Consider the following 72,089-nt stretch of genomic DNA (forward strand, 5'->3'; position numbering starts at 1 on the left):
CAAATCTTGGGTGAGAACCTCCTTCCCTCAGCCAGGGCATTGAAAATGGGTTGTGGATGGGTATTCCAGCATGACAATGACCCAAAACACACGGCCAAGGCAACAAAGGAGTGGCTCAAGAAGAAGCACATTAAAATTATAGACTGGTCATGTCTTTGGCAGTGGGCAAACTTACAAAATCAGCAGGGGATCAAATACTTTTTTCCCTCACTGTACAAATGGACTGTACCAAAACAAATGATCTAATGATTCTGTCTCTTCGCAGCAAAATCTGCAGAGCTGGGAAGATTGTATCCCACATATAAATAACATTATATTGTTAGCAAGAATTTTATATAATAATATTAAATTGTTTTGAATCCGGCGTTGTTTTGCGTATCAGTTCATAAACACTATGCCATGGAATCGGTACGTCAAAAACCTCATCCCAAATTGTTTGCTATCTATATGGGACGGCTGTCAATCCTTTGGCCCTTAAATGAAACTGGAATACTTTGTTATTGATCACAGTTTTATTTAACCAATTATGTTCTTTAATGCAAGGCCGACAGACAAGTTCCTTACTTTTTATCCCTTCCACTTTCCTCTTCCATTTTTGCGGTAATGCTGCAATTATTTGGTTGCAATTTTGGGTAGAGCAGACATTTCCATATATTTTTGTTAGCAGCATGTGCGACATAACTCCACCAGTCCTACCGATGATATCATTTATGAAGATTATACATTTTTTAAACATTTTGTCAAAAAAAAAAGTTGTTTCATCAGTTAGTATATTTCAGTTTAAACTCAATATTTGTTGCATTATTTGATCTGTCATTTCTGGAGGATTAAATTGAAATTGTGATATTTGGGAGATGATTTCCTTTTCAAATAACTGAAAGTGAGAGGTTGTAATCTGAATAAAGGGAAAAGGGCCATTCTTGAACATTGAGTGAGACAATCTTACTAATTTGCTAGAGAACCAGTTCGGATTTAAGGTAATTTTTGTATGACTGAAGATTTTAGTGATATGTCTAATGCTTTAATATTTAATAATTTCTGTCCTCCGAATTCATATTCATTATAAAAAAATAGGCCCGTTTAATTTTGTCTGGCCTGCCGTTCCAAATAAAATGGAATACCATTTGAACTTAGTAAAGTTTGTATTTTACTTTATTCAGATGATTTGGTTAATAGAATGACAGTTCATGTTGCAATCTTTGATCTTAGATTCATGGTACTGTGACTTTAGAATCTAAAGATTGGACTACACATTGCAGTGTATCTTTGATAAACCTTCCGTTTTGTAATACAGTATACATTTCCTTTGTTTTTACTATTAATTAGTGTGTGTTGGGTTTGCACAGAAAGACACTGAGCAGTGTAATATTTAAAAATAGTGATGGTGTAAAAATTTGATAGTGGGAAAAAAAGAATGAAGTTAATTTAATATTTGCTCATGTTTGATCAAGAAAAAACACAAACCACGAAAGCAATATATTTACAGCTTCAATACAATGTCCATGAAAATGATCAGCCATCGTTTACTGTTCATACAATACCTGATGGATTCCACAAAAACAAGTGGTCAAGTGGTATTTTCAGTGGCCCTTTATTTTACAGTGCCATTAAACAATTATGACATTAATATGAACTATTTGTGCTTAGTCATTTGTTGTTCAGCCTTCTCCTGATGAGGAATGATAGATGTGTTATGCCAACTATGAAGGATAGGTGTTTATATAGCTAGCTTATGCTGCCTGAGAGGCAGGAATAAACCTAAACCCTAATTCAGGTAAATATTCAATGGACGCTCAGATGTGCAATACCCAATCATATCTTTATGGTCATCACTGAGGGTAACAAGTCAAACCTATATTCATGCTTTTAGTAGTAATGCTAAAATACATTTCTGAACATCCTATCCTGTAAATTGTGAGAGGAGATATAAGTTCATGTGTGGTGTTCTCTGGCTTGACTGAAGAGCTTGGCTGCCCTGAAGTGTTCCAAATAAAATGTCTTTAGACCCTTTTCCAGGCTGATAGAGAAGACAAGGTCAATTTTCACTCTCTTGTTCTCTATCAGTAAGGGTTGGGGTCAATTCCAATTCCATTCCAGTCAATTCAGGAATTACACTGAAATCCATGTCTATTCAATGCCTTTAAATTAGAAGAACTACTCAAATGGAATTTGGTTGACTTTCTGAATTGACAGGAATTTATGATGCATGCAACATCTGAGCAGGGGAACAACACAAACAACAGACCAATCAGGGGGGCACGCGTAGACAAGATGGCGTATTGAATAGAAAGCGGTACAAAACACCACAAGATAAAAACACAATATTCAACATCTTTCTCAATCAGCTTTAACTGTATGTGCACTCGTAAATCAGGTTCTTTCTTGAGTTGGGCTCTGGGATATAACAGCCGTTGAGTATCTGATTTTATGGTGGATTGTGGGGGAGGGGGGTTGAGTGTGTTGGAGTATGTGAGTATGTGCGTGTGTGTTTGTCCGGCATCTGTTGTGGGGGGGTGGGGATGTTGGGGGGGGGGGGGTATGGGATGGACCACGGGAATTATTTGCTAGGATAATAATTGCTTGTCAATAAATTAAAGGTAATACAGTGGCAATCCGGGTTATATGTTAAAATCCTACGCATGAACTGCCGACATTTTTACGGAAATTAATTGATAATGATGGAAAATAGGATATGCATATTTTTTTTAAATAGTTATATATATATATATATATATATATATATATATATATATATATAGAGAGAGAGAGAGAGAGAGAGAGAGGTGACAGCATTGGAAATGTTTTTGGCGGTTAATCTGCTTCTGTTTTGTGGGTGGCACTGTGTGCTGTTTTCGATGGATGGGTCCTGGCCTCTCGGGGCCTTAGGGATCCGGAGGGACGTGGGTGGGGTGCTGATCACTGGGATGACGGCTCAACATGGGATGGGGAGGGGCTTTAGCGGGGGAATTAGTGGAGAACAATTGAAGGGTTACTCAGTAGCAATGCAAATATCTAGGTACAGCTATATGGACACTCAATCATTATGGTATTTTGTATTGGTAAATTTACAAACATATATATAATGATAAATAGACTTGAAACTTGTATCTCATTATGGTGTATGGTGAAATAAGTATAGCCAGTTGTAATTGTAATGGCTTAGCTGATAATAACAACAGAAGAACAATATTTACATGGCTCAAAGAGAAGGAATATAATATCTATTGTATACGGGGGGGGGGGGGGGGGGGGGGGGGGGATATACTTCTCCCATAGGCAAAGAAATTCAAAAGGGGTGATGATATTAATTAATTGTAATTTTGATCCGAATGTGCAAATTGTCCAAGTAGATACGCAAGGTAGATGGATTATGTTAAATATGTTATTGGACCATAAACAGATATGGCTCATTAACCTTTACGAAACCAAATAATGATGATCCACAATTCTTTGACAATATATATAATAAATTATCAACCCTGCAAGCAATTCAAGACAATATTATTATGGTGGGGGATTATAATACTGTTTTAAATAGCTCAATGGACCGTAAAGGAAATCACACCACAAACAATCACCCACATGCTCTTAAGGAAATCGTGAATGTCATGGATACATTAGAACTAGTAGATATATGGAGGCTTAAATATACTGATCTAGTGAGATATACATGGCGGAGACTGAATCAAGCTAGTCGTCTTGACTTCTTTCTTATCTCATTCTCGTTGGCACCAAAAGTTTAAAAAGTGTTGATAGGGGACAGAATGCGGTCGGACCATCATATCATTGGCATATGCATTACTCTTACTGAATTTCCAAGTGGGCGAGGATATTGGAAATTTAATCAAAGCCTATTGGATGATAATTTATTTATAATTAGAACAAAGGAATTTATAACTGACTTTTTCCAACATAACATAGGTACAGCAAATCCCCTTATTGTATGGGACACCATTAAACGTGCCTTTAGAGGCAATTCAGTACTCTCTCGAAAACATTTACATTTACATTTTACATTTTAGTCATTTAGCAGACGCTCTTATCCAGAGCGACTTACAGTTAGCACATACATTATTTTATCGAACCCACAACCCTGGCATTGCAAACGCCATGCTCTACCAACTGAGCTACATCCCCTGCCGGCCATTCCCTCCCCTACCCTGGACGACGCTGGGCCAATTGTGCGTCGCCCCATGGGTCTCCCGGTCGCAGCCGGCTACGACAGAGCCTGGATTCGAACCAGGATCTCTGGTGGCACAGCTAGCACTGCGATGCAGTGCCTTAGACCACTGCGCCACTCGGGAAAACAAAAGCAATTTAGGTCAAAAGAGTTTATATTAACAAAGGAAATAGAAAGTCTAATAGAACAGATAGATGGCAATAAAAACTGTAACATAGAGGCTCAGAATAAATTAGAGGAAAAATAAAAAGAAATAGAGAAACTTATTCAAGAAAGATCAAGAATAATATATTATAAAAATAAAGCAAACTGGATGGAATATGGGGAAAAATGCACAAAATTATTTTTTAATCTTCAACATAGGAATGCTACCAAAAATAACTTAATGAAACTGGTTACAATTGACGGAGTCACCCATGATTCACCAAATTATATTTTGAAGGAGGAAACAAAGTACTTTAAGCATATGTTTTCTTTTCAGTCGCCTCCATCTCCTCTAACTGAAGCTAATTGTAGAGATTTATTTTCTATTGATAATGTCAAATTAACAGCCATACAGAAAGACTCATGTGAAGGTGAAATTACAGAGGAGGAACTTCTGGATGCAATTAAAGACTTTAAGTCTGGGAAAACTCCAGGGTTGGATGGCATACCAGTCGAGGTATACCAAACCTTTTTTGATATACTAAGAGGACCGTTATTAGCATGTTTTAACCACTCCTATGTAAATGGTAGATTATCTGACACTCAAGAAGAAGGTCTGATCTCATTATTACTGAAACAGGATACAAGTGGAAAATATAAAGATCCAGTCCATTAAAAAAATTGGAGGCCCCTTACACTTCAGTGTTGTGATGCAAAAATTCTAGCAAAATGTATAGCGCATAGAATTAAAAAGGTATTGTCGGATATTATTCATTCTAATCAGACAGGTTTTTTACATGGAAGATACATTGGAGATAATTTAAGGCAAGTATTTGAAACAATAGAACACTATGGGAAATATGGGAAACCAGGCCTGCTATTCATAGCAGACTTCGAAAAGGCATTTGATAAAGTACGACTGGGGATTATATATAAATGCCTGGAGCATTTAAATTTTGGAGAATCTCTTATAAAATGGGTCAAAATCATGTATAGTAACCCTCGGTGTAAAATAGTAAATAATAGCTATTTCTCAGAAAGTTTTAAACTGTCAAGAGGAGTGAAACAAAGTTGTCCACTATCGGCATATCTATTTATTGTGGCCATCGAGATGTTAGCTATTAAAATCAGATCCAATAATAATATCAGAGGATTAGAAATCCAGGGCTTAAAAACAAAGGTGTCATTGTACGCTGATGATTCATGTTTTCTTTTAAATCCACAACTAGAATCCCTCCACAACCTCATTGTCACGCTCGTTGGGAACAGAGGAGGACCAAGGCGCAGCGTTGAATGCGAACATCTTTATTTAATTAATGATCACACGATCAAAACAACAAAACGATGACGTGACAGTCAATGGTTAAACACAAACCAACACGAACAAGAAACCACAATGAATGAGTGCCAAACGGCTACCTAAGTATGACTCCCAATCAGAGACAACGAGCTACAGCCGTCTCTGATTGGGAGCCACCCTGGCCAACATAGATCTACAAAACCAGAAAGTGAAACCTAGAACACACATAGACTATACACACCCAGGCTCAACATATTAGAGTCCCCAGAGCCAGGGCGTGACAGTACCCCCCCCCTAAAGGCGCGGACTCCGACCACGCCCACCAAACACCACAGGGGAGGGACCGGGTGGGCACTCTGCTTAGGCGGCGGATCCGGCTCCGGGCTGACGAAGCGCACCACTGACTTGGGCCGAGCCGGGCTGACGAAGCGCACCACTGATTGGTGCGGGGAGCAGGAACGGGCCGAGCCGGGCTGACGAAGCGCACCACTGACTTGGTGCGGGGAGCAGGAACGGGCCGAGCCGGGCTGACGAAGCGCACCACTGACTTGGTGCGGGGAGCAGGAACGGGCCGAGCCGGGCTGACGAAGCGCACCACTGACTTGGTGCGGGGAGCAGGAACGGGCCGAGCCGGGCTGACGAAGCGCACCACTGACTTGGTGCGGGGAGCAGGAACGGGCCGAGCCGGGCTGACGAAGCGCACCACTGACTTGGTGCGGGGAGCAGGAACGGGCCGAGCCGGGCTGACGAAGCGCACCACTGACTTGGTGCGGGGAGCAGGAACGGGCCGAGCCGGGCTGACGAAGCGCATCACTGACTTGGTGCGGGGAGCAGGAACGGGCCGAGCCGGGCTGACGAAGCGCACCACTGACTTGGTGCGGGGAGCAGGAACGGGCCGAACCGGGCTGACGAAGCGCACCACTGACTTGATGCGGGGAGCAGGAACAGGCCGGACCGTACTGGGGACACACACCACTGGTCCTACGCAGGGATCTGGAATGGGCCGGACCGGACTGGTAACACACCCCAGTACCTCTCGCCATGCCTCTACACCTTCCACCCCCTCTTCGACCAGTGGCCCCCGTAACTTGGCGGCCTCCTCTGCCAATCCGCTGGGCCGCTCTACCGCGGTCTCCTGCTGGCCCGTCGTCCCCGGCGTTAGCCCCCCCCTAAAAAAATTCTGGGCGTCTCTCCTACCCGTGGACCAGGTCTCCATGTCCCTCGCCAGCCTTTCGCCCTTCTGCCACAATGTCAAGCCCTTCTCTTCCTCACTCGGCTTGACCCAGTCGAGGAGGCGAAGGAGATCTGCTAGAGATCTCCCTGGCGATGGCTCCTGGACACGCTGCTTGGTCAAATCTTGGTGGTTTCTTCTGTCACGCTCGTCGGGAACAGAGGAGGACCAAGGCGCAGCGTTGAATGCGAACATCTTTATTTAATTAATGATCACACGATCAAAACAACAAAACGATGACGTGACAGTCAATGGTTAAACGCAAACCAACACGAACAAGAAACCACAATGAATGAGTGCCAAACGGCTACCTAAGTATGACTCCCAATCAGAGACAACGAGCTACAGCCGTCTCTGATTGGGAGCCACCCTGGCCAACATAGATCTACAAAACCAGAAAGTGAAACCTAGAACACACATAGACTATACACACCCTGGCTCAACATATTAGAGTCCCCAGAGCCAGGGCGTGACACTCATAAAGGATCTAGATATATTTTCTAACCTCTCTGGATTACAACCAAATTATGACAAATGTACTATATTACGTATTGGATCACTAAAAAATACAATTTTTACATTACCATGTAGTTTACCAATAAAATGGTCTGATGGTGATGTGGATATACTCGGAATACATATCCCAAAGGAAATAAATGATCTCACTTCAATACATTTTAATAGAAATTTAGCAAAAATAGATAAGATCTTACTACCATGGAAAGGAAAATACCTGTCAATTTGTAGAAAAATCACCCTGATTAACTCTTTAGTAATATCCCAGTTTACCTATTTGCTTATAGTCTTGCCTACGCCTAGCGAACAGTTTTTTATGAGAAAAAAATATTAAATTTTATTTGGAACGGAAAGCCAGACAAAATGAAAAGGGCCTATTTATATAATGAATATGAATTCGGAGGACAAAAATTATTAAATATTAAAGCATTAGACCTATCACTAAAAGCTTCAGTCATACAAAGTTATACTTAAATCCGAACTGGTTCTCAAGCAAATTAGTAAGATTGTCTCACCCAATGTTCAAGAAAGGCCTTTTTCCCTTTATTCAGATTACAACAACTCATTTTCAGTTATTTGAAAAGGAAATAATCTCCCAAATATCACTATTGCTAAAACAAGCCATAGAAAGTTGGTTGCAATTTCAATTTAATCCTCCAGAAACGACAGAACAAATAATGCAACAAATATTGTTGTTAAATTCAAATATACTAATTGACAAAAAACCTTTATTTTTTGACAGAATGTTTAAAAAAGGTATAATCATCGTAAATTATATCATCGGTAGGACTGGTGGAGTTATGTCTCACATGCAGCTAACAAAAACATATGGAAATGTCTGCTCTACCCAAAATTACAACCAAATAATTGCAGCCTTACCGGAAAAGTGGAAGTGGAAAGTGGAAGGGGGAGAAAGTAAGGAACTTGTCTGTCGGCCTTGCATTAAAGAACATAATTGGTTAAAGAAAACTGTGATAAATAAAAAAGTATATCAGTTTCACTTAAGGACCAAAGGATTGACAGCCGTCCCATATAGATTGCAAAATAGTTGGGAATAGATTTTTGACGTACCGATCCCATGGCATAGTGTTTATGAACTGACACGCAAAACGACACTGGATTCAAAAATTAGAATCTTTCAATTTAAATTATTATGCAAAATTCTTGCTACCAATAGAATGTTATTCATATGGGGGATACAATCTTCCCAGCTCTGCAGATTTTGCTGTGAAGAGACAGAATCATTAGATCATTTGTTTTGGTTCTGTCCATTTGTAGCTTGTTTTTGGACACAGGTCCAGGAATGGCTAAAGGATTGCAATATTTACCTGGAGCTAACCTTGCAGATAGCATTACTGGGTTATCTGAAAAGTCATAGTCAATCGATCAATAATATAATTATACTTTTAGCAAAAATGTTTATTTTTTATTCACAATCTGTAGAAGCAATGAGAATAGAAAGGTTCAGAACTTTTGTAAAACATCACAGTATGGTTGAAATATATATGGCAAAAAGAAATCCTATATGGATGGTGTTAAGAGATAGATAGGAGGTATTGAATGGAGTTGAAGGATGGGACTAATAACAAATAACAACAAATAATAACAAGATAACTAATAATGTAAGCATACTGTGTCCATCATAAGTATATAGGTTATATGTTGGGAACTTTTGGGAAAGAGCACAGTTAGAAGGATATGGCATATAGAAGCAAACCGGATGGACATCATGCAAATGATCGGAGAGGTTGTGAGTAGAACAAGGTGTAGATAGTAAGTATAGGCTGGAAGTAGAGGCCTGGGCATTGTTGTTCACTAATGTACCCCAAGTAGGGAAAGGATGGCGGGGTTGAAAAGTAATAAAGGGGATTGGAAGTGATGCAGACAATTACATTGATAGAAGTTACAATCTATCTGCAATATTGAGCTGATCTACCCCCCCCCCACCCCCCCCCCCCCCCCCCTCAAAAAAAAACATTCAACATCTGAGCGGGGGAAATCAACCTAATTCTGCATTCATGACCAAGTGGGAAGGTGGTAATGAATTACCAGTTGTTATGTCGTGAAAACCAGTTGGATACATTCAGGTGCTTTGAACTCGTTGAGTAACGCAGATTGGCTAATGGCCAACAAGCTGCAACGACTGTAAACTAAACGTACAGCTATCAATCTTATAAACAAATTATAGTGTTCAAAAACTATGTTAATAGATTTATTTGTATAAATAATGTTTTGTTGTTTCATTTAACTGCCAAATACAGAAGTAATAATGCTATTATTGATATCATTTTCTTAGTAGGTGAGGTCAGAGGTCAGCTACTGCACAGTCGATAAAGTGGCACAGAACCTTAATTGAGCCATGCTTCGTCTGAGCAGGGGAACAACTTCCTGCCCCTGTCACCATTAGACGCCCACAATTGCTACCGTTAGGGAGTGGAGAAAGACTAGGTCTCAAAGCACAGAGACTAGAAGAGGAAATGACTGTTTATACAGCATATCCCCTTATGTAGAAACCAGCCATCGTAGTGGAGCAGGCACATGATTTTATAGAAAATGTGTCTTGGCTTTATAACTACCTGCCCTCTAGACACAACTTTATTTTTGAACTCATAATACAAGAATGTGCATAGGATTCACCTGTGCAACAATGTTACTTCCCCTTTAAGTCTACCCTTCCTGTTATGCCACCATCTCTTTGAGTGTGTAGCAGCCTGTCACATGATTTCATAGAAAATGTGTCTTTGTATTAGATCTCCCTGCCCTCTAGACACGTTTGTGTTGACTCAAAAGTGACCGTAATGCATCAAGTTTCTACATTGATATAACATGAGGGAATACATTGACTGTGGTGCATAGTGGATAATGAAGCTTTCTTTCAGTTTTGAGAACCATGGTTCTGTGAGGTCCTAAGAATAAGACAATACAGAATTATCACATGGATGATGTAATTAATTACATTATGTCCTTTAGGGAAATGTACTTGACAAATGCTTGATGGCTGAAATGTGTCCATTGTGAGTGTTGATAATACTTCTAAGTAATACTTGTCACGGTTTCGGCCGAGGCTGCCTCTCTCCCTTGTTCGGGCAGGCTTCGGCGTTCGTCGTCTCCGGAATTCTAGCTGCCACCGATTTATGTTTTCATGTTCGTTTGCTTTTGTCTGTTTGTGTCACACCTGTTTCTGTTTTACGTGATTAGTGTCCTATAAGTTTCTCGTTGTGTTTGTCTTGTGTTGTGTGTGATTGTTTTCGTCAGTGTTGTGTTTGCTCGGTTGAGCATATTTCTCTCCACTGCGCTGGAACTCGTTTGCACTTGTTTCGTGCACTACATATTTAGTCGCACCTGTTTGTGCGCATTTTGCCTACACGCCTTGGGCGTAGTTTAGCTGTTGGGCTTTGTTGCCCTGTTGCCTGTGTTTGGGTCGGAATACAGTTTTTGGAACCTACCGTCTGCGTCCTGCATCTGATTTCCTACACCACACCTACACACGCCCTGACAGAATCACACACCACCCATGGAATCAGCAGGAGCAGAAGCAGCCCAGACAAGACTGGAAGCCCAGGTTCGGGATCAGCAGGAGCAACTCCTGCAGATGGGGAACGCCCTGCAGGAGGTTATTTCCACACTCCGAGGCTGGGGTTCGCCTCCACCACCGCCCGCCCAGCCAGCACCATCGGCCAGCCCGCCCGTTCCAGCACCGGAACATCGAGGAGTCCGTCTATCTCTCCCGAGGGCTTACGACGGGACAGCGGCTGGGTGTCAGGGGTTCTTGCTCCAGGTCGAGCTGTACCTGGCCACAGTCCATCCGGCACCTTCAGGGCATGAGAGCGTGTCCGCCCTAATCTCCTGCCTGGCCGGTAAAGCGTTGGAGTGGGCCAACGCGGAGTGGAGGAAGATCGACGCCACGACCATTACCTACACCGAGTTCTCCCGCCGCTTTAGGGCGGTGTTCGACCATCCCCCGGAGGGGAAAGCGGCGGGGGAGCGTCTGGTCTTCCTTAGGCAGGGGAGGAGGAGTGCCCAGGAATTCGCACTCAAATTCCGTACTCTAGCGGCAGATGCAGGGTGGAGTGATCGGGCCCTCATCGATCTCTACCGATGTAGCCTCAGAGAGGACGTCCGTCGGGAGCTGGCCTGTCGGGACGCCAGTCTCACTTTCGACCAGCTGGTCGACATGTCAATTAGGTTGGATAACCTATTGGCTACCCGCGGACGTCCTGAGGGGGGTCCGTCCATTCCATCCTCCAGCGCACCCGAGCCGTGTCCTATGGAGCTCGGGGGCGCTGGCGCTAGAGGTAGGAGGAGTCGGCAGAGTGGGGGGTCCATCCACTGCACCAACTGTGGTCGGGGAGGACACACCGCGGCTAGGTGCTGGGGATGGCCTCCTCGGGGAGATGACGACAGGTCCCGCACTGGGGATTCCCTCCAGGTGAGTAGGCGCCCCACTCACCCAGAGCTCACTGTTGCCCATTTTTGTATGCCTGTGTGTTTTCCGCAGGTGGCACCTCATTCCCAGTGTAAGGCGCTGGTAGATTCAGGCGCGGCTGGGAATTTCATTGATAAGAAGTTTTGTTTAGAGTTAGGGTTTCCCCTTCTCCCTGTGGAAGTTCCTTTTCCCGTTCACGCCCTAGATAGTCGTCCGTTGGGTACGGGCTTAATCAGGGAGGTCACGGCGCCACTTAGGATGTGTGCGCAGGGGAGTCATCAGGAGATAATACAACTGTTTCTGATTGACTCTCCTGCGTATCCGGTGGTGCTGGGCATGCCCTGGTTAAGTACCCATAACCCCGTTATTTCGTGGCAGGAGAGGGCTCTGAAGGAGTGGTCTGCTCAGTGTGTGGGTAGATGTTTGGGCGTTTCCTTAGGGGCTACCTCGGTGGAAAGTCCAAACCAGGTGCCCGCATTGCACATTCCACCTGAGTATGGGGATCTGGCTATCGCGTTTAGTAAGGCGAGGGCGACGCGATTGCCACCCCATAGGCAGGGGGATTGTGCGATAGACCTTCAGGCAGGAGCTGCGCTCCCACGGAGTCATGTGTATCCTCTGTCTCAGGAGGAGAAGAAAGCTATGGAGGTTTACATAGACGAATCACTGAGACAAGGATACATACGGCCGTCCACTTCCCCCGCGTCCTCGAGTTTCTTTTTCGTGAAGAAGAAGGATGGGGGGTTGCGTCCGTGCATCGACTACCGTGGTCTCAATCAGATTACGGTGAAGTATAGTTATCCACTCCCGCTGATTGCGACCATGACTGAGTCGTTGCATGGGGCGCGTTTCTTCACGAAATTAGATCTCAGGAGCGCGTACAACTTGGTGCGCATCAGGAAGGATGATGAATGGAAAACAGCCTTTAGTACCACCTCGGGCCATTACGAGTATCTCGTCATGCCATACGGGTTGATGAATGCTCCGTCAGTTTTCCAATCATTCGTGGATGAGATCTTCAGGGACATGCAGGGACAGGGAGTGGTGGTGTACATAGATGACATCCTCGTGTACTCACCTACCCGTGTCGAGCATGTGGCCCTGGTGCGCAGAGTGTTGCGGAGGCTGGTGGAGCACGACCTGTATGTGAAGGCAGAGAAGTGTCTGTTTTTCCAGGAGTCGATTTCCTTCTTGGGGTATCAGTTGTCTGCGTCAGGGGTGAAGATGGAGGTAGACCGAGTGTCAGCCGTGAGTAATTGGCAAACACCAACCACTGTGAAAGAGGTGCAGCAGTTTTTGGGGTTTGCGAATTACTACCGGAGGTTTATCCGGGGTTTTGGGCAGGTGGCAGCTCCCATCACGTCTCTCTTAAAGGGGGGCCCGGTGCGTCTGCAGTGGTCAGTCGAGGCGGACAGGGCTTTTAAGAAGCTGAAGGACCTGTTCACCTCGGCTCCGGTGCTGGCGCATCCGGATCCCTCTTTACCATTTCAGGTAGAGGTGGACGCGTCTGAAGCCGGTATTGGCGCCGTGCTGTCCCAACGGTCAGGCGCGCCACCTAAACTCCGCCCCGTTGCCTTCTATTCCAAGAAGCTCAGCCCGGCGGAGCGAAATTATGACGTAGGGGACAGGGAGCTGTTAGCTGTGGTCCAAGCCCTTAAGGTGTGGAGGCACTGGCTTGAGGGGGCTCAACACCCTTTCCTCATTTTGACGGACCACCGTAACCTGGAGTACATCCGGGCAGCGAGGAGGCTGAACCCTCGACAGGCTAGATGGAGTATGTTTTTGACCCGTTTCTCTTTTAAGATCACCTACATCCCTGGGTCACAAAACGGTAAGGCAGATGCACTGTCTCGGCGGTATGACGGGGAGGAGAGGTCCGTGGAGCCCACTCCCATACTGCCGGAGTCGTGTCTAGTGGCACCGGTGGTGTGGGAGCTCGATTCTGAGCTCGAGCGGGCATTACGCACCGACCCTAGTCCACCACAATGCCCGGAGGGTCGGAAGTATGTTCCGCTCGAGTGTCGGGATCGATTGATCTATTGGGCTCACACGTCACCCTCCTCTGGACATCCGGGTATCGGCCGGACAGTGCACTGTCTTAATGCCAAATATTGGTGGCCTACGTTGGCCAGGGATGTGAGGGTTTATGTTTCCTCCTGCTCGGTGTGCGCCCAGTGTAAGGCGCCTAGACATCTGCCTAGGGGTAAGTTACTACCCCTGCCCGTTCCACAACGACCATGGTCCCACCTCTCGGTGGATTTTATAACTGACCTTCCCCTCTCTCAAGGGAATACTACACTCCTGGTCGTTGTGGATCGGTTCTCTAAGGCCTGTCGTTTGCTCCCCATGCCGGGTCTTCCTACTGCCCTACAAACCGCCGAAGCACTATTCACTCATGTGTTCCGGCACTACGGGGTGCCCGAGGACATTGTGGCTGACCGGGGTCCCCAATTCACCTCCAGAGTCTGGAGAGCTTTTATGGAGCGGTTGGGGGTCTCGGTGAGTCTCACCTCGGGTTACCACCCGGAGAGTAATGGGCAGGTGGAACGCGTAAACCAGGATGTGGGCAGGTTTCTCAGAACATACTGCCGGGACCGGCCGGAGGAGTGGGCGAGATATGTGCCCTGGGCTGAGATGGCACAGAACTCTCTTCGCCACTCCTCCACCCAACTAACCCCTTTTCAGTGTGTTTTAGGGTACCAGCCGGTTCTGGCACCATGGCATGAGAGCCAGATCGAGGCCCCCGCTGTGGATGAGTGGGTGCGGCGCTCGGAGGAGACGTGGAACGCTGCACACGTCCATCTGCAGCGTGCCATACGTCGACAGAAGACGAGCGCCGACCTACACCGCAGTGAGGGGCCTGTGTACGCACCTGGAGATCGAGTCTGGCTCTCTGCCAGAAACCTGCCCCTCCGCCTGCCCTGTCGGAAACTGGGTCGGCGGTTTGTAGGGCCATTTAAAGTCCTGAGAAGGTTGAACGAGGTTTGTTATAGATTACAGTTGCCAGTGGAGTATAAATGTATTAACCCCTCGTTCCATGTGTCCCTTCTCAGGCCGGTGGTAGCAGGCCCGCTCCAAGAACATGAGATCTTGGAGACCCCCCCGCCCCCGTTGGACATCGAGGGGGCACCGGCGTACACCGTGAGATCCATCTTGGATTCTAGACGTCGGAGAGGGGGTCTTCAGTATCTAGTGGAGTGGGAGGGGTACGGTCCGGAGGAGCGGTGCTGGGTGCCGAGGAGAGACATCTTGGACCCGTCGCTCCTGACGGAATTCCATCGGGGGTATCCGACGCGCCCTGCGCCGCGGCCTCCGGGTCGTCCCCAAGGCCGGAGTCGGCGCGCGTCTGGAGCCGCGCGTCAAGGGGGGGGTACTGTCACGGTTTCGGCCGAGGCTGCCTCTCTCCCTTGTTCGGGCAGGCTTCGGCGTTCGTCGTCTCCGGAATTCTAGCTGCCACCGATTTATGTTTTCATGTTCGTTTGCTTTTGTCTGTTTGTGTCACACCTGTTTCTGTTTTACGTGATTAGTGTCCTATAAGTTTCTCGTTGTGTTTGTCTTGTGTTGTGTGTGATTGTTTTCGTCAGTGTTGTGTTTGCTCGGTTGAGCATATTTCTCTCCACTGCGCTGGAGCTCGTTTGCACTTGTTTCGTGCACTACATATTTAGTCGCACCTGTTTGTGCGCATTTTGCCTACACGCCTTGGGCGTAGTTTAGCTGTTGGGCTTTGTTGCCCTGTTGCCTGTGTTTGGGTCGGAATACAGTTTTTGGAACCTACCGTCTGCGTCCTGCATCTGATTTCCTACACCACACCTACACACGCCCTGACAATACTTTATTTGTGAGTTCCTCCTCTTTTTCAGGAGTCGGTTACTCCTGATAAAATGTAACTCAATACAACCACCTTTTCCAGTGATTACTAAAACATAATAACAAAAACAGCTAAATATTTGTTAATCAAACCCCCCAAGTGTCATTCTTAATGTAGGCTACAATGACAGTGGAATATGTTTATTTGTATTTATTCAGTTTATTTGAACAGCGACAATGTACGACAAAACATACGTCTCAGAAGTGAGAAGTGATAGGTTGCAACAGATTTAGCGAACATCTCATTTGCATCTGCAGTCTTCCTGTCAACATGGCTTGTGGTAACCACAATACTTTCCATCTCTCATATGTCATGACTTGTCTTTACATTAAGATGACCATGTATATATAGATGTCTTTCTCCAAGTGTTCAGTGTAGATAGTCCAGTGATGATATGAGTTCATGTGTGGTGTTCTCTGGCTTGGCTGAAGAGCTTGGCTGCCCTGAAGTGTTCCAGTTAAAATGTATTTAGATCCTTGTCCAGGTTGATTGGAAAGACAAGGTCAACTTTCACTCTCATATTCTATATCAGTTCTCAATGTTAGAGGATGGTGTTCCAAATGTTTGGTATGCTCGGTGTATATAGAGGAAGCTTTCAGTATGAAATAATAAAGTCAAACAACTTGTAGAACTTACAGCACTATTAGCTGTGGACTCTCATTGAGTACTGCATTTATTTATTGCAGCTCCAACTACAGCTCCCAATGCTGCACCAACTGCTGACCCAACTATCATACCAACTGGGCCTCCGACTAATCCCACAAACACTCCGATTCCGGCAATGGCAGCTGTCATTACAGTGATGTTTATTATTTCAGCTTTCTCTCGAGCCTCTCTTTTCTGTTTTATCCTCAGCTTCTCTTCTTCTTCCCTTAAACGCTCTCCTTCAAACTTCTTCTTCAGTTCTTCCATCTCTCTGAGTCTCTTCTCTTCATTCTCTTTGAGGATCCTCTCTTTCTCCTCTTCAATCACTCTCTCAACCTCCTGGAACATCTCAGTGGTGTAGTGGCTTCCTCCATTCACCGTCACTATCTTGTTTATCTTATCAAGAAGCTCATTGACCTGAGAGGGATTCTGATCTTTGTTATTGAAGACATGATATCCCCCATTACATTTGGCAATTAAACTTTCCAATTTGGGATTTCCATGCAGGAAGTCTTCAATTGTTACATCATCAAGATGGTCTCCATGTGTGAAGAGACCCATGGTGTATTTTGATGCTTCAACACCAAATAGATTCTGAATCATCTCCACAGTTTCCTGCTCCTCTTCAGTGAATCTTCCAAGCTTAATCACAACCAGGAACACATGGGGACCAGGAGCAGAGAAAGAGATGCACTGTGAGATCTCTTTCAGTGCCTCCTCCTGTGTTAACTCAGTGTCAAACAAGCCTGGTGTGTCGATAACAGCGACACTTTGCCCTCCCACCTCTCCTCTTTTCTTAGCACATGTTGATGTCACAGAAATAGACAACATTGTTGACTCAAAAGCCTTTCTCCCCAGGATGGTGTTTCCTGCTGCACTTTTCCCTGCTCCAGTCTTCCCCACCAGAACAATCCGGACCTCCTCATTGTGTTCTGTTGGATAAGAAGGAAATATTGTTACTGTAGAAAGAAGTCTGATGCTGATGTTCTTTCTGTTTAGTCATCTTACAGAACATCTACTGAACATGTTCAGTCTTTAGCTTCTTAGACATTGATGGTCTATAGAATATTAACTGTAAGCAAATTAACAATTACATAAATAAAATAAAATAAATATATAAGTTAAGCTACATGTAATCCTACATTCATTTTATTAAGATGTATTAATAATTTAATAAAACATATTTTTTTGTGCATACCCATAAAAAAGAAGAAGATTTACAACAATGTAAATCAGTTTCCATCTCTGTCCTGTGGCCTACATACAGTGAAGTGAAGACTAAGTACGCACCAGTCATGTTTGGGTTTTGGAATGCTGTCAAGCTCTTCCCAAGTCTAGTGTTGCCAACCAGAGCAATCCAGGTCTCTGTTGGATAAAACATAAAATGTTGTTACTGTAGAGAGAAGTGTGTTGTTGATCTGTAGAGAGAAGTGTGATGTTGAGCTGAAGAGAGAAGTGTGATGTTGATCTGTAGAGAGAAGTGTGATCTTACATAACAGCTACTAAAGCTACATTTACTGACTCACATTGCTTCTTAAACTCATATTTTTGGTATATAAAATACAAACTTTAAACAAATTAACAATCAAATTATCTACAGTTAACAGCCAAAAATAAAGGACACAATTGACGGAGCTGTCATTGTCCATTCCTTGCCTACCCACCAAGTTTCCACATTTGGCGAATATGGCAGCAGTGTCTTACTGCCTTTGGTAGAGCACCAGTTTAACAGCTGCTATAGAATCAATATTGTGTTGGACACATACAAAGAATGTCTAAAAGATTCAACAAGAGACAAGCGAGGAAAATGCGTCCGAAAGAAGGTTGGGGAGACAATCCATTTTCCATGTATGTTTTCGGACTTCCTCATGAATCCTAATAACAGGAGTTTTTCAAAATCTCGACACAGAAGATGTGTGCCAATGAATCTGAAGATGGAAAAGAGATATACGTTACAACTGAGCCTGTGTTCTCAAAGGGCTCTCTGACATCAATGCTGGAATGTGACCATGAAGAGGCACACACACGTGTATGACCTCATCTTAAAGATGCCCTTCAAAACGGGTGCACAGACCATTGTCATTCCAACAGTGGATGAGGACATCATTGTCCTCCTTGCTGGTCTGATCTTCTATCTTAACAAGGATTATCCAACCATAAAGCTGTGGGTTGCTTTTGGTATGGGAAAAAACTACCAGGAGATTTGCATTGACACCATCTACGAGAGGCTTGGAATGCACAAGAGTTTGGCTTTGTCAGGCTTCCACACATTCACAGGTTGTGATACAACCTCACAGTGTCATGGTAAGTGGAAAAAGACTTGGAGTATATGGAAGTCATTTCCAGTGGGGCAATTCCTCGGTCACAGAATTACGCTTTGACTTTGTTTCAAATATATGCCAAACAAAAACCATTGATTTCAAAGTTTAACAAACAATATATTGAAAACACTACATATAATGTACACCTGAGTAAGATCCTATGTATATATGCACAGTACCAGTCAAAAGTTTGGACACACCTACTCATTCAAGGGTTTTTCTTTATTTGTACTATTTTCTACATTGTAGAATAATAGTGAAGACATCAACACTATGAAATAACACATACAGTATGAAATCATGTATACAGAAGATAGTCATATTTGGTAAAAGACCAAGTCCATATTATGGCAAGAACAGCTCAAATAAGCAAAGAGAAACGACAGTCCAACAGTGAATACGGAAAATTCAAGAACTTTGAAAGTGCAGTTGCAAAAACCATCAAGCGCTATGATGAAATTGGCAATGTTCCAACATCTAGTGGAAAGCCTTCCCAGAAGGGTGGCGTCTGTTATAGCAGCAAAGGGGGGACCAACTCCATATTAATGCCCATGATTTTAGGATTAGGCCTGATTCACAGTCGGCGTTTCAATTCATCCCAAAGGTGTTTGATTGGGTTGAAGTCAGTGCTCTGTGCAGGCCAGTCAAGTTCTTCCACACTGATCTCGACAAATCATTTCTGTATGAACCTCTGTTTGTCATGCTGAAACAGGAAAGGGCCTTCCCCAAACAGCTGCCACAAAGTTGGAAGCACAGAATCGTCTAAAATGTCATTGTACGTTGTAGCGAAGATTTCCCTTCACTGGAACTAAAGGGCCTAGCCCGAACCATGAAAAACAGCCCAAGACCATTATTCCTCATGCACCCAACTTTACAGTTGGCACTATGCATTGGGGCAGGTAGCGTTCTCCTGGCATCCGCCAAACCCAGATTAATATTTCGGCCTGCCAGATGGTGAATCGTGATTCATCACTCCAGAGAACGCGTTTCCATTGCTCCAGAGTCCAATGGCGGCGAGCTTTACACCACTCCAGCCGACGCTTGGCATTGCGCACAGTGATTTTAGGCTTGTGTGCGGCTGCTTGACCATGGAAACCCAATTTCATGAAGCTCCCGACGAATAGTTATTGTGCTGATGTTGCTTCCAGAGGCAGTTTGGAACTCGGTGGTGAGTGTTGCAACCGAGGACAGTCCCGTTCTGTGAGCTTGTGTAGCATACCACTTCATGGCTGAGCCGTTGTTGATCCTAGATGTTTCCACTTCACAATAACAGCACTTACAGTTGAACGGGGCAGCTCTAGCAGGGCAGAAATTTGACAAACTGACTTGTTGGAAAGGTGTTATCATATGACGATGCCACATTGAAAGTCACTGAGCTCTTCAGTAAGGCCATTTTACTGCCAATGTTTGTCTATAGAGATTGCATGGCTGTGTGCTCAATTGTATACACCTGTCAGCAACTGGTGTGGCTGAAATAGCCGAATCCACTAATTTTAAGGGGTGTCCTCATTCTTTTTTATATATTGTGTATCTGGGACCAAGGAATGAACTAAGAAGACAATATTCAGAATAGAGTTTCTGACAACACACTGATCACACCTCCACATTTTGTTTATGCCTAAAACCAAGTTGATCATGTGGACGGACTGATGTTCCTCTGCCCATCCTGTGCTGAAATAGGCCTATATTGCTTCATGTCGTGATCAAGTTGAGAATACCTTTTAGGCCAATTGCAGATGAGGGGCATATGTTTGTGGTTCCTTGAAAATGCACGGCAGTCTACAGACAGGTAAAACCTACTACAACAGAAACTATACGTTTGAACTGTGATTTATTGGTGATGCTTATTGCTATGCACAATGATGCAAAGTAGCGTTCCCTGCTGGTGGAACACTTGAACTACACAACCTACACAGTACAGCAGACATGAACAGCAACCGCTCTGGAACAAACTGATTCTCTGAGTCTCCAACCCAATCAACATTTATTGTAGTGTAGAGTCGCCTGCTGGTGAAAGTTGACACTTGTCTGTTTGTGCATAATAATGTACTTTTAGTAACAATAAGGCTTTGGTCTAAAACATATATTATTAGAAAATGTATGTGACAATATGAAGACTGATAAATAGAGCAAAGTACATACAGTTTGACTGACATGTTCAACTATGGCTAGAGGTTTCATTCCAAAAGTTTATATGATTTCTGTTTTGATGTAACAAATACGTGATGTGGGCCGATATGCAGATGCACAAATTAAATTAGTCTTTGCCTAATAACAATTTTTTTTTATTTTTTTTTTTTTTTTTTTTTTTTACCCCATATGGATCTCTGTTGTTTTTATTGCACTACTTTGCTTTATCTTGGCCAGGTCACAGTAGTAAATGAGAACCTGTTCTCAACTGGCTTACCTGGTTAAATAAAGGTGAAATAAATAAATAAAAAAATTGGACAAATACTAAGTCACATTAACAGGGGATCGCATAAATAATTCCACATCTCCCGTTTTCTTGTTGTTCTTTATCCGAGCGCGTCGGTACAACTAATCAGTGTTGACAAACCACCAGTATCATAACACTGCATATTACTAAAGCGGGCATTGCCATTGGCTACACTGAGTCACATTAAGAGCAATCCCATGCAGCCTAGTTTACATGTTCAAACACTGAAATGTGAGATGTAATGTACATCTCGATTAGGCTGAATAATAAATCCTCATTATTTCGTTTCATGATTTTCAATTTGACTGTCATAATTCAGGCACTGTAAAGTATTTAAGTAAAAATACATTAAAGTACTAATTGCGCAGTTTTTTTTGGGTATCTACTTTACTTTACTATTTATTTTGACAACTTTTACTTCACTACATTCCTAAAGAAAATAATGTACTTTTTACTCCATACATTTCCCCTGACATCCAAAATACTTGTTACATTTAGCCAGGAAAATTGTCCTATTCACACACTTATCAAGAGAACATCCCTGGTCATCCCTACTGCCTCTGATCTGGCGGACTCACTAAACACAAATGCTTCATTTGTAAATTATGTCTGAGTGTTGGAGTGTGCCCCTGGCTATCCGTCAATACAAAAAAACAAGGAAATTGTGCCCACTGGTTTGCTTAATATAAGGAATTTGAAATGATTTATACTTTTGATACTTAAGTACATTTTAGCAATTCCATTTACTTTTGATACTTAAGCATATTTAAAACCAAATCGTTTTAGACTTATAGCATTTTACTGGGTGACTTTCAATTTTACTTGAGTATGACAATTGAGTACTTTTTCCACCACTGCATAATTCTTATATAGCCGACACTTTATCCTTCTGAACTTCTAACACGTGGGTGTGACTTCCTGACAATGATCACAAGAGCAGCTGCTCACCATTTGACAGCTCCAACAGTTACACCTCTGACACCGCCAAAACATAATCGATGCAGGTGTAGTGTTGGCTATCGCAGGTTAAGGCTTGATCTGATTGAATCTAGGCCTAGGCTTGTTTTACACAAATGTTTGTAAACAATGTAAATCTGAACAAACACTGTATAGACTCAAAACATGGTTACTGTTCCCCTCCGGCGCTCTGATTCGCTGGTCTACTAAGCCACCGGTCTGAGTGCACCACCTCGGCAACACCGGAATGGAAACCCAACGCACCCTAATCACCTCCAGCTCACCTGCACCTCATCATCTCATCACCACCCCTATTTAGTCCTGGACTGTTCTGGATGATGTTGTGTGTGATTGTTTAGCTTCGTGTCATGTACTCTATCTTTGTTATTTCTCTTTGTAAATGTTAAGTAAACCTTGACCTTCTTAATTCCTGCGTCTGTGTCCTGCCAGTCCGTATACTCAGTCCTCGTCACAGTTACAACTATACATTTGAAATCAGTCCATCCATAGCTCTGTCTATGAATGAAAGGGGATACGTTTCTCCAGCCCCATCCCTTAGTTTTTAGGGAAACGGGTAGGGAGAATGCTTTGTTATTCTTTCAATTAAGGATGCTGCTTTTATAGTGCAGGCATTAAAATTAAGTGCAGAATGTGTATTAAGTATTTAAATCCATATTAGTACTGTTTTAGGAATGTGCATAATGCTTACAGTATAATGCCTGCATTATAATGCCTGTATCATAATGTTTACATCATAATTCCTACATCATAACTCCTATATCATAATGCCAGTATCATAATGCCTACATCATAACCCCTATATCATAATGTCTACATCATAACGACTACATCATAAACGCCTACATCATAATGCCTACACCATAATGCCTACATCATAATGCCTACACCATAATGCCTACATCATAATGCCTACATCATAACGCCTACATCATAATGTCTACATCATAATGCCTACATCATAAAGCCTACATCATAAAGCCTACATCATAATTCCTACATCATAACGACTACATCATAACGCCTACATCATAACGACTACATCATAATGCCTACAGCATAATGCCTACACCATAATGCCTAAATCATAATGCCTACATCATAATTCCTACATCATAACGCCTACATCATAATGCCTACATCATAATGCCTACATCATAAAGCCAACATCATAAAGCTTACATCATAATTCCTACATCATAACGACTACATCATAACGCCTACATCATAACGACTACATCATAATGCCTACATCATAATGCCTACACCATAATGCCTAAATCATAATACCTACATCATAACGCCTACATTATAACGCCTACATCATAACACCTACATCATAACGCCTACATCTTAACGCCTACATCATAACGCCTACATCATAATGCCTACATCATAATGCCTACACCATTATGCCTACATCATAACGCCTACATCATAATGCCTACATCATAATGCCTACATCATAATGCCTACATCATAACGACTACATCATAACGCCTACATCATAAAGACTACATCATAATGCCAGTATCATAATGGCTACATCATAATGCCTAAATCAAAACGCCTACATCATAACTCCTACATCATAACACCTACATCATAACCCTATATCATAATGCCTGCATCATAATGCCTATATCATAACGCCTACATCAAAACGCCTATATAATAATGCATACAGCATAATGCCTACATCATAACGACTACATCATAATGCCTACATCATAATGACTATATCATAATGCCTACACCATAATGCCTACATCATAACACCTACATCATAATGCCTACATCATAATGCCTACATCATAATGTTTACATCATAATGCCTACATCATAATGACTACATCATAATGCCTACTCCATAATGCCTACATCATAATGACTACATCACAATGCCTACAACATAATGACTACATCATAATGCCTACATCATAATGCTTATATCATAATGCCTACAACATAATGCCTACATCATAATGCCTACATCATAATGCTTACATCATAATGCCTACAACATAATGCCTGCATCATAATGCCTTTATTTACAAATGACACATATCCATTAATTACTCTCGTTACAATAAACGTATTAAAGAAGGCTTTGTATAAAATAAATTACATATGCAGTCTTTCCAAAGGTTTCAGAGATATTAAACTTTGTTATACTTTATAGACGTCCTTACCTTTGCCTGCCTGCTGAGTTGGGTATCTAGAGTCCTGTGTTTACAAGTGGAGATGCAGCCGCCGTTTTATAATGTGGGGCGTATGCCTAGCTGGACTGCAAGACGTGATTGGTCACCCTTAATGCCCTGACTAGATTGCTGACGCATGCTGACTAACGTCAGCTCTTAGAATGCATGGATAGGTTTTTAATATATCAGCTAACCACATAATGTGATACTGCCATCTGGATGATGTGGCACGCAACCATTGGTTGTTGCAATGCAATGCCTTCGCATCTTTTCGGACAGGAACTCGACCATGCTCTCCTATGCATGATAAAACGTAGGTCATTGAGTTCCTTTCTGTTCAGTCAGGGGATTTCTTGTAAATCAGGCTTTCAGCTTCAGCCTTGGAGTGATTTGCTCCTATATTTGGTGTTGCAACAGGCCTATCTGGCTTAAACGATTATGATTGTCTTAATGCTTCTTTACACTGTCATAAAGTGTATTTTCTTAGTCCAAGTAAAGTGACACAGAATGGTCATAAAGCTTAATGAAAGTAAATTTGGAAATAACCCCCATTTGTTGTATAAAAACATGCAACAAGAACGTGGTTCAGGCTTGTGTCTTGTAATAGTAACTTTAAAGACATCCTTACCTTTGCCTGCCTGTTGCGTTGGGTATCTAGAATTGTATGTCTAGTGACACAGGATGGTCATAATGCTTCTTGACACTGTTATGAAGTGTAGTTTCTTAGTCCAAGTAAAGTGACACCGAATGGTCATAAAGCTTCATGAAAGTTATTTAAAATATTAGGAAAAAAACATGACTGTAAATAATATATTACAACAACAACAAAGGATTTAAGAACTAAACGTTCAAACAAAAGGAAACTTCTTGGCAGGGAAAAACAATAATTTGAATAAATGTAGGTTTTGACACTCTTCTGTAGGTGTCATAACCAGCCATAAAATAACGCAATATATGTCACAACAGGTGTAAATATATGGGACATGACAGTGTTATGACTATATTATGACAGGTTTTGACAAGTTATGTCAGCTGTTATGACATATTATGACATGATTATGACCGTGTCAAGTAAAGTGTTACCACTGATTCCATGTGTTTGATGTTTTTGGTACCATTCCATTGATTCCATCCCAACCATTACAATGAGACGTCCTCCTCTAGCTCCTCCAACCAGCCTCCTCGGATTTGAACAATATATTGTAATCCTTCATGTAATATCATTCACCCTCTGTTTGAAACAATATTTGGAAAGGATTCAAATGGTGAAAAGAGAATTTCATTCACATGTGGAATTTTTGTATTTTTGTATTTGATACTCTAGATTTGTACAGATAAAAACATGTATATGATGTATTTGAGCCTGTGCTGTGTCAATTAAGTAAGTCTCACACCAATATGGACCAGTCCACTGTATTTTACAGCTCTGCAGCTTTCTGTAGATAGGTTTTACTAGTCTATTCTACATGGCCCTCTCTAATGGGCTTGTTTGAGTGGTAAGGCTGAAGCAACCGACTGCAGATGAAAGTCGAGGAGTAAAGTCAGGGGAGGTGCATCTGCGACAGCCGACACTAATGTGTCAACATGGCAGTGTTGCCATTCTTTATACAAGTTTTCTTTGTAACGTAGAAATAAACATCTCCATGTGAATCACAACTCAAACTGTAAATATAATATAATATAATAATATGCCATTTAGCAGACGCTTTTATCCAAAGCGACTTACAGTCATGCGTGCATACATTTTTGTGTATGGGTGGTCCCGGGGATCGAACCCACTACCTTGGCGTTACAAGCGCCATGCTCTACCAGCTGGGCTACAGAGGACCACAAATATACTGTATGTGTGTACAGTGTACTATCAATTGGTGAGAGAGCCTCAAATATCACATTCATTTGTACATATCCATTGTATACATGAATGATGGCAAAGTTGCTTCCTGTTTGAGTAAATTCTTAGGTCACATTTGTGTGGGTCGAACAAAAATGCTATTGATTGAAGCCTCCCTCAATGCAGGCGCTGGCTGCAAGATGCAGTTGATGAAGAGCAACTGGACACACTTGCAGTGGACTGCAGCAGCGAGGAAATGGTGAAGCCAGAGGAATAACAGGTGGCATTTTTTGAGTTTTTTTCACTCACCAAACGAGGATCTTTGACTGGAGGTCAATGAAAGAGAGTTGAATTTGGTCATGAAAAAATTTAATTGCTTATTTGCTACAGTGCCTTGCAAAAGTATTCATCCCCCTTGGCGTTTTCCTATTTTGTTGCATTACAACCTGTAATTTAAATCAATTTTTGTTTGGATTTCATCAAATGGACATACACAAATTAGACCAAATTGGTGAAATTAAAAAGCTTGTTTCAAGAAATTCTAAAATATTAATAACGGAAAAGTGGTGCGTGCATATTTATTCACCCCCTTTGCTATGATGCCCCTAAATAATATTTTGTGCAACCAAGTACCTTCAAAAGTCTTCATAATTAGTTAAATAAAGTCCACCTGTGTGCAATCTAGGTACCACACGATCTGTCACATGATCTCACTATATATACACCTGTTCTGAAAAGCCCCAGAGTCTGCAACACCACTAAGCAAGGGGCACCACCGAGCAAGCGGCACCATGAAGACCAAGGAGCTCTCCAAACAGGTCAGGGACAAAGTTGTGGAGAAGTACAGATCAGGGTTGGGTTAAAAAATATATCAGAAACTTTGAACATCCCACGGAGAACCATTAAATCCATTATTAAAAAATTGAAAGAATATGGCACCACAACAAACCTGCCAAGAGAGGGCCGCACACCAAAACTCACGGACCAGGCAAGGAGGGCATTCATCAGAGAGTTAACAATGAGACCAAAGATGAGACCAAAGATAACCCTGAAGGAGCTGCAAAGCTCCACAGCGGAGATTGGAGTATCTGTCCATAGGACCACTTTAAGTCGTACACTCCACAGAGCTGGGCTTTACGGAAGAGTGGCCAGAAAAAAGCCATTGCTTAAAGAAAAAAATAAGAAAACACGTTTGGTGTTCGCCAAAAGGCATGTGGGAGACTCCCCAAACATATGGAAGAAGGTAATCTGGTCAGATGAGACTAAAATTGAGCTTTTTGGCCATCAAGGAAAACGCTATGTGTGGCGCAAACCCAACACCTCTCATCACCCCGAGAACACCATCCCCACAGTGAAGCATGGTGGTGGCACCATCATGCTGTGGGAATGTTTTTCATTGGCAGGGATTGGGAAACTGGTCAGAATTGAAGGAATGATGGATGGCGCTAAATACAGGGAAATTCTTGAGGGAAACCTGTTTCAGTCTTACAGAGATTTGAGACTGGGACGGAGGTTCAACTTCCAGCAGGACGATGACCCTAAGCATACTGCTAAAGCAACACTCGAGTGGTTTAAGGGGAAATATTTAAATGTCTTGGAATGGCCTAGTCAAAGCCCAGACCTCAATCCAATTGAGAATCTGTGGTATGACTTAAAGATTGCTGTACAACAGCGGAACCCATCCAATTTGAAGGAGCTGGAGCAGTTTTGCCTCGAAGAAGGGGCAAAAATCCCAACGGCTAGATGATCCAAGCTTTAAGAGACATACCCAAAGAGACTTGCAGCTGTAATTACTGCAAAAGGTGGCACTACAAAATATTGACTTTGGGGGTGGGGGGTGAACAGTTATGCACGTTCAATTTTTCTGTTTTTTTTTGTGTTATTTGTTGTTTGTTTCACAAGAAAAAATATTTTGCATCTTCAAAGTGGTAGGCATGTTGTGTAAATCAAATGATACAACCCCCCCAAAAATCTATTTTAATTCCAGGTTGTATGGCAACAAAATAGGAAAAATGCCAAGGGGGTGAATACTTTCGCAAGCCACTGTATATGTGGCTTACTTGATTGAATATACATTTTGTAAGGTTGTTAGGAGTGCACTGATATAAGTAGGACACGTGACATCCCGGCAACTTTGAGAAAAATAAAACTTTGTGTTTGTTGTTCACACGTGTATCTGTCCTCTCATTGACTAGATTGGTCCCACCTGATCTTGCCACCTGCTGACTGCCTTCTATTTTTGAAGAAATGTATTTCCATTGTTGGAGTGGCCGCTGGAGTATCTGGTCAATATAATGGATAATCTGTGACTACTGTCAAAACGTCATTACCTATGATCACGTCTTTTTTTAAATTTATGCAGTCTTCATGAAGGCACAAATTTTTACGATTTTATCCCCATTACGCAACGCATTTTGGAAGGCCGATTTGACAAAAATCCTCCACTTGAACGCGACCATTGTTTTTTTAATCAAGGCAAAGCAAATATAGGCAAAATTCGCTCTAAGGCTGTAGCAGAGAACATGATTTACAAGAAATCCCCTGAACTGGCTAGAAAGGTACACAATTATCTATGATTTATCAAAGTGCTTCTACATCTCCATTGCTTGCTGTTTGGGGTTTTAGGCTGGGTTTCTGTATAGCACTTTGTGACATCTGCTGATGTAAAAAGGGCTTCATAAATCAAATGTGATTGATTGATTGATTGATGAAGTGGAGAGCATGGTCGAGTACTTGTCAGAGTAGGCAGGAGTTGCATTGCATCAACTAATGGATCCGTTACTATGATGTGGTTAGCTGAAATATTAAATACCTATCGAGGTGTTTTAAGATCTGGTGTGAGTCAGCAATGTAGTCAGTACAGGAACTCAACCCAGGATTGCAGGTTTGACAAGAAATCACCTGACTGACTAGAAAGCAAAAACCTTAATGATAAGGGTGACCAACACGTCATGAAGTACAACGAGGCATACTCCCCATATTGCTATAAAACGTAATCTCCACATTTAGACATGACTCTAGATACCCAACTCAGCAGACAGGCAACGGTAAGGACGTCTATAAAGTTACTATTACAAGACACAAGCCTGAATCACATTCTTGTTGCGTGTTTTGATATTACAAATGTCATCTACTGCCTCATTCCCCTCCACCCCCACATGGGCTGGGACCCAAGTAAATCTTATCTGTATACCCATCTGTCTAATCCTGCCATGGGTTTGTAGTACCTAATAAAGCAGGTATTGTCTGCTATGTGAGCTAAAGGACTGCAGACTCATTAACACTGCACATGAATCAGAGCAAATAACTACTGTCTGGCTTGAATTCCTCAACCCACTGCAAGGCCAACAGTATGGCCATCTGCTCCGCCATATATACAGCCAGATGATCTGTAATACATTTCCTGACTGCCACCCCACATTCCTGCACTACAAATGCTAACCCAGTACGTCATGTCATTGGATCTTTTGAACCATCTGTGTAAATGGCCCCCAAAAAAGTATCCACACTATCCAGACGTCTATTCAACAAACCAGATGGATCAACACCCTCCCTATCTTTCTGTAGTCTCTCCAACACTTCTAGATCAACTACTAATGTTGCTAAAATGCTGTCAGTTCCACTTTAATTAGTATAACTCTATCAATGTCTATGTCACCATTTAGTGGATACGATGGAGAACTACAACACGTATGTTTTTTAAACCTAGTCAGACAAACTGATTGACAGCTAGTCGGCTACATTAAAAGATGATGATGATTATGATCCTCTGTGTGTGCAGGACTTTGGGCTAGACGTGGATGCCTTTGAGAACCTGGTCAGAGACTGTCCAACACTGTTCCTCAACCTTGCAGTCCTCTGCTGCAATGTAAGATACAGACTGACATAATAATTGCATGCATCCATGACTCTGTGTACATACTTACTGTAAATACATAGATTGACAACCTAAAAGTAGGCACTGTTTACACTCTTCCTGCTCCCCTCACTCTGTTTCTCCCTCTTTCTCAGATGAATGCAAAGATACGTCCCTTGTTCTCTGAGATACTGGTGTTGCTGGAGGGGATGGAGAGAGGAGAGGAGGAGAGGAAGACAGTCATCCCTCTGGGTGATTATCTCTCCTCAGAACCCGCCACCGTCCACATCAGCCCCTACCGACGACCAACGGTTGTCACGGAGCCAGTCGGACATGCTTCCTCCAACGATGCCTCCTCTCGGCACCCCGCGGCAGGACCTGAATAGGGGCTGCATCAAGCTCTACGACACCCTCAGCAAGTCTGCCTGACCCCTGCACCTCTCCCCCCTCAAGGGGAAACTCTTCTTCCGTGGGTCCCCCCGACGCTGCCAGTTCCTCCCCTGCACCCTAGAGCTGGGGCGAACCCTCGCCCTCCCCCGGGACCCCGACCTGCAGAGCTTTGGGAAAGAGGAGGAAAAGGAGGGGGTAGCGGAGGTGGAGGATGAAAGGAGGAAGGAGAATGGAGGGATGGTGGAGGATGAAAGGAGGAGGGAGAAGGGAGGGATGGTGGAGGATGAAAGGAGGGAGGAGAAGGGAGGGATGGTGGAGGATGAAAGGAGGAAAGAGAAGGGAGGGATGGTGGAGGATGTGTCAGATGATTCAGGGCTGCTTCTGGGCATGGTGTCTCTGGAAGAGGAAGAGGAAGAGGAGGAAGGATTTTCTCTGGGGGAGCCTATGGACTATAGCAGGTCTCCTGACACTAGAGGGCATTGTCCCTACACCAGGGAGTCTTCTCCTACACCAGCCTCATCCTCTTCCTCCCTGTTTCTGCAGCCTAACAGCTGGGATCACCCAGTCTCCAACGCCCCTCCTTCCCTCCCTCCTCTCCCCCGTTTGGACAACAACAACAATGGCTAGGGAGATGGTGGTCGTAGGCCGTCCGATTGGCGGGAGGGCTAGCGGCTACCGCGCCGCAATCACGGGCCCCACTGCTGGCCCTGCACCTGAGCAAGATGAGGTCATTTCCGTCTGTGTGCCTGAAGGGTGGACCTACCGGAACGGAGGCAGCGTCAGTGACGCATCAGCAGCCATGGCAACCAAGGGACTGCTTTGTTGTGGGGCAAACGGTCTCGCTCCTCCGATCGCTCCTTGCAATCCTGGGCTGCCCCTACCGGAGGCACAGACTTAGGGAGGGCTGCCCCTAGTGGGCTGGCTGACCAACAACAACAACACCATTGACATCACTGAGACTTTGACTGGTATTGTTCAGTGATGCTATTACTATTTATTATTACTATTAGGAACTGGGGAGCTGATGATGATGTTGATGATGAAGATGATTACTACTACTACTACCTGAAGTGGATAAACAGCTTGCCTTTGTGCGTGAATGAATGATTTTCTTCTACTGTCGTGTGAGTGTTTGTGCGCGTGCGTGCGTGCGTGCTTGCGTCCGTGCGTGTGTGTGTGTGTGTGTGTGTGTGTGTGTGTGTGTGTGTGTGTGTGTGTGTGTGATTGATTGAGGAGGACCCTGTCGGGGAGAAGCATAATGGGAGAAACTGAATGTGAAACCAGAATGTGAGATCTTATATATTGGTTGTTGACCTAGAGCCATTTGATAATTGCAGAGGGTCATTCACTCACTTTCCACACTCTTTCTATTTGATTCCTACTACTGATTTTTCACAGGGTGTGGTGCTTGAGATTTGTATTGAATTCAAAAAGGTGCTTCTTCTTCCCTCAAACCTCAGTGTTCCTCCTATAACCCACTATGATCCCGGTTTCATCTGTGTGTGTCACGGTTTCGGCCGAGGCTGCTCCTCCTCCTGGTTCGGGCAGGCTTCGGCGTTCGCCGTCCCCGGAGTATTAGCTGCCACCGCTCTATGTGTCTGCATTTGATTATGTTTGTCTGTCTGTATCACCTGTGTCCAATTGTGTAATTATTACGTGTCCTATAAGTTCCTTGTTTTGTTCTAGTAATTTTGTGTGTTGTTGCTTCCTGCCTTTGTGTCGGAGCTTTGTGTTTTGCTCCCGTTTTGTTTCGTGTATTAGTGTTTACGCGTGTGCGTAATTTTCCCTCGCCTCGTTGTTTGTTTTGAGGTCGGAGGTTTTCCACTTACATTTTGATGACTATTAAAGTCTGTTGGACTTTACCTCTGTGTCCTGCGCCTGACTCCTCCACCACATCCACATCGGTATCATTGACAGAACAACACACCACTTATGGAGTCAGCAGGAACAGCGGCGGCACCCAAATCCCTGGAGGACCGGATCAATTACCAGGACACCATGATCCGGCAACTCGGGGTCGCCATGGACGAGGTGTCCAACACACTGCGCCGTTTGGTGTATCGGGAGGTGCCCACGCCTTCCCACACCATCCCAGCACCAACGGCCAGCCCTCCTCTCTCAGCACCGGAACCCAGTGGCATTCGGCTCTCGCTCCCGAGGGCATATGACGGTTCTGCAGCCGGGTGTCAGGGCTTCCTCCTGCAGGTAGAACCTTGCCACTATACACCCGGCGCCCTCGGGATACGAGAGCGTCTCCGCCCTCATCTCCTGTCTCTCCGGCAAGGCGTTGGAGTGGGCCAACGCCGAATGGAGGGGAATAGACGCCGCAACCATCACCTACGCGGAGTTTTCCCGCCGCTTCAGGACTGTCTTCGATCATCCACCTGAGGGGAAAGCGGCGGGAGAGCGTCTATTCCACCTCCGACAGGGGAAGAGGAGCGCACAGGAGTTCGCACTGGAGTTCCGGACACTAGCAGCGGATGCGGGGTGGAGTGAGAGGGCCCTCATCGACCACTACCGGTGTAGCCTACGAGAGGACGTTCGTCGTGAGCTGGCCTGCAGGGACACCAACCTGTCGTTCGACCAGTTGGTGGACATCTCCATCCATCTAGACACCCTGCTGGCTACCCGCGGACGTCCCGAGTGGGGGTCGTCCATTCCACCCTCCAGCACCTCCGAGCCGATTCCTATGGAGCTCGGGGGTGCTGGCGCTAGAGAGAGGAGGAGAGGGAACCCGAGGGAGGCCATCCCCTGCACCACCTGTGGGCGTGGAGGACACACCGCGGCCAGGTGCTGGGGAGGGTCTCCTAGGAGAGGTGACAGCAGGCCACGCACCGGGGAGTCATTTCAGGTGAGTAGGCGCCCCACTTACCCAGAGCTCTCTGTTGGTCACATGAGTATTCCTGTGAGTTTTCCACAGGTGGCACCTCATTCCCAGCATAAGGCGCTAGTAGATTCAGGCGCAGCAGGGAACTTTATTGATCAGGCATTTTGTGCTAGGTTAGGAATTCCCCTTCGGCCGGTAGAAGTTCCATTCCCTGTCCACGCATTAGACAGCCGGCCGTTGGGTTCGGGTCTGATCAGGGATGTCACAGCACCGCTGACGATGACGACGCAGGGGGGTCATGAGGAAATCATTCAGTTCTATCTGATTGACTCTCCTGCGTACCCAGTGGTGTTGGGTCTTCCCTGGTTAAGCACCCATGATCCTACCATAGCGTGGCAACAGAGGGCTCTTATGGAGTGGTCTGCCCAGTGTGTAGGGAGATGTCTAGGTGTTTCCATAGGGGCGACCTCGGTAGAGAGTCCGAACCAAGTGCCCGCACTGCGCATTCCCCCTGAGAATGAGGATTTAGCACTTGTGTTTAGCAAATCGAGGGCAGCACGGCTACCTCCTCATAGACAGGGGGACTGTGCGATAAATCTCCAGACAGGAGCAGCTCTTCCCCGGAGTCATGTGTATCCCCTGTCTCAAGAGGAAACTGCGGCTATGGAGACTTACATAGCCGAGTCCTTGGCACAGGGATACATACGGTCCTCCACTTCTCAGGTCTCCTCGAGTTTCTTCTTTGTGAAGAAGAGGGACGGGGGATTGCGCCCATGTATTGATTACCGTAGTCTCAATCAGATCACAGTGAAATACAGTTACCCACTTCCACTGATTGCGACGATGACGGAGTCATTACGCGGAGCGCGGTTCTTCACAAAATTGGATCTCAGGAGCGCGTACAATTTGGTGCGCATTAGGGAGGGGGATGAATGGAAAACAGCATTTAGCACCACCTCGGGTCATTATGAGTATCTCGTCATGCCATACGGGTTAATGAATGCTCCTTCAGTCTTCCAATCCTTTGTTGACGAGATTTTCCGGGACATGCATGGGCAGGGTGTAGTGGTGTACATTGACGACATTCTAGTGTATTCTTCTACACGAGCCGAGCATGTAGCCCAGGTGCGCCGAGTATTGAGACGACTGTTGGAGCATGACTTGTATGTCAAGGCAGAGAAATGCCTGTTCTTCCAGGAGTCCGTCTCCTTTTTGGGTTATCGGTTGTCCGCGTCTGGCGTGGAGATAGAGGTGGACCGGGTATCGGCTGTGCGTAATTGGCAAACTCCAACCACTGTAAAAGAGGTGCAGCAGTTCTTGGGTTTTGCTAATTACTACCGGAGGTTTATTCTGGGTTTTGGACAGGTTTCAGCTCCCATTACGTCCCTGCTAAAGGGGGGTCCGGTGCGTTTGCGGTGGTCGGCTGAGGCGGACAGGGCATTTGTCAAACTAAAGAACCTGTTCACCTCGGCTCCTGTGCTGGCGCATCCGGATCCCTCTTACCCATTCCAAGTAGAGGTAGACGCGTCCGAGACCGGTATTGGGGCAGTTCTATCACAACGGTCCGGCACGCCACCTAAATTCCGCCCCTGTGCGTTCTACTCTAAGAAGCTCAGCTCGGCGGAGAGTAACTATGATGTTGGGGACAGGGAGCTGTTAGCCGTAGTCCAGGCCCTAAAGGTGTGGAGGCATTGGCTTGAGGGGGCTCAACACCCTTTCCTCATTCTGACGGATCACCGTAACCTGGAGTACATCCGGGCAGCTAGGAGATTGAACCCTCGTCAGGCTAGGTGGAACATGTTCCTAACCCGGTTCGTTTTTAAGATCACATACATCCCTGGGTCCCAGAATGGTAAGGCAGACGCCCTGTCCCGGCGGTATGACACAGAGGAGAGGTCCAACGAGCCTACTTCCATACTGCCGGAGTCTTGTTTGGTGGCTCCTGTGGTATGGGAGGTCGATTCAGAAATCGAGCGGGCACTGCGTACCGACCCTACTCCCCCCGAGTGTCCTGTGGGGCGGACGTACGTTCCGCTCGAGATTCGTGATCGACTTATTTATTGGGCTCATACATCACCCTCCTCTGGACATCCAGGTATTGGCCGGACATTGCACTGTCTTAGCATGAAATACTGGTGGCCAACGTTAGCCAGGGATGTGAGGGTTTATGTCTCCTCCTGCTCGGTGTGTGCCCAGTGTAAGGCGCCTAGACATTTGCCCAGGGGTAAGCTACATCCCCTGCCCGTTCCACAACGACCATGGTCCCACCTATCGGTGGATTTCGTAACCGACCTTCCCCCCTCCCAGGGAAATACCACCATTTTGGTCGTTGTGGATTGGTTTTCCAAGGCCTGTCGTCTCCTTCCCATGCCGGGTCTCCCTACTGCCCTACAAACCGCTGAGGCCCTATTCACCCATGTTTCCGGCACTATGGGGTCCCCGAGGATATTGTGTCTGACCGAGGTCCCCAGTTCACTTCCAGAGTTTGGGGAGCGTTCATGGAACGGTTGGGGGTCTCGGTAAGCCTTACCTCGGGGTACCACCCAGAGAGTAATGGGCAGGTGGAACGTGTCAACCAGGATGTGGGTAGGTTTTTGAGGTCCTATTGCCGGGACCGGCCGGAGGAGTGGTCGAGGTTCATCCCCTGGGCAGAGATGGCCCAGAACTCTCTCCGCCACTCCTCCACCAACTTAACACCTTTCCAGTGTGTTTTAGGTTATCAGCCGGTCCTGGCACCGTGGCACGAGAGCCAGATCGAAGCCCCTGCGGTGGACGAGTGGATTCGGCGCTCGGAGGAGACGTGGGACGCTGCCCATGTCCATCTGCAGCGTGCCATCTGTCAACAAAAGGCGAGCGCCGATCGCCACCGCAGTGAGGGACCGGTGTACACACCGGGAGATCGAGTCTGGCTCTCGACTCGAAACCTGCCCCTCCGCCTGCCCTGCCGGAAGCTGGGTCGGCGGTTTGTGGGGCCCTTCAAAGTCCTGAGAAGATTGAACGAGGTGTGTTACAGGTTACAACTGCCAATTGAGTATAAAAATATTAACCCCTCGTTCCATGTGTCTCTTCTCAGGCCGGTGGTAGCTGGCCCACTCCAAGAAGATGAGATAGGAGAGACCCCTCCGCCCCCTTTGGACATCGAGGGGGCCCCGGCGTACAGGGTCCGGACCATCCTGGACTCGAGGCGCCGGAGGAGTGGTCTCCAGTATCTCGTGGAGTGGGAGGGGTACGGTCCGGAGGAACGGTGCTGGGTGCCCAGGGGGGACATACTCGATCCATCCCTCCTGACTGAGTTTCACCATGGGCATCCCACGCGCCCGGGTCCGCGTCCTCCTGGCCGTCCCCGAGGCCGGGGTCGGCGCACGGCTGGAGCCGCGCGTCGGGGGGGGGGTACTGTCACGGTTTCGGCCGAGGCTGCTCCACCTCCTGGTTCGGGCAGGCTTTGGTGTTCGCCGTCCCCGGAGTATTAGCTGCCACCGCTCTATGTGTCTGCATTTGATTATGTTTGTCTGTCTGTATCACCTGTGTCCAATTGTGTAATTATTACGTGTCCTATAAGTTCCTTGTTTTGTTCTAGTAATTTTGTGTGTTGTTGCTTCCTGCCTTTGTGTCGGAGCTTTGTGTTTTGCTCCCGTTTTGTTTCGTGTATTAGTGTTTACGCGTGTGCGTAATTTTCCCTCGCCTCGTTGTTTGTTTTGAGGTCGGAGGTTTTCCACTTACATTTTGATGACTATTAAAGTCTGTTGGACTTTACCTCTGTGTCCTGCGCCTGACTCCTCCACCACATCCACATCGGTATCATTGACAGTGTGTGTATGTGTGTTTTAACAGTTCATGTAACTTTGAAACAGCGTGAAAAGAGCTTAAGGTGTGTTTGCCTCCCTCTGCTGGCCTGGAAGACCCAGACAGACCAGGCCACTGTGGCTCACATGGCTGTGTCTCAATACTTTAAATGGCTTCCTTTCCTCATACCCATTACTTCTAGGAGAAGCTATACATGACCAGACCAAGGAAAACTCCAAACCATAGTTATAGACCTTAATGTTTTCCTACTCAGGTATCTTGGTCAGGAAAAGGTCCTGGCCATATTCGTATCAACTGACATGAGGGATTTAAAAAGGTTTTTGACTATATGGCTATAGCTATTAACCTTTATAACCAATTCTAACCAGTTAATCTAGCTAGTGATCTGTAGGAAAGGAGGAGGAAAGATGAACCAGAGTATTGGGACGTAGCCGGTCTGACTCCACTGTGCTGGCCAGAGTCTCTTTATTACTTCTCAGTTTAAACATCATGATTTACAGAGTCTGGACCACTGTATGCATCCATCCAAAGAATTCCACTGTTCTGTCCCATATTGATGATGTCATAATGACAATGGTATGAACATTGACCCATATGTCCATGGCACGACCAAGTCAGGGAGTGTAATGCAATGGATGAAGACTTTTTAAGGCTTATTGAAACATATTTTATTTATAATGCTAATGCATGAAAGCTGCCCTGAAATCATAGATGTATCTAACTACTACACCCTTCTGCTGGCTGGGTTGTTGGTTGGTCTGTTGCTAGGTGAAATAATAATTTATTATGGATGTGACTCTGTTCTTATCTAGAAACAACCCTTCCCCCAAGATACTTGTAGAGATCTGAGAGGACTTGATAGGTTGAAGTGATATAGTGATAGCTCCACCTTACCCTCTGATTGGCTAGGTGGAATTCCACCATATTGCTTAAACCTGTCCACTCCTCTCAGATCTCCACCAGTGACTATAGGAAGGGGCAGTTAGGGGTTGTTTCTGGACAGGGCCTCTGCTGTTTCTACTAGAACCCTTCCTCTATATGCAAGGCTCTTCTGATTACCGTTGTTACTGTAAGTATCATCATTGGGAATTACCAGCTTTAATAAACTGTCATGATGATTATTTCTGTTATTTAAAAGAAAATCTCCTCATTTAATAAAAAATCAAAAACATTGAATGTAATATATTGTATTATTATCATTATATAATGTTTACTGTTGACATAAATGGAAACTATCACAGACACAGCAGAGTCAGGTTAAATGTCATAGAGCTTTATGTAAGCTGTAGAATATACATCTATTGAAGTCAATGGGTCCACAGTTATAGACTATGACATTAGAATGACAACAGTGTAAGCTGTATGTGGCTGTATTCAATGCAATGCAATACAATTCAATTATAATTACAATTCAATTCAATATGACTTAGCTTCAGACTCTAGAACAGAAAGGTTTCTGATTTTCATTGTATACTGCAGGTATCTTTTACTACTGCATTAACTACTTCAACCAAAAAATATAGAAAGATGTCACTTTCTTCAGCTTTCTCTCTAGCCTCCCTTTCATATTTTTCCCTCAACTCCTTTATTTCTTTCTCCTTAGCCTCTTTTTCCATGTTCAGTTTCCTCAATTCCTTCTCCCTGAGTTTCTGCTCTTCCTTCTCTCTCTGGATCCTCTTCTTCTCCTCTTTAATCGCTTCCTCCTGAGCCTCTTGTTCCATTTTCTTCAATTGCTCCTCATGTCTGAGTCTCTGCTCTTCATTCTCTCTCAGGATCTTCTCATTCTCCTCATTAAGCTTTTTCTCCCGAGCCTCTTGTTTCATTTTTTCTTCCTTCAGTTTCTCCTCCTCTCTACGTATCTTCTCTTCTTCCTTTCTCAGGATTCTGTTCTTCTTCTCCTCAATCGCTCTCTCAGCCTTCTGGAACATCTCAGTGGTGTAATGGCTTCCTCCATTCATCTTCACCATCTTGTTTATCTTCTCAAGCAGCTCAGTGACCTGGGAGCGATTCTTATCTTTGTTGTTAAAGACATGATATCCCCCATTGCATTGAGAAAGTAAACTTTTCAGACCTGGATTTTCAAGCAGGAAGTCTTCAATTTTTACACGATCATCATCAAGAAGGTCTCCATGTGTGAAGAGAATCATGGTGTATTTCGATGCTTCATCACCAAAGAATGTCTGAATCATTTCCACAGTTTTCTGCTCCTCTTCAGTGAATCTTCCCAGCTTGATCACAACCAGGAACACATGGGGACCAGGAGCAGAGAGACACATGCATAGAGCAATCTTTCTCAGTCCCTTCTCATTGGACAATGTAGTATCAAACAAACCTGGGGTGTCGATAACAGATACACTTTGTTCATCCACCTTCCCTTTAGTCTTTTTACAATCTTTTGTCAGAGAAATAGAGGAAAACTTTGATTGGAAATCTTTTTCCCCCACAATGGTGTTTCCTGCTGCACTTTTCCCATGCCCAGTCTTCCCGACCAGAACAATCCGGACCTCCTCCTTTTGTGTCTGCGTTTGGAGTCCTGTTGGATAACAAGGACACTTGGTAACTTTTTTAAGAGGTCTAGACTTCATGTACCGCTTGCCAGCACATTTGGAGTAATGGCAACAACAAAAAACGGTCTCACACTTCTTCTTGACACAAAGCAGTACTTCATGGTCTGCACCAAATAGTCTGTGAGAATCGCCTGTACAGATTATATATATTTTTAATTTATTCAACCTTTATTTAACTAGGCAAGTCAGTTAAGAACATATTCTTATTTACAATGACGGCCTACCCTGGCCAAACCCAGACGACGCTGGGCCAATTGCAGAGGTGGGTAGTAACGAGTTACATTTACTCCGTTACATTTACTTGAGTAAGTTTTTGAAAAAATTATACTTCTAGGAGTAGTTTTAAATCACTATACTTTTTACTTTTACTTGAGTAGATTTGTGAAGAAGAAACTGTACTCTTACTCCGCTACATTAGGCTACAATGAGGTCGTTACTTTTCTTTTTACCTCTTTGGTATTCTACGCGTCATTGTTTTATCCCCCCGCATTTGCCTTATTTTAATGTTTTATTTTGACAGAGAGAGAGAGACTTTCGCTAAGGCTCTACCACGTGACTGTGTTTCACCAATCAAACGTAGTTGTGCAGTCTCGTCACTTTACCATACTCAATCTCAGTGGCGGGACGGGTTGGCTTTACAGTCATAGCAACACAAAAATGTCAGAATTAGCCGTCGGCAATGCAGACACAGACGAGGAGGAACACCCGCACCCCTGGCCTCATATTGAAAGCATGTTTACCTTAGTAAAAGTGCGAAAGAACAGCTACATTATGCGGTGTCTTCTGTGTCTACCAAAACAAACGGACATTTCAGCATTCAAGAACTCAACATCTAACTTGAGGAAACATGTAGCGGTAAGTTTCCTAAATTCGTTTTTTTTTGCTGTGGATAGGCGAATGTTTGTCTTTTAGGTTACATATGTTTTAAACATTTTCTATATATATATATATATATATATATATATATCCACATTTGATGTGATAATAACTCTCTTTTAATGTCTTGATCTCCCTGTAGCCTCTTTTTTTTTTTTGTCCACAGAGGATTCACCCCAACAAACTGGCAAAGTACACAGACTTACTAGAGAACCACAGAAAGCGTAAGTCCTCCTCTTCCAGTGATACTCTTGTGAAAAATGCAAAAATCACAGCCTTTGCTGCCCCAGGGCGGGTAACACAAGCAACGCTTGACAAGCTGATGCTAAATTTTGTATGTGAGGCCAACCAACCATTTTCTGTGGTTGAGACGCCATCCTTCAATACTTTGATAGAAACCTTGCAACCTCATACAGTAATGACAAGGAAAACATTATGCACAAGAATACAAGAAGCTGCAAAACTAGGGGTGTAACGATTCGTTTTAACAACGATTCGATTTGTATCACGATTCGTGGTTGTCGATACGATTCAAGGACGATATTGGTTCATTTAGAACGATACGATCCGAAACGATTCAGTGACTTGAAATCGATTCAGTAACCTTTTAGCCAAAAATTCAACCAGTGTGACTGAAATAAATACCTGGTAACCAGTTGCATTTTAATGGCTGGCAATAGTCTTGATATTTTTAACAGTGTTTCATGCCTCCATGCAGACCATCTGGTATTATGAAACTTACCCAGTTCCACAAAGGAGATCCCATTTTCTTCACATAGCTTTATTCAGTGCAGCAGTTTTTTTTGCTCCACCTTTTTGTAAATAAAACTGCAGCAGCTTGACCACAGAGCGATGAAATGTCTCACAGTAAGGAACGTTGCGATCAGCTGATTTCGCGCAATTCTCCAGTGTGTGTGCGGTGCACAGAATGTGCACAAGGGAGTCTCCAACCGCAGCATGTTGCCGGAGTTTTGGCACAACGCCGTTGTAGATACCTACGTTGACAGCAGCCCCGTCTGTGCACACAGCGACCAACTTTGTTGTCCAGTCATCCAAGCCTGTGTCCTGGAAAAGTCTCACAAGTCCGTCTGTTATGGCCTGTGCGGTTCGGTCAGCACCCAATTCAATCAGTCCAATAAAGTCCGAAGTAAACTCTCCGTTGCTGGACACAGACAGAATGTAAACTATTTCCTGCTCAGTTTTTGTGATGTCCTCAGATCCATCAAAAAGCATTCAGTAAAGGAACATCCTCAGAAAAGGAAGACATGGGACGTGCGTGTTTAGCTTTATGGAAAGAGAAAAATATTAAACAGAGCTTGCCGCTGTTCTCCATTCAGCTTGTCTCGCCATCTGGCAAGTGGGCGACTGGACATTTATTCTCGGCTAGCTTTTAGCAATGGCTTGCGCCACATTCGTGTGCTCCTTGCTCTTTTACATTTACATTTACATTTTAGTCATTTAGCAGACGCTCTTATCCAGAGCGACTTACAGTTAGTGAATACATTTTTTTTTTTTTTTATACTGGTCCCCCGTGGGAATCGAACCCACAACCCTGGCGTTGCAAATGCCATGCTCTATCAACTGAGCTACATCCCTGCCGGCCATTCCCTCCCCTACCCTGGACGACGCTGGGCCAATTGTGCGCCGCCCATGAGTCTCCCGGTCGCGGCCGGCTGCGACAGAGCCTGGATTCGAACCAGGATCTAGTGGCACAGTTAGCACTGCGATGCAGTGCCTTAGACCACTGCGCCACTCAGGAGTCTTTTCATGTTTGTCAAATAAAGGATGGTTGAAATTCTTTGAGCCTTTATAAAATGCACCTGTTTTGTCTGCTAGATGTGGATTTGAGCAGCAAATCTTGCACCACATTTCAGTGCGCTCATCGTTAGCTTCAAGCCACTGCACATCTTGGAGCCACTTTTCCGAAAAAATTATTTTCTTCGGCTCTGGCTCCAGTTGGCGTTTCTCTGTAGGTGGCGAAACGCCAAAGAAGCTGCTTAATGTCTGTTGCTTTTTGGACATCCCTGACAGTAGTTGACAAGCAACATGTCATGTGTAAGGTTAGATGAGAAGATCGGTCAAGTACGCAAAGGCGCGTAGTAACACAAGTGGCATTACGCATTCCTGATTTTTGTCGCGCTTGCGTATCTGCGTACCAGTTATGTGCACCCCTGCATATAAAGTCTGACGTGCTTAAATCCAATGGGTTATTTCCTAGTATCGATACAATCGATTTATTACATTTTAAAACGATGTTAGATCGATATATGTTGTCCAAAAGGCTAACTCGCCGAGCACAGATCGATGTAGTTGGATCATATGAATATAAATCGATACATCGATGTAGTAGATGGATCGTTACACCCCTATGCAAAACACAAGAAGAGCATAATCATCAAAAAGCTGAGTGCTGTGAACTATGTTGCTAACGTAGCTACTTAGGTGTCACCTGTCACTGGATAGACAACACCTCACTGGAGAGGCACTCCACATTGGCTTGTAGACCTGTCAAAGGCTCGCACACTTTTGATGTCCTTGCTGCTGCATTAGAGGAAATACATTCTGAGTACCACATCAGGGAAAAAGTGACCAGGACAACAACAGACAGTGGCTCAAACTTCCTTTCGATTATATGGTGAGGAGAAAGAGGAGGAAGCCATCAATGTACAAGAGGAGAGTGACTCCACCCTTGATGATGCAACAGAAGATCAGAGTGAGTCAGAGGTGGAGTATCAAGATGTCTGCAATTCTGGATGACAACACAGGCCTTGAGAACCAACTTCCAAGGCACCAAAAGTGTGCATGCCATCTCCTCAATCTTATATCCACAGTTGATGCCACTGCTGCAGGAGGAGCTGCAAACGAAACCTACAAGAGGCTGTCTCGGTCTGCTTTTGCAAAATGTCATGCTCTTTGGAATAAAACCAGCAGGTCAACCATGGCTCATGAAACAGTGGAACGTGAATGCAAGCTGCAGTTTCTCCGACCCAATCAGACACGCTGGAGCTCCCTGTTCCTCGCTGTAAAAAGGATTGTGCGCATTCACCGAGAGCAAGGAGAACAAGCAATTTGCAATGTCTGCACAGCATTAAAGATAAAGATGTAAGTTGACAAAATGTATATTTTGTTTTTAAAGAATAATAAAAGTAAATAAGCCTTGCTGATTAATGGGTGAATCCACTTGTCTCAAGTAACTAAGTTTTCTTTGCATGGTGGTGTGACAATTGTGGATGACTTGAATGAAATATATATATATATATATTTTGTATTTAACATGTACAATGCATAATAAAGACATTGTACCAGAAATAGCTATAAGTAATTGTTTTATCGTTACATCTTTTATAGGTTCAATCCAGCTGAAAATGGGGTTTTGGTCGAGTATGCTGCTGTGATGAAGCCTGTTGCCATGGCCCTTAATATCCTCCAAGGGGAATCATCTGTGCATATGGGCCTCCTGCTGCCAACACTTTACCAGTTGCGGGACAAGCTGAAGAAGTTGGAGTCAACTTCCAAATGTGTACACCTCTTGTTCACGCCCTGCAGCAAGGGATCCAGAAATGTTTTGGAGACGTCATGAAAGAGCCTGAGCTGATTGCAGCAGCAATACTCCTACCAAGATTCAGAACATCCTGGACCACAGAGGAGAACATCTTAAATGCTGGTAAATATACTTGTTTATCAATTCAAATGTGAACCAGTAGACATTGACCTATATAACTCTGTATAATGTTACTGTCATTTAGGATTATAGTGTGTCAGTGACAAACCACAGGGTGGCAATATAGTTAGTGTGACTTTTCTTTGCTGACTTTTCTTGTTAGATATTGGAACTGGAAGTAAACATAATGCCCGATCTACAACTACATCACTCTCCTCTAATGCCTTTTAGAGAACATGCATTCAGCTTAATTTGTGTTCTGGGATACTAGGCCTGCAATATTGTTTTATTTGGCCATCTATCATGGACTGGTGCTTTTTCAGTTGATGTGTACTGCTGCCCTTTTCCTCTGCTCAGTGAGATGTGCAGTGTGGCCTAATCACAGATCAGAGTATTCATTTCTAGGCACACAGAAAAAGGGCTGTTGCTTGCCATGCAATACAAAGGTACTGAGTAGGCCTAATCAACACCTATTGATTATTTTACGTTGACCGCTTCCTTCTGGTGTGCAGTTTTCTGTTCAGCATGCCTGGTATGAAATGTTTGTGTGTTTCCTTCTGTTGTTCTGTCACTGTGGAGACACACACACAGTTTATGAGAGTTTATGGGCTGCCTCGTTCTAGTTCTGCCTGGTAAAAAAAGTATAAAGGTTTGGAAATGTGTGTTACTTGTGTTTATTTATTTTTTATTTTTTATTATTTTATTTTTTAATACTTGAATTTACCTGAATTATTTTAATTTAAGCTATTTTGTAATTAATTAAATATGATTATTTTGTATTTTTGTCTGTCTGATTGTTGTCTTGTGTTAAAAAATAAATCAGACGTTACTCAACAGTTACTCAGTACTTGAGTAGTTTTTTCACCAAGTACTTTTTTACTCTTACTCAAGTAATTATTTGGATGACTACTTTTTACTTTTACTTGAGTCATATTATTCTGAAGTAACAGTACTTTTACTTGAGTACAATTTTTGGCTACTCTACCCACCTCTGGCCAATTGTGCGCTGCCCTATGGGACTCCAAATCACAGATGTAGGATCTTAATTTGAGCCAGTTTGCTAGAGCAGGAAAATAATCCTGCAGCAGCAGGAATTGTTCATTATTATGTGGATTATAATTAATGGACATTTGTGTAGGGGTGACATATTGTTTGTTAGGGCAAATCAAGTCTGAACTTTCAAAGTGGAAATTAGAAACTTTAGAATACTTTTTAGAACGCAAATGCACTACAATTTTGCATTTCCTGCTGAGCAGGAAAACCTTCAGGAACAAAAGATTGATTAAATTAAGATCCTACATATGTATGTGCTAAAATGTTTTTATGACATAATTATTTTTTTGCTAAGTTGACTCCCATCAAATACCAAGAAATCTCTTGGTGTTAATATATCAATTAAAGTTCACAGTACAAAAATAAATGTCTAATCCATGTGTTCCTGTTTAGAATCAGTACAGGAAGTGAGAAAGAGAATGAAAGAGAGCGAAAGATAGAGAGAGAGAGAGAGAGAGAGAGAGAGAGAGGGGAGTGCTCTTAAACAGTGATGTACAATCAGCGCATACAATAATAAAGAAACAATTATGTTATGTATGAATGTAAAAAAATACTAAACTTAATAGAACTAGAATCTCTCATCCCAAATAAAGTGTTACCTAAAGTATTAATAAAACATCTGTTTCAACTTTTAAAAAATGAGTTGCTCCACTGACTTGTATATTATAATGTAACTAATACTGTTAAGTATTTTTGTCCACTTGACAAAAAAATTTAAGCAGTGGGGTAACATAAAATAATGCTCCCCACTGCTCTACATCATTATATTTCTGGGGTAACATAAAATTATGCTCCCCACTGCTCTACATCATTATATTTCTAGAGTACATGAAGTTCAAAGGAAAAAGCACATAACAAAACATTATCAATACCCTTGACTTGAGTTCCAATCTTTGTAAACTAAAGGCTACTCACCAGAATGAGAAACTTTGCTGTTCATGTTTGGAGTGAAGATCTGTCAGTCTCAAACGCTGTGTGAGACTACTGCTAGTAGTAGTAGTAGTAGTAGTAGTAGTAGTAGTAGTAGTAGTAGTAGTAGTAGTAGTAGTAGTAGTAGTAGTAGTAGTAGTAGTAGTAGTAGTAGTAGTAGTAGTAGTAGTAATTGTAGTTTCTATGTTCCTGTAAGGATACACTGTGAGAGTGGGTATGCCCACTTGTTTTATATAGGATCTCTCAGGTGCCCATCCCCTGACACACCCATAGGCTTTCTCTTAGCTGTCATACATCTAGTGAAATCCTTTCCCACTAGTTATGGCTGTAATACAATACAACATTTTTTGCCTGGTTTAACGATTCAGTCAAGTCAAAACGTGTAGTGTCTGCCTGGCTTTAGTTTCACATATCGTTACTCAACAAGTCACACCTCTAGTGACCCCATTTGCTATAGCCTATAGGTTGGGTATTGAAAGCCCTGCAATGTCAATAATAATAGTTCTAATGACAATACAGACACGAACACCTTTATTTGTAAAGCAATTTTCATACACCTCAAAATGCATAGCACAAAGCAAAGGTTAACAACATGAAACACAAGTAGGCCTAACTCTATGCCACCATTAGTTTAATGAAACTACAGCAGCATAGTCTGAAGTGGCTGCTTCCTCTGAGTCACGTGGTTTATAGAACATGTGTCTTTGCATTACAACTTCCTGCCCGCTGACACATAACGTTTGTGTTGACTCGCACTAAATCATTTACTGAAGATGTCTACCTATATACCCTCCACTATGTGTCTTTGGACAGTGATGCTAAAATGTTACATTTGGCTCTGTACTAGAGCATTTTGGATTTGAGATCAAATGTTTCATCTGAGGTGACAGTACAGAATGTCACCTTTTATTTGAAGGTATTTTCATACATATCTGATTTACCGTTTAGAAAATGAAAGCACATTAGAGATCAATGTCCCGCCATTTGAAAATGTCATAAGTATTTGGACAAATGTCACTTATAGTGTACCAAAGTAGTAAAAAATGTAGTATTTGGTCCCATATTCCTAGCACGCAATGACTACATCAAGCTTGTTACTACAAACTAGTTGGATGCATTAACAGTTTGTTTTAGTTGTGAATGGCAAAAATGCAACATTGGGCTTCAGGAAAAATGTGTAGAAAACTGTGAAATTCTATAAAAATCACATCAAAATGGATGAAAAGCATTTATTTGTGGTGGAAAAAGTACCCAATTGTCATACTTGAGTAAAAGTAAAGATACCTTATTAGAGAATGACTCCAGTAAAAGTGAAAGCCACCCAGTAAAATCCTACTTGAGTAAAAGTCTAAAAGTATTTGGTTTTAAATATATTTAAGTATCAAAGTACATGTACTTGCTAAAATATACTTAAGTATCAAAAGTAAAAGTGTATATATATTAAGCAAAACAGACGGCACAATCTTCTAATATTTTTAAGTTACAGATAAACAGGGGCACACTCCATCATTCCAAAGTCATTTACAAACGAAGCATGTGTTTAGTGAGTCCCCCATATAAGAGGCAGTAAGGATGACCAGGAATGTTCTCTTGATAAGTGTGTGAATTAGACTATTTTCCTGTCCTGCTAAGCATTCAAAATGTAACGAGTAATTTTTGGTGTCATGTATGGAGGTAAATGTATGAAGTAATAAGTATATCATTTTCTTTAGGAATGTAGTGAAGTAAAAGTAAAAGTAGTCAAAAATATAAATAGTAAAGTAAAGTACAGATACCGCCAAAAACTACTTAAGTTGTACTTTCAAGTATTTTTACTTAAGTACTTTACACCACTGTACAGGATGCAATGTAGGAAACATTGTAATACTACAACGCTGGGTCTCACAGGGTCAAAATGTCTTTAGGTCCCCTTCTCCAGGCTGATAGGGAAGACAAGGTCAACTTTAACTCTCTTATTCTCTATCAGTCAGGGTTGGGGTCAATTCCATTTCCATTCCAGTTAATTCAGGAAGTACAATGAAATCCAATTCCAATTATCTTCAATGCTTTCCAATTAGGAAAATGTGGAATTGGAATTTGGTTGACTTTCTGAATGGACTGGAATTGAAAAGGAAGTGACCCCAACCATGCTATCACTTCTTCAAAACGTCAAGAAAGACTCAACACACCATGATTGTGTAATGAAATCATGAAACGTAGTGCACCTAACCTGAGATCTGGTGTTTGGAGGGTGTTTGAATGTAAACCCCTATGTAAGTGTTATGATACACAGAAAGTGTTTTAAAACAGAATATAAGTACTCTGAAACACCCATAGTGGTTCTTGAATCTGAGTATTGGTGTTTTCAATAGAGAGTTGTGAAAAAACTTTTTTGGGGTTTCAGTGCATGTAAAAGGCGGTAACAAACACACACAAATAAATAGCAGACTGTGTCTCTCAAATGGTTTAGAAATGCAAATGGTTTATAGCATAAATATTGATTGATGATAAGGTGATATGGAGAATTTTTTCAATGCTTTATTTAGACAGATTAGAAAGAGGATGAGACAGAGAAGGAGTGTAAGTGGGACAGAAGAAAGCGGAAATTGAACCCCCGTCTTCTGGGGCAGTAAGATGGTACTTTTCATTGGATTTTTTAACTCAACCACACAGCCACACTGTAAAAAATTATTCTGTAGTGAATTTGACAAAACAATATACATACTTTGATAGCCGGGTGAAGTAAGGGATCGCCTGAAAAAATCACAAAAGTTGCGCTGGGCCTTTAATAGACAGATAATGTGTCTGCAGTACAGGCAAAAATATATTTTCAGCACCCCCTTGAAAATAATACAAAAGAAAAATGCAGCACCCCCTACTACTTCCTGTGGCTATGTTCATTTTTTACTTCATACAAATGAATGCAAGTCGTTTTAATGATTTGTTCATTTCATAATGAAAACAAAAAAAACGGAGAGGTTTTTTCAGTGACCCTTTATTTTCTAGGACCATGAAATATCTATGAAGTTAACAGTAATGGTTTGTGCTTAAATAGTTCATCTCCATTCATCATGCTTCTGAGGCAGCAATGGGAGCTGTGACTGCAACTGTCAATTAATTTCACATTAGAATATAGCTTATGCCACCTGACAGGGAGAAATACACTTTTAACTTTCACCTTTACTCAGGGAAATATAGAATTATTTGCTGTCAAGTGTGCGATACCCAGATCTATCGTTATGTTCATGCTGTAAGTAGTGACGACTAAAATATGTTTCCAAGGATCCTTTCCTGTAAATTGTGAAAGGAGATATGAGTTAATGTCTAGTGTTCTCTGGCTTGTCTGAAGAGCTTGACTGCCCTGAAGTGTTCCAGTTAAAATGTCTTTAGGCCCTTTTCCAGGTTGATAGGGAAGACAAGGTCAACTTTCACTCTCTTATTCTATAGCTGTCACGGAATCAGCCGAGGCTGCTCCTCCTCCTTGCTCGGGCAGGCTTCGGCGTAAGTCGTCCCCTGAGTACTAGCTGCCACCGATCTATATTTCTGTGTTTGACTTGTTTTGTCTTGATTGTGTACACCTGTTTCCTATTATGTTGTATTGTATTCCCTATTTAACCCTCTGTCGTTCATTGTGTGTTGTGTGTGATTGTTCTCGTCATTTTCGGCAGTTGCTAGTGTGCGGGTATTTCCCCTCCCTGTTTGGAGGTTGTTTTGTATTCTGGTTACTTTGTTAGTAAAGTATTGTTTCCAGTAGCTCGGTGTCCTGCGTTTGACTTCGCCTACCGCATTCACATCGCAATCTGACAGAATCACACACCTCTCATGGAGTCAGCAGGAGAGGCGGTGCCAGCTGGATCTATGGAGGCACGCATTGAACACCAAGCGGCCATGATCCAGGCTCTCGGCACCGCCATGGAACGGGTGGTGAACACCATTGAGCGATGGGAAAGAGGGGGTCTACCTATACCCCCTCCAACGATACCACCACCATCGGCGATGCCCATCGTTTCACCTCCGGGGTCCAGTGGGATTCGGCTCTCGCTCCCGAGGGCTTATGATGGCACAGCGGCCGGGTGCCAGGGTTTCCTACTCGAGGACTCTACCTAGCAACCATTCACCCGGCGCCCTCGGGATACGAGAGCTTATCCGCCCTCATCTCCTGTCTGTCCGGCAAGGCGCTGGAGTGGGCCAACGCCGAGTGGGGTGGGATAGATGCCGCTCACCCGCCGCTTCCGGGCAGTATTCGATCATCCACCAGAGGGTAAAGCGGCGGATGAGCGTCTATTCCACCTTAGACAGGGGAGGAGGAGCACGCAGGAGTTCGCGCTGGACTTCCGGACGCTGGCTGCCAACACGGGATGGAATGAGAGGGCCCTCATCGACCACTATAGATGTAGCCTGAGGGAGGACGTGCGTCGGGAATTGGCCTGCAGGGACACCAACCTCAGCTTTGATCAACTGGTGGACATGTCGATTCGCCTGGATACCCTGTTGGCTACCCGCGGACGTCCGGATTCGGGGCCGTCCATTCCATCCCCCAGCACTTCCGAGCCGACCCCCTATGGAGCTCGGGGGTGCTGGTGCTAGGGAGACCAGGATGGAGACCAGGAGGGAGGCCGTCCCCTGCACCAACTGTGGCCGCAGAGGACACACTGCTGGTCGGTGCTTGGGAGGGTCTCCTAGGAATCGAGGCAGTGGGCGACGCACTGATGATTCATTCCAGGTGAGTAGGCACCCAACTCACCCAGAGCTCTCTGTTGATCATATGTGTATTAAAGTAGTGTTTCCCGAGGTTTCTCCTCACTCCCAGCATAAGGCGCTAGTAGATTCAGGCGCAGCTGGGAATTTTATCGATCGCCAGTTCACCTATAAGTTAGGGATTCCTATCGTACCTGTTGATGTGCCCTTCCCTATTCATGCCCTAGATAGCCGCCCTCTGGGGTCAGGATTGATTAGGGAGGTCACGGCGCCTCTCCGGATGAAAACGCAGGAGGGTCATGAGGAGATATTACGTTTGTATTTGATTGACTCTCCTGCGTTTCCCGTGGTGTTGGGGCTTCCCTGGTTAACATCTCATGACCCCAACATTTCATGGCAGCAGAGAGCTCTCAAGGGATGGTCGGATCAGTGTACTGGGCGGTGTGTAGGCGTTTCCGTAGGGGCAACGACGGTGGAAAGCCCGAACCAAGTTCCCACCTTGCACATTCCACTTGAGTATGCCGATTTGGCACACGCCTTCAGTAAGAAGAAGGCGACTCAATTACCACCTCATCGACAGGGGATTGTGCGATAGACCTCCAAGTAGGCGCTGCACTTCCACGTAGTCACGTGTATCCTCTGTCTCAGGAGGAGACGGCCGCTATGGAGACCTACGTCACCGAATCTCTGAGACAGGGTTACATACGGCCGTCCACTTCCCCTGCGTCCTCAAGTTTCTTTTTTGTGAAGAAGAAGGATGGGGGTTTACGCCCGTGTATTGATTACCGTGGTCTAAATCAGATCACAATCAAATACAGCTATCCTCTCCTTCTGATTGCTAGTATGACGGAGTCATTACACGGGGCGCGATTCCTCACAAAATTGGATCTCAGGAGTGCGTACAACCTGGTGCGCATTAGGGAGGGAGATGAGTGGAAGACAGCATTCAGTACCACCTCGGGTCACTATGAGTACCTCGTCATGCCATACGGTTTAATGAATGCTCCTTCAGTCTTCCAATCATTTGTGGACAAGATTTTCCGGGATTTGCATGGACAGGGTGTTATGGTGTATATTGATGACATTCTAATATACTCCGCTACACGAGCCAAGCATGTGTCCCTGGTGCGTCGAGTGCTTGGTAGACTGTTGGAGCATGACCTGTATGCGAAGGCGGAGAAATGTCTGTTCTTCCAGGAGTCCATCTCCTTCCTGGGACATCGGCTGTCCGCATCAGGGGTAGAGATGGAGATTGACTGCGTTTCTGCCGTGCGTAATTGGCAGACTCCCACCATGGTAAAGGAGGTACAGCGCTTCTTGGGTTTTGCCTTGAAGAATGGGCAAAAATCCCAGTGGCTAGATGTGCCAAGCTTATAGAGACATACCCCAAGAGACTTGCAGCTGTAATTGCTGCAAAAGGTGGCTCTACAAAGTATTTAATTTTGGGGGGTGAATAGTTATGCACGCTCAAGTTTTCAGTTTTTTTGTCTTATTTGTTGTTTGTTTCACAATAAAAAATATTTTGCAACTTCAAAATGGTAGGCATGTTGTGTAAATCAAACGATACAAACCCCCCAAAAATCCATTGTAATTCCATGTTGTAAGGCAACAAAATAGGAAAAATGCCAAGGGGGGTGAATACTTTCGCAAGCCACTGTATAGCTAGCTTATGCAGCCTGACAGGAAGGAATAAACCTAAACCCTAATTCAGGTAAATATTCAATGGACTCTCAGATGTGCAATACCCAAGCATATATTTATGGTCATCACTGAGGGTAACAAGTCAAACCTATGTTCATGCTGTTAGTAGTAATGCTAAAATACATTTCTGAACATCCTTTCCTGTAAATTATGAGAGGAGATATGAGTTAATGTCTGGTGTTCTCTGGCTTGACTGAAGAGCTTGGCAGCCCTGAAGTGTTCCAGTTAAAATGTCTTTAGGTCCTTGTCCAGGTTGATAGGGAAGACAAGGTCTACTTTCACTCTCTTATTCTCTATCAGTTGGGGTCAATTCCATTTCAATTCCAGTAATTTGGGAAGTACACTGAAATCCATGTCTATTCAATGCCTTTCAATTAGGAAAATTACTAAATTGGAATTTGGTTGACTTTCTGAATTGACTGGGATTGATAATGCATGCAACATCTGAGCAGGGGAACAACACAAACAACGGACCAATCGGAAGACAGCTAGAAGGTCAGGAACACCATTCAACATCTGAGCATGGGAAATCAACCTAATTCTGCATTCATGACCAAGTGGGAAGGTGGTAATGAATTACCAGTTGTGATGTTGTGAATACCAGTTGGATACATTCACGTGCTTTGAACTTGTTGAGAAACGCAGATTGGCTAATGGCCAACAAGCTACATCGACTGTAAACTAAAAGTACAGCTATCAATCTTATAAACAAATTATAGTAATAAAAAACTATATTAATAGATTTATTTGTATAAATAATGTTTTGTTGTTGCTTTTAACTGCCAAATGCTGAAGTAAAAATGCTGTTATTGATGTCATTTTCTTAGTAGGTGAGGTCAGAGGTCAGCTACTGCCCAGTCGATAAAGTGGCACTCAACCTTAGTTGAGCCATGCATCGTCTGAGCAGGGGAACAACTTCCTGCCCCTGTCACCATTAGACGCTCACAATTGCTCCCTGCCCTCCAGACACATTTGTGTTGACTCAAAAGTGTCCATAATGCTTCAAGTTTCTACATTGATATAACATGAGGGAATAAATTGACTGTGGTGCATAGTGGATAATGAAGCTTTCTTTCAGTCATGAGAACCATGGTTCTGTGAGGTCCTAAGAATAACACAATACAGAATTATCACATGGATGAAGAAATTAATTACATTAGGGAAATTTGCTTGACAAATGCTTGATGGCTGAAATGTGTCCCTTGTGAATGTTAATAATACATCTAAGTAATACTTTATTTGAGTTCCTCCCATCTTTTTCAGGAGTCGGTTGCTCCTGATAAAATGTAACTCAATACAACCACCTTTTCCAGTGATCACTAAAACATAATAACAAAAACAGCTAAATATTTGTTAATCAACCCCCCAAGTGTCATTCTTAATGTAGGCTACAATAAAAGTAGAATATATGTATTCGTATTTATTCTGTTTATTTGAACAGGGACAATGTACGACAAAACAGACGTCTCAGAAGTGAGAAGTGATACGTTGCAACAGATTTAGCTAACATCTCATTTACCTCTGCAGTCTTCCTGTCAACATGGCTTGTGGTAACCACAATACTTTCCATCTCTCATATCTCATGACTAGTCTTTACATTAAGACGACCATATAGATGTCTTTCTCCAAGTGTTCAGTGTAGATAGTTCAGTGATGATATGAGTTCATGTGTGGTGTTCTCTGGCTTGGCTGAAGAGCTTGGCTGCCCTGAAGTGTTCCAGTTAAAATGTATTTAGGTCCTTTCCCAGTTTGATAGGAAAGACAAGGTCAACTTTTACTCTCTTATTCTATATCAGTTCTCAATGTTAAGATGGTGTTCCAAATGTTTGGTATAGTCGGTGTATATAGAGGAAGCTTTCAGCATGAAATAATAAAGTCAAACAACTTGTAGAACGTACAGCACTGTTAGCTGTGGACTCTCATTGAGTACTGCATTTATTTATTGCAGCTCCCACTCCAGCTCCCAATGCTGCCCCAACTGCTGCACCAACTGGGCCTACAACTAATCCCACAACCGCTCCGTATATCGCACCTTTCTTTAATCTTTCAGCTTTGTCTCTCGCTTCTCTTTCCTGTTTTATCCTCAGCTTCTCTTCTTCTTCCCTTAAACGCTCTCCTTCAAACTTCTTCTTCAGTTCTTCCATCTCTCTGAATCTCTTCTCTTCATTCTCTTTCAGGATCCTCTCTTTCTCTTCTTCAATTGCTCTCTCAGCCTTCTGGAACATCTCAGTGGTGTAATGGCTTCCTCCATTCATCACCACCATCTTGTTTATCTTATCAAGAAGCTCATTAACCTGAGAGGGATTCTGATCTTTGTTATTGAAGACATGATATCCCCCATTACATTTGGCAATTAAACTTTCCAGTTTGGGATTTCCATGCAGGAAGTCTTCAATTGTTACATCACCAAGATCGTCTCCATGTGTGAAGAGAACCATGGAGTATTTTGATGCTTCAACACCAAATAGATTCTGAATCATCTCCACAGTTTCCTGCTCCTCTTTAGTGAATCTTCCCAGCTTGATCACAACCAGGAACACATGGGGTCCGGGAGCAGAGAAAGAGATGCACTGTGAGATCTCTTTCAGTGCCTCCTCCTGTGTTAACTCTGTGTCAAACAAGCCTGGTGTGTCGATAACAGCTACACTTTGACCCCCCACCTTTCCTCTTTTCTTATCACATGTTGATGTCACAGAATTAGACGACATTACTGAATCAAAAGCCTTTCTCCCCAGGATGGTGTTTCCTGCTGCACTCTTCCCAACTCCAGTCTTCCCCACCAGAACAATCCGGACCTCCTCATTGTGTTCTGTTGGATAAGAAGGAGATGTTGTTACTGTAGAAAGAAGTCTGATGATGATGTTCTTTCTGTTTAGTCATCTTACAGAACAGCTACTGAACATGTTCAGTCTTTAGCTTCTTAGACATTGATGGTCTATAGAATATTAACTTTAAGCAAATTAACAATTACATAAATAAAATAAAATAAAATAAATATATAAGTTCAGCTACAAGTAATCCTACATTCATTTCATTAAGATGTATTAATAATTTAATAAAACCTCATCATTTTGTGCATACCCATAAAAAAAAAAGATTTACAACAATGTAAATCAGTTTCCATCTCTGTCCTGTGGCCTACATACAGTGAAGTGAAGACTAAGTACTCACCAGTCATATTTGGGTTTTGGAATGCTGTCAATCTCTTCCCAAGTCTAGTGTTGCCAACCAGAGCAATCCAGGTCTCTGTTGGATAAAACATGAAATGTTGTTACTGTAGAGAGAAGTGTGATGTTGAGCTGAAGAGAGAAGTGTGATGTTGAGCTGAAGAGAGAAGTGTGATGTTGAGCTGAAGAGAGAAGTGTGATGTTGATCTGTAGAAAGAAGTGTGATCTTACAGAACAGCTACTAAAGCTACATTTACTGACTCTCATTGCTTCTTAAACTTACATTTTTGGTATATAAAATACAAACTTTAAACAAATGAACAATCAAATTATCTACAGTTAACAGCCAACAATAAAGGACAAAATTGACGGAGCTGTCATTGTCCATTCCCTGCCTACCCATCAAGTTTCCACATTTGGCGAATGTGGCAGCAGTGTCTTACTGCCTTTGGTAGAGCACCAGTTTAACAGCTGCTATAGAATCAATATTGTGTTGGACACATACAAAGAATGTCTAAAAGATTCAACAAGAGACAAGCGAGGAAAATGCGTCCGAAAGAAAGTTGGGGAGACAATCAATTTTCCATGTATGTTTTCGGACTTCCTCAGAAATCCTAATAACAGGAGTTTTTCAAAATCTCGACACAGAAGATGTGTGCCAATGAATCTGAAGATGGAAAAGAGATCTATGTTACAACTGAGCCTGTGTTCTCAAAGGGCTCTCTGACATCAATGCTGGAATGTGACCATGAAGAGGCACACACACGTGTATGACCTCATCTTAAAGATGCCCTTCAAAACGGGTGCACAGACCATTGTCATTCCAACAGTGGATGAGGACATCATTGTCCTCCTTGCTGGTCTGATCTTCTATCTTAACAAGGATTATCCAACCATAAAGCTGTGGGTTGCTTTTGGTATGGGAAAAAACTACCAGGAGATTTGCAACGACACCATCTACGAGAGGCTTGGAATGCACAAGAGTTTGACTTTGTCAGGCTTCCACACATTCACAGGTTGTGATACAACCTCACAGTGTCATGGTAAGTGGAAAAAGACTTGGAGTATATGGAAGTCATTTCCAGTGGGGCAATTCCACGGTCACAGAATTACGCTTTGACTTTGTTTCAAATATATGCCAAACAAAAACCATTGATTTCAAAGTTTAACAAACAATATATTGAAAACACTACATATAATGTACACCTGAGTAAGATCCTATGTATGTATGCACAGTACCAGTCAAAAGTTTGGACACACCTACTCAAACCTAGCTACATCTCGATTTGGCTGATAGAAATCTTCCTTATTTCGTTTAATGATTTTCAATTTGAGTGTCTTTATTTCAATATAGCCGACACTTTATTCTTCTGAACTTCTAACACGTGGGTGTGGCTTCCTGACAATGATCACAAGAGCAGCTGCTCACCATTTGACAGCTCCAACAGTTACACCTCCAACACAGCCTAAACATCAGCTATGCAAGAGTTGGCCATCACCAGTTACAGCTTGATCTGATTGAATCTAGTCCTAGGCTTGTTTTACACCAATGTTTGTAAACAACGTAAATCTGAACAAACACTGTATAGACTCAAAACATGGTTACTGTTCCCCTCCGGCGCTCTGATTCGCTGGTCTACTAAGCCACCGGTCTGAGTGCACCACCTCGGCAACACCGGAATGGAAACCCAACGCACCCTAATCACCTCCAGCTCACCTGCACCTCATCATCTCATCACCACCCCTATTTAGCCCAGGACTGTTCTGGATGATGTTGTGTGTGATTGTTTAGCTTCGTGTCATGTACTCTATCTTTGTTATTTCTCTTTGTAAATGTTAAGTAAACCTTGACCTTCTTAATTCCTGCGTCTGTGTCCTGCCAGTTTGTATACTCAGTACTCGTCACAGTTACAACTATACATTTGAAATCAGTCCATCCATAGCTCTGTCTATGAATGAAAGGGGTTACGTTTCTCCAGCCCCATCCCTTAGTTTTTAGGGAAACGGGTAGGGAGGATGCTTTGTTATTCTTTAAATTAAGGATGCTACTTTTATAGTGCAGGCATTAAAATTAAGTGCAGAATGTGTATTAAGTATTTAAGTCCATATTAGTACTGTTTTAGGGATGTGCATAATGCTTACAGTATAATGCCTGCATTATAATGCCTATATCATAATGTTTACATCATAATTCCTACATCATAACTCCTATATCATAATGCCAGTATCATAACGCCTACATCATAACCCCTATATCATAATGTCTACATCATAATGCCTACATCATAATGCCTACACCATAATTCCTACATCATAATGCCTACATCATAACGCCTACATCATAATGTCTACACCATAATGCCTAAATCATAATGCCTACATCATAACGCCTACATCATAACGCCTACATCATAACGCCTACATCATAATGCCTACATCATAATGCCTACACCATAATGCCTACATCATAACGCCTACATCATAATGCCTACATCATAATGCCTACATCATAATGCCTACATCATAACGCCTACATCATAACGCCTACATCATAACGACTACATCATAATGCCAGTATCATAATGGCTACATCATAATGCCTACATCATAATGCCTACATCATAACTCCTACATCATAACGCCTACATCATAACTTATATATCATAATGCCTACATCATAATGCCTATATCATAACGCCTACATCAAAACGCCTATATAATAATGCATACAGCATAATGCCTACATCATAATGCCTACATCATAATGCCTACATCATAATGCCTATATCATAATGCCTACACCATAATGCCTACATCATAACACCTACATCATAACACCTACATCATAATGCCTACATCATAATGTTTACATCATAATGCCTACATCATAATGCCTACATCATATTGCCTACTCCATAATGCCTACATCATAATGACTACATCACAATGCCTACAACATAATGCCTACATCATAATGCCTACTTCATAATGCTTACATCATAATGCCTACAACATAATGCCTACATCATAATGCCTACACCATAATGTTTACATCATAATGCTTACATCATAATGACTACATCATAATGCCTACACCATAATGCCTTTATTTACAAATGACACATATCCATTAATTACTCTTGTTACAATAAACGTATTAAAGAAGGCTTTGTATGAAATAAATTACATATGCAGTCTTTCCAAAGGTTTCAGAGATATTAAACTTTGTCATACTTTATAGACGTCCTTACCTTTGCCTGCCTGCTGAGTTGGGTATCTAGTCCTTTGTTTACAAGTGGAGATGCAGCCGCCGTTTTATAACAATGTGGGGCGTATGCCTAGCTGAACTGCAAGATGTGATTGGTCACCCTTAATGCCCTGACTACATTGCTGACGCATGCTGACTAACGTCAGCTCTTAGAATGCATGGATAGGTTTTTAATATATCAGCTAACCACATCATGTGATACTGCCATCTGGATGATGTGGCATGCAACCATTGGTTGATGCAATGCAATGCCTTCGCATCTTTTCGGACAGGAACTCGACCATGCTCTCCTCTGCATGATAAAACGTAGGTCATTGAGTTCCTTTCTGTTCAGTCAGGGGATTTCTTGTAAATCATGCTTTCAGCTTCAGCCTTGGAGTGATTTTCTCCTATATTTGGTGTTGCAACAGGCCTATCTGGCTTAAACGATTATGATTGTCTTAATGCTTCTTTACACTGTCAGAAAGTGTATTTTCTTAGTCCAAGTAAAGGGACACAGAATGGTCATAAAGCTTAATGAAAGTAAAATTAGGAAATAACCCCCATTTGTTATATAAAAACATACAACAAGAACGTGGTTCAGGCTTGTGTCTTGTAATAGTAACTTTAAAGACATCATTACCTTTGCCTGCCTGTTGCGTTGGGTATCTAGAATTGTATGTCTAGTGACACAGGATGGTCATAATGCTTCTTGACACTGTTATGAAGTGTAGTTTCTTAGTCCAAGTAAAGTGACACCGAATGGTCATAAAGCTTCATGAAAGTTAATTAAAATATTAGGAAAAAAACATGACTGTAAAGAATGTATTACAACAACAACAAATGATTTAAGAAATAAACGTTCAAACAAAAGGAAACTTCTTGGCAGGGAAAAACAATAATTTGAATAAATGTAGGTTTTGACACTCTTCTGTAGGTGTCATAACCAGCCATAAAATAACGCAATATATGTCACAACAGGTGTAAATATATGGGACATGACAGTGGTATGACTATATTATGACAGGTTATGATAAGTTATGTCAGCTGTTATGACATATTATGACATGATTATGACCGTGTCAAGTAAAGTGTTACCACTGATTCCATGTGTTTGATGTTTTTGGTACCATTCCATTGATTCCATCCCAACCATTACAATGAGACGTCCTCCTCTAGCTCCTCCAACCAGCCTCCTCGGATTTGAACAATATATTGTAATCCTTCATGTAATATCATTCACCCTCTGATTGAAACAATATTTGGAAAGGATTCAAATGGTGAAAAGAGAATTTCATTCACATGTGGAATTTTTGTATTTTTGTATTTGATACTCTAGATTTGTATAGATAAAAACATGTATATGATGTATTTGAGCCTGTTCTGTGTCAATTAAGTAAGTCTCACACCAATATGGACCAGTCCACTGTATTTTACAGCTCTGCAACTTTCTGTAGATAGGTTTTACTAGTCTATTCTACATGGCCCTCTCTAATGGGCTTGTTTGAGTGGTAAGGCTGAAGCAACCGACTGCAGATGAAAGTCGAGGAGTAAAGTCAGGGGAGGTGCATCTGCGACAGCCGACACTAATGTGTCAACATGGCAGTGTTGCCATTCTTTATACAAGTTTTCTTTGTAACGTAGAAATAAACATCTCCATGTTTATCACAACTCAAACTGTAAATATAATATAATAAAATAATATGCCATTTAGCAGACGCTTTTATCCAAAGCGACTTACAGTCATGCGTGCATACATTTTTGTGTATGGGTGGTCCCGGGGATCGAACCCACTACCTTGGCGTTACAAGCGCCATGCTCTACCAGCTGGGCTACAGAGGACCACAAATATACTGTATGTGTGTACAGTGTACTATCAATTGGTGAGAGAGCCTCAAATATCACATTCATTTGTACATATCCACTGTATACATGAATGATGGCAAAGTTGCTTCCTGTTTGAGTAAATTCTTAGGTCACATTTGTGTGGGTCGAACAAAAATGCTAATGATTGAAGCCTCCCTCAATGCAGGCGCTGGCTGCAAGATGCAGTTGATGAAGAGCAACTGGACAAACTTGCAGTGGACTGCAGCAGCGAGGAAAAGGTGAAGCCAGAGGAATATCAGGTGGCATTTTTTGAGTTTTTTTCACTCACCAAGCGATGAATCTTTGACTGGAGGTCAATGAAAGAGAGTTGAATTTGGTCATGAAAAAATGTAATTGCTTATTTGCTACAGTGCCTTGCAAAAGTATTCATCCCACTTGGCGTTTTCCTATTTTGTTGCATTACAACCTGTAATATAAATCAATTTTTGTTTGGATTTCATAAAATGGACATACACAAATTAGACCAAATTGGTGAAATTAAACAAATAACTTGTTTCAAGAAATTCTAAAATATTAATAACGGAAAAGTGGTGCGTGCATATTTATTCACCCCCTTTGCTATGATGCCCCTAAATAATATTTTGTGCAACCAAGTACCTTCAAAAGTCACATAATTAGTTAAATAAAGTCCACCTGTGTGCAATCTAAGTATCACATGATCTGTCACATGATCTCACTATATATACACCTGTTCTGAAAAGCCCCAGAGTCTGCAACACCACTAAGCAAGGGGCACCACCGAGCAAGCGGCACCATGAAGACCAAGGAGCTCTCCAAACAGGTCAGGGACAAAGTTATGGAGAAGTACAGAACAGGGTTGGGTTAAAAAAAATATCAGAAACTTTGAACATCCCACGGAGCACCATTAAATCCATTGTTAAAAAATTGAAAGAATATGGCACCACAACAAACCTGCCAAGAGAGGGCCGCACACCAAAACTCACGGACCAGGCAAGGAGGGCATTAATCAGAGAGGCAACAACGAGACCAAAGATGAGACCAAAGATAACCCTGAAGGAGCTGCAAAGCTCCACAGCGGAGATTGGAGTATCTGTCCATAGGACCACTTTAAGCCGTACACTCCACAGAGCTGGGCTTTCCGGAAGAGTGGCCAGAAAAAAGCCATTGCTTAAAGAAAAAAATAAGAAAACACGTTTGGTGTTCGCCAAAAGGCATGTGGGAGACTCCCCAAACATATGGAAGAAGGTACTCTGGTCAGATAAGACTAAAATTGAGCTTTTTGGCCATCAAGGAAAACGCTATGTCTGGCGCAAACCCAACACCTCTCATCACCCCGAGAACACCATCCCCACAGTGAAGCATGGTGGTGGCACCATCATGCTGTGGGAATGTTTTTCATTGGCAGGGACTGGGAAACTGGTCAGAATTGAAGGAATGATGGATGGCGCTAAATACAGGGAAATTCTTGAGGGAAACCTGTTTCAGTCTTACAGAGATTTGAGACTGGGACGGAGGTTCAACTTCCAGCAGGACGATGACCCTAAGCATACTGCTAAAGCAACACTCGAGTGGTTTAAGGGGAAATATTTAAATGTCTTAGAATGGCCTAGTCAAAGCCCAGACCTCAATCCAATTGAGAATCAGTGGTATGACTTAAAGATTGCTGTACACCAGCGGAACCCATCCAATTTGAAGGAGCTGGAGCAGTTTTGCCTCGAAGAAGGGGCAAAAATCCCAACGGCTAGATGAGCCAAGCTTTAAGAGACATACCCAAAGAGACTTGCAGCTGTAATTACTGCAAAAGGTGGCACTACAAAGTATTGACTTTGGGGGTGGGGGGTGAACAGTTATGCACGCTCAATTTTTCTTTCTTTTTTTGTGTTATTTGTTGTTTGTTTCGCAAGAAAAAATATTTTGCATCTTCAAAGTGGTAGGCATGTTGTGTAAATCAAATGATACAACCCCCCCAAAAATCTATTTTAATTCCAGGTTGTAAGGCAACAAAATAGGAAAAATGCCAAGGGGGTGAATACTTTCGCAAGCCACTGTATGTGTGGCTTACTTGATTGAATATACATTTTGTAAGGTTGTTAGGAGTGCACTGATATAAGTAGGACACGTGACATCCCGGCAACTTTGAGAAAAAAAAAACTTTGTGTTTGTTGTTCACACGTGTATCTATCCTCTCATTGGCTAGATTGGTCCCACCTGATCTTGCCACCTGCTGACTGCCTTCTATTTTTGAAGAAATGTATTTCCATTGTTGGAGTGGCCGCTGGAGTATCTGGTCAATATAATGGATAATCTGTGACTACAGTCAAAACGTCATTACCTATGATCACGTCTTTTTTTAAATGTATGCAGTCTTCATGAAGGCACAATTTTTGACGATTTTATCCCCATTATGCAACGCATTTTGGAAGGCCGATTTGACAAAAATCATCCACTTGAACGCGACCATTGTTTTTTTTATCAAGACAAAGCAAATATAGGCAAAATTCGCTCTAAGGCTGTAGCAGAGAACATGATTTACAAGGAATCCCCTGAACTGACTAGAAAGGGACACAATTATCTATGATTTATCAAAGTGCTTCTACATCTCCATTGCTTGCTGTTTGGGGTTTTAGGCTGGGTTTCTGTATAGCACTTTGTGACATCTGCTGATGTAAAAATGGCTTCATAAATCAAATGTGATTGATTGATTGATTGATGAAGTGGAGAGCATGGTCGAGTTCTTGTCAGAGTAGGCAGGAGTTGCATTGCATCAACAAATGGATGCGTTACTATGATGTGGTTAGCTGAAATATTAAATACCTATCGAGGCATTTTAAGATCTGGTGTGAGTCAGCAATGTAGTCAGTACAGGAACTCAACCCAGGATTGCAGGTTTGACAAGAAATCACCTGACTGACTAGAAAGCAAAAACCTTCATGATAAGGGTGACCAACACGTCATGAAGTACAACGAGGCATACTCCCCATATTGCTATAAAACTTAATCTCCACATTTAGACATGACTCTAGATACCCAACTCAGCAGGCAGGCAACGGTAAGGACGTCTATAAAGTTACTATTACAAGACACAAGCCTGAACCACATTCTTGTTGCGTGTTTTGATATTACAAATGGGTGTTCTTTCCAAATAGACATTCAAAAAGGAAGTATGACGAAGTTGAATATCTGTATAACTTTTGGAAAATAGCTATGCACGCTCAAGTTTTCTGTTTTTTTGTCGTATTACTTGTCGGAGAGATGTATGTGTGCTGTCTCGGATAATGCTTGCAGATCACGTTTGATGTAGTCATTATGGTGTAGGCATTATGATGTAGGCATTATGGTGTATGCATTATGTTGTAGACGGTATGATGTAGGCATTATGGTGTAGGCATTATGATGTAGGCAATATGATGTAGGCGTTATGGTTTAGGCGTTATGGTATAGGCGTTATGATGTTATGATGTAGGCATTATGATGTAGGCATTATGGTGTAGGCGTTATGGTATAGGCGTTATGATGTAGGCATTATGATGTAGGCATTATGGTGTAGGCGTTATGGTATAGGCGTTATGATGTAGGCATTATGATGTAGGCATTATGATATAGGCATTATGATGTAGGCATTATGATGTAGGCATTATGATGTAGGCATTATGATATAGGCATTATGATGTAGGCATTATGATGTAGGCATTATGATGTAGGCATTATGATATAGGCATTATGATGTAGGCATTATGGTGTAAGCATTATGCACATTACTAAAACAGGACTAATATGGACATAAATATTAAATGCACAGTCTGCACGTGTAATGATATCTGGCAATGAGGTAAAAAATTGAGGCCTGCACTATAAAAGCTATCTTACCCTTTTAAAACTAGAATCCTGAGAAACAATGACAAAGCATCTTTCCCACCTGTTTCGCTAAATAGCTATGTGGCTGGAGAAATGTAACCACTCTCAAGTTCATAGACAGGGCTATGGATAGACTGATATCAAATGTATAGTTGTAACCATGTTTTGAGGCTATGCAGTATTGGTTTACATTTACGTTGTTTACAAACATTGGAGTAAAACAAGCCTAGGACTAGATTCAATCAGATCAAGCTGTAACTGGTGATGGCCAACTCTTGCATAGCTGATGTTTAGGCTGTGTTGGAGGTGTAACTGTTGGAGCTGTCAAATGGTGAGCAGCTGCTCTTGTGATCATTGTCAGGAAGTCACACCCATCCCACACGTGTTAGAAGTTCAGAAGAATAATGTGTCGGCTATATTGAAATAAAGACACTCAAATTGAAAATCATTAAAGGAAATAAGGAAGATTTCTATCAGCCAAATCGAGATGTAGATAGGTTACGTCTCACATTCCAGTGTTCGAACATGTAATCAAGGCTGCATGGAATTTCTCTTACTGCAAGTCTGTGGCAATGTCTGCTTTAGTATAATGCCGGTGTTATGATACTGGTGGTTTGTCAACACTGATTATTTGTACCGACGCGCCTGGAGAAAGAACAACAAAAGCGCTGTCATCAGAAAACGGGAGGCGTGGTTATATTTCTGTGTTTCCCTGTTAAGGGATTTGTCCGATTGTAATGAAAAGCCGAGATTAATAAAATGTGTGCATCTGCATATCACCCACCTCACTTATTTGATAGATCAACACCAAAATCATATTAACGTTTGGAACGAAACCTCTAGCCATAGTTGAACATATCATTCAAACTGTCTATGTACTTTGCTTCATTTTACATATCTTTATAATGGATCTTTAAGACCAGTGGTTCCCAAACGTTGTTTTTTTTGTGTGTGTGTGTTATTTTTTAAGGAACTCAGTCTGGCTTTCAACTTACACTTGAAAGTCGTAATAGTAGAATGCACAAGGTCAAATTCCCCTCTTGTCATGGCATACCTTAGAGAGCTACAGTATTTCTAACTTGTCAGAAATGTCCAGAGTGACTAGCCCATGTCAGCTAATGTTTTTTAGCTCTGTTTTTTAGCCCATATATTTTGTTTTAATGTTTGAGACACTCAAATATCACATGAATACACATTAGACATTGCAAAATGTATAGAATTACAAGAAAAAAAGGTTTAAAAGTGCTACATTTTCTCTGCACCCAATTAGAAAATGTGTAGAATTGCAGGAAATACGTTTTTAAAATGCAAATTTGTTTTGACACCAACAAGAGGGGTGTGAACAGTTTCTGTCATGAACAGTGCTTATGCCCAAAGAAATAGACGTGGCGTGCGTGTGCAGGGCGGGGGGGGGCACGGGATGTTCCCCAATGATGGAAGGGGGGCCTGAGTGAAAAAGTTTGGGAACTGTTTTAGACCAAAGCCTTGTCGTTACTAAAAGTACATTACAATGCACAAACAGACAAGTGTCAATTTTCACCAGCTGGCAACTCTACACTACAATAAATGGTGATGGAGTCGGGGTCTCAGAGAATAAACTTGTTCCAGAGTGATTGTGAGTTGTTCATCTCTGCTGTACTGTGTAGGTCAAGTGTTTCGCCAGCAGGTGGAGCTATTTTGCATCATTGTGCCTTGGAATAACAATCACCAATAAACCTGTAGTGTCTGTTATAGTTGTTTGTAACTGTCTGTAGACTGCCATGCATTTTCAAGAAATCACCAACATTTGACCCTCATCTTCAATTGGCCTAAAAGGTATTCACAAGTTGATCATGACATGAAGCAATATAGCCCTATTTCAGCACAGGGTGGACAGAGGAACATCAGTCCGTCTAGCAGATCAACTTGGTTTTAGGTGTAAACGAAATTTGGAAATGTGATTAGTGTGTTGTCAGAATCGCTATTCTGAATATTGTCTTAGTTCATACCTTGGTCCCAGATATGATACAATAAATTAATTCCTTTGTCCCAGATTGTTATCAGGATTACACACACACACCATCCGTTCAGGGCTGTTCATTTCTGCTTCAAACACTTAAAATGTACCAGCAGCCTGTTGGTACCCTACCGGTCTCTCTCAGCAACCACAGGGCTATATCCCTCCGGATGGCATTGATGCTCTCCTTGTCTCCAGAGGCGGACATGTTGGCCCCCAGGAGAAGGTGTTCTGCAAACTGAACAGGGGTTACACAGATCCCTTAAAACGCATTCAAAGTAACTTTAAATTACTGCCCTAATAATTAACCATCCAAATAATCTGCAATGATGGTGTACTTTTAAACGTCCTGAAAAATATATAAACGCAACATGCAACAATTCATATAAGGAAATCAGTCAATTGAAAGGGGTGCAGCCATGGGCCCACCCACTTGGCAGCCAGGCCCACACTGGGGAGCCAGGCCCAGCCAATCAGAATTAGTTTTTCACCACAAAAGAGCTTTATTACAGACAGAAATAATCCTCAGCACTCCCCCTCAGACGATCCCGCAGGTGAAGAAGTCGGATGTGGAGGTCCTGGATCTGAAGGTCCTGGGCTGGCGTGGTTACATGTGGTCTGCGTTTGTGAGGTCGGTTGGAAGTACTGCCAAATTCTCTAAAACAACGGTGGATGCGGCATATGGTAAAGAAATGAACATTCAATTCTCTGGCAACAGCTCTGGTGGACATTCCTGCAGTCAGCATGCCAATTGCATGCTCCCCTTAACTTGAGACATCTGTGGCATTGTGTTGGGTGACAAAACTGCACATTTTAGAGTGGCTTTTTATTTTCTGTAGCACAAGGTGCACCTGAGCAATGAAATGAAATGAAATCATATTTTATTTGACACATGCGCCGAATACAACAGGTGTAGACATTACAGTGAAATTCTTACTTACAAGCCATTAACCAACAATGCAGTTTTTTAAAGAAGCTGTTTAATCCGCTTCTTTATATGCCACACCTGCCAGGTGGATGGATTATCTTGGCAAATGAGAAATGCTCATTAACAGGGATGTGAACAAATTTGTGCACAACATTTGAGAGAAATTAGCTTTTTGTGCGTGTGGAACATTTCTGGAATCTTTTATTTCAGCTCATGAAATCATGGGACCAACACTTTACATGTTGCATTTATATTTTTGTACACTACTGTTCAAGGGTTTTTCTTTCTTTTTTACTATTTTCTACATTGTAGAATAATAGTGAAGACATCAAAACTATGAAATAACACATATGGAATCATGTAGTAACCAAAAAAGTGTTAAACAAATCAAAATATATTTCATATTTGAGATTCTTCAAATAACCACCTTTTGCCTTGATGACAGCTTTGCACACTCTTGGCAAGATCCATCGCACCGTTTCACTCTATGCAATTGTTTTTACTGTTGTTTCACTTCACCAATTCATTTTTTTCCATTGGTCTGAAGATAAAAGCAATAAACGTTCAACTGCTTATGAATACATTTTATACAACGCCCCTCAATACAGATAGAAATGCCAGTCTGAATTAGTGAAGCCTTTTCCCTTAGTTATGAACTCATTCACTCCAGTTCAATAATCCAAACCATTAGATTTATCATATAAGAAAGCTACACTCTAACCTTCACTTGTCAGCCACAGTTGAAACAACCACTACACTGGCCACTAAAAGCAGAACTTCAAAGAGTCAGCAAACCATTTCTACCAATACAATTTTACAGTGGGAGTGAAAACCTCTAAGGTAGAAGGCAGGATAATTGAAATTTTTTTACAGCACACTGGCTTTAACAGCACACTGGCTGATCTTCTAAAATTAGACCCCTTTTAACAAATGACTTGCCAAATGCTTATATTTAAAGGGTGAACTTTTGAATCGTAGGTTACCATTAATGTGACCATGGTTTAATGATAGGCAGATATTTCTTCATGTAAAGAATCGCAATGTGACAATGACATACCTTTGCAGAACATCTCAAAAAGAGTATTAATTTTGTCCAATACTGCCTGAACCCCTGCTGGTATGGTGTAGAGGCTCTCATACTGTCCCATTGTGCGCATGTCGAAGTATCGAATAGGTAATAAGCAATATGCTGGTAGCTCCATCTTGACTTCTGACAGGACAGGTGGGATTAAGGAAATGTCCTGGGTGTGATGTGCTGTTTTTATATTTTTTTATTAATTTTTTTCTTTGTTAAGCTAGCTAACTATGTCTCAAAACGCTTGCTGTAGCTCTGATCTTGACTTTGCTAGACACTGCTTATCTCTGCAAAACAGATAAAGCCAAGTAACTAAGTAAACTTGTCCAAAATATATAAAACCACTGCTAACACTCTTTCCCCTGTTAAACACCTTAAATCTGACCTAATGTTACCCATCTTGCTAGCTATTGTATTTGTAGCTAACTAGCTATTACAATTTAGACAACTAAGCTAGCTCGCAAGCATTAGCTGACCGTTTTGTGAATGAATAAACTCGTGAGCATCGCATTCAGCTTAGTGTTTTCGAATGTAGGTAGGGGTATTGGGGCTTCCCTATACGCTGATGATGGAGCTATTTGGAAGAGGGGAAGGAACGTCTCTCATGTGATCAAATCTAAAAGCTACAGTGGATGTTGAAAGACCGTCGATTGACTGGGATTTTAAATTGTCAGTGGCAAAGTCTTGTTGTTTGTTCATCTCGAAGAAGAAAGTTGCTGATCTTCTTCAACATAGACCATACATCCCCCAGCTCAGTACCCCTGCCTAGTGTAGAGCAGAACTGTGTCCATGCATTTGTCTTGACAGACTTAATGACCCTACATACTAAAGCTCTCTTCCTTTGGAAAATCAATAGATTCTAAGGAGTCATATTCCTACTCAACACTCTGTAAGCACTCTTTCTTTCTGGAACAGCCCAGTGCACTCTTAAGTCCACCAAGGAACCACTTTCCTTTTCTTACCCTCTTCACTCATTGGTACATTCGCAGCACTCAAAATCAGAGAGGTCACAGAGGCAACACATACAGCACATCAACCGGCGTCTCTAAAGACAACTGGCCAACAAACTTTAAGCAATGATCACCAAACTTTTCCCAGTCTGCTTTATGAAAGCACCATCTTCTGAATGGTAACCCTATCTGGAATAGTAACATCAAAGTTCATGTTACACAAAATCGGGAAATGAACACTTCCAACAGTAAAATCATTCCATTCCATTCCCACATAGATGCAATAGAGTTAGAAGCCAGTGTGAGGTCCAGGCAGGATGTAACCCTTCTAACAACATAAACTATTGTACCACATCCATCGTTAAGAAAAACTAATGCTCATGTTTCCATCATATCTCCCACAATAGTACTGTGCTGCCATCCTGTTAGAAGGTAACAGATTGTTTAGTATAGTGGTTGTTACGTGTGACGTGTTTTTCTTTCTCCCCATTTCCCTGTGTAGTGTGTTTGTGTGTTCTGGGCATTACTGAGTTGCGGCTGACGATGGTGGGCGTGGCTTCGGTCCGGAGTCATGGCAGCTGTAGCTTATTGACGAGTGTATACCTGTTTGCCGTGTGAGCTCGAAGATGGGGGTAGAGGCCACTTGTTGTTTGGCTGTTTGGGTATTGGTTGTGTTCATTTATCTTTGTTTGTGTTCCAGCCTGTCCTCCTGATGTACTCCACCCTACCTAGCTCCTGGAGAAGGGAAAGGTAGATCTGCCCATGGGTGTACATTCACACGTAGATAACCCATTGTTTTACACACTAGGTTAGCCGGGCGGGTGTCACCCCTGTATTTTTGGTAAACAGGTAGGAAAGTGGGTTAGGGTTGAGAGTGTGATAGGAAGGATAAGGTGTGTAGAAGAGGAGGGACCTTTTGTTTATTTTCATTACTTGGACCCCGTTCCCAAATATTCCCTTCTCTTACCTTCCCTGGTTTGTTTGTTTGATTGATTTGTTGTTTCCTTACTGTTTCTTTATGGGTGTTTGTATATTTTGTTTAAGTACATTACTAAACGTCCCCCGAGGGCTAACCTTGAGATCTGGTTGTTGTCTGGTTATTTTAGTTCATTACACCCCACATTTCTTCCCCATCCATCTAGTTTACCTTGTGTGCGCAGGCCCAGGCATTTACGTCTCCTCAGACGAACTACACCCGAGGGGAGAACGTAACATGGGGCTTTGTCCGGGATCTCTTTGATCCAGCTTGTGCCCGCACAATTTGGTAGTTGATGTGGATTGTGTGGTTGTTGTGTTGGGTGTAGTGTTTAGTTCTGTGTTGGATGTTGTACTTAGGTGGTGGATGTAGAAAATGGCCACCTTTTAACCTGAAGGTTTTCTTGGATAACCCTACGTGGGAGGATTTTGAGAATTGTAGGAGAGTGGATTTAGAAGCTTTGGCAGACCATTTAGATATCTCCGTGCCAAGGGGTTTTCTTAAGGCGGAGGTAAGGGCATTGGTGTTAGCGGCGCTGATTGAACAGCAGGTGTTGGTTTTGCCTCGGCCTGCGTTTGGAGAGGTGGATGCTCTGGGTGCCCCGTATAGGCCCGACGATGAGGTCGAGTATAAGGCCCCGGCCACCTTGCCTCGATTTGACCCTCTCTCTCCAATGCCTACGGCTGTACACTTGCAGCTGGAGGCAGAAGAGAGAGCACAAATCCGAAAGGATGATTTACATCTCAAATTGGAGACGCGCCGACTGGAGTTGGAAGCAGATGTTAAGATAAGGCAGATGGACTTCGAAATGCGCAAATTGGAATTAGAGGCAGAGATGGCGAGGCTGGCCGCTGTCCCTACTGTTTGCAATAGTGAGTTTTCCACCCCAGGATCTGCCTCTACCTTTGACATTAGCCGGCATATTACTTTAGTTCCACAATTCAGTGAGTCTGAGGTTGACTTTTACTTTGGTGCATTTGAACACATAGCAGTGGCTTTGAATTGGCCTAGGGATGTGTGGCCGCTGTTACTGCAGTGTAAATTGTCCGGTAAAGCACAGGAGGTGATGGGTACTCTCTCTCTCGCTGATAGTATTAATTACGACATTGTTAAGGCTACTGTGCTCCATAGGTATGAGCTTGTGCCGGAGGCTTATAGACAAAAGTTTAGAAAGCACTCCAAATCCTCTATAAAAACTTTTGTCGAATTCGCTAGAAAAAAGGAGTCTCTCTTTGACAAATGGTGCTCAGCGAGTAAAATCAATGACTTTGAATGTCTTCGTGAATTAATGTTATTGGAAGAATTTAAAAACAGCCTCCCAGAACGGTTGGTTGTATACATTAATGAACAGAAAGTGTTAAAGTTATCTGAAGCCGCGGTGCTGGCAGATGAATTTGTGTTAACACATAAAACTGTGTTTACCACACACCGTAGTGAAAATAGACCGGTTGTATCTTCTCCTGTCTACAATTCCCACCGTTGCTCAGGAAGTACACGGCTGAATCCAAAGGAGGAACGCGCATGTTTTTACTGTCATAAAGTTGGACATGTAATTTCGGGATGTATGGCTCTAAAACGCAAGTCACCACCTTCAACCCCTAAACCCCATAAAAGTGTGGGTTTGATTAAG

The 72,089-nt window shown here is 42.9% G+C and overlaps 1 protein-coding gene and 1 pseudogene across 2 annotated transcripts; one reads left to right on the plus strand and one right to left on the minus strand.

Annotated features, from left to right (window-relative positions):
* Window positions 1–16,322: 16,322 nt before the first annotated feature.
* LOC311110248 (GTPase IMAP family member 8-like) lies at window positions 16,323–58,852 on the minus strand (the record flags this gene model as incomplete). Its single annotated transcript, XM_084188783.1, has 5 exons — window positions 58,836–58,852; window positions 55,589–55,663; window positions 54,958–55,226; window positions 38,736–39,201; window positions 16,323–17,242 (listed from the first exon to the last, which is right to left on the minus strand). The coding sequence occupies exons 2-5, from the start codon at window positions 55,593–55,595 to the stop codon at window positions 16,323–16,325; spliced, it is 1,662 nt and encodes a 553-aa protein (XP_084044909.1). The 5' UTR covers window positions 55,596–55,663; window positions 58,836–58,852.
* Window positions 28,598–31,219, plus strand: LOC311110186 (annotated as a pseudogene). Its single transcript has 3 exons — window positions 28,598–28,633; window positions 29,857–29,943; window positions 30,087–31,219. The product of its transcript is annotated as an uncharacterized misc_RNA (transcript).
* Window positions 58,853–72,089: the final 13,237 nt, after the last annotated feature.

This window comes from Coregonus lavaretus, assembly GCF_964263955.1.
Source record: "Coregonus lavaretus genome assembly, contig: SUPER_35_unloc_2, whole genome shotgun sequence".
NCBI lineage: Eukaryota > Metazoa > Chordata > Actinopteri > Salmoniformes > Salmonidae > Coregonus > Coregonus lavaretus.